Below are 60,948 nucleotides of genomic sequence, written 5' to 3'. Positions count from 1 at the left end.
CCTTAGGGTGTAGATTGAGGAGTGGGATAACTGGGTCCAATTGTGGTTCCATTCTAAGTTTTCTGAGGAATCTCCATACTGCTTTCCAGAGTTGTCCCAATTTGCAGTTCCACCAGCAATGTGAGTGTATCCTTTTCCCTATATTCTTGCCAACACTTATTATTGCTTGTGTTCTTGATAATTGCCATACTGACTGTAGTGAGATGGAATTTCAGTATAGTTTTGCTTTGCATTTATCTAATTGCTAGAGATTAAAAACATGTTTTTTAGACCTAAGATGATCCAGGCTTTCAGTGGAAGTTTACATAACACAGGGGATCCAGTATTAGGATTTTTATAAAGTAGAAACTATTTTACTTAGAATAAATATTTAGCAATCTAAACACATAAGCATATTAGGTTTAACATGTACTTGCTAGAATTTATGTGTAAAAATGTGTTTTTCTAAGGAAGTGACTCTTAAGCATTCATGGCAAACCATGAATGTGGTGGTAGATTGAATTATGTGCCTATAAATCTTCTGTATCTTGCCATTGACTTCAGGGTCTTGGCCATGTGACTTTCTTTGCATGATAGAATGTGGGTAGAAGGGATGATTGCCTACTAAACTAACTCCTTTGTGGACAGGGAAGTTTCTGTCTGTCTTCTTGGAACTTATTTTGTCATGAGAAGCACATTTCCAGGTAGCTGTGGCTCTTTTAGTTTGTTTATGTCTGAATTGACCTAAACCCTAGAGTCCAGCTTATTCTAGCTGAGGTCAGCCAAGACCATGGCCAACCTTCCAGATTGCTGAATACTGTTTCTCTGTGCTCCTAAGATTTTAATGTTGTCTACCACACAGTTCAAGGCTGACTGATAAATACTATATTTAATGTACCAAACTTATAACATCCCTGTGAAATAAATATTATTGATGTTCAGAGAGATTAACTGAAAAGAATTTGATGATAAATCTTTTTCTCAAAGTTAATGTCTTTACCAGAACCTCTCCATCCCTACCACCACAGCTGCCCCACCCCACTACTCTATTTTTTAAGGTGCAAGTAAAAAATCTTTTGTAAATGCAAAAATGACATTGGAAGTAAGAACCAGTAGAGAAGAAGCAGCCAACTAATACAGAACCTGTGTGCCAAGCATTTTGTTTCAAAGTTTCTAAATTATATTCATGGCTAAATAGTCTCATCAGTGACTTGTCCTTTGAGAATGTTTCTTTTTTTTTTTTCTTTTCTCTTTTCTTTCTTCTTCTTTTTTTCCCTTTCTTTCTTTGCCTTAACAAATGTTGATTGTTGTCTCTTAACGAAATAACTAATAAATGCAAATAAATGACGCCTATGTAATCCAACTTTTTAAAGAGTAACAGGAAGATGGTGTGTAAAAAGTTGTATCATGCTACACCATAATTATCTAGGACTAGAGATTGCTCTTCATTGGAAGAATTCTATCACTTTCTGAAGGAATTTTTTTGATTTAAAAATTGTATGTGTTAGTCAATTCTAAGTTATTGTTACACAGTATTTTAAGAAAGAAGGCACATTATAGGGAGAAAAAACAACTTTGAAAGAATAAGTCAGACTGAGCAGGATTCTTGAATTTAGAGGGACCTGGGGGTGCAAAAAGCATATTCACTTGTATGAAGAAAAGAACAACAGGAAGTATGTAGAGTCAAATCCAAGGTGAGACATATTTCTTGAGGTGGAAAAGAAAAAATGAAGTACAAAGACTTTCTGCCTTCAAGAATATTATATAAAGGAAGTTATGTTCTGAAAAGTAAGGTCAAGCTTGTGCCAGGAAGGAAGAAGTAGGTGTATGTGTTTTGAGACCTGAAGAGTGGCTAATATCCAGATGGCAGACAGCACGGCTGGAGGAGGAATCAGAAGAATTCAAGACACGTTTCCCTGCTTGCCAAAGCAGTAGTCTATCCAAGTTTATTCAAGATTTAATACTTCAAATTGAGGTGAAACTGTAACTTTAATTATACATTTGGAATATGTGAAAATTAAGATTGCCTGTAGTTATAAAAAGACCATCTGGAAAGGAACATGTAAGAAAAACGATTACCTCTGCAAATCCCATAAGATGGATTCAATTTCTATTTTAAATTAATAGCTTATCTGTTCATAATAATTCAGCTCACAGACCATCTATTAACAAGAAGCAGCCCTGGTCCCACATGTCGAAGAAATTGCCTTTACTTTATCAAGCCAAGTTTCCTGTTCCACTTCTGTCTTCTCACCATTTGTTTAAAGTCTGCCCTTGGCTTCCTTTGTTAAACTCAGGGATAGGAATAGAATTAGAGGAATTCAAACATGAACAAAGATAATTTAAATTCATACAATATACTTACTCTCTTTTCCTGATTTCCTTTTTACTGTTCCATCCACAATTCCCCCTTTTTACTATCTGCTTTAAAAGTCAACCACTTGTTTCTGACCCTCCATGTTAATTTTAATATTGACAAGTTTATACCTTAAATCCTCATGTAGCTAAGAATTGTTTTCTGAGCTTTTTTCTTTTTTGCTTTTTAATTTGGTCAAATATTCTTTGCAATTGATCTTCATTTAGTGGCATAAACCTGGCAGCACTATACCACTGTGACCATTGAAGGGAGAATTACGATATCCTTATACAGAAGTAGCTCTGTCTTGGCATTTATGAATACTTATGACTTACTGATTCATAAGTCTGCATGACTTTGGTTGTTTTCCATTGGTAATCAACACCATGAGAATATCTACAGAGAGTTCTGACAGACTTCTGGAAATGTATTTTATTCATCATTTAACTTTTACTTATTTATCCATTTTATTTACTTAACATGATAAATACCTTTGGGTGATTATAAAAATGAGCAATTCCAAATTATTATTGACATAATCATAGATGAAAAAGGCACATTAAAAAATAATTCTTTATTCTTGCTTATTTAAAAGTAAGTACAGGTAAAAGACATGAGCACCAATACTGTGTTTATGTATATACATTTACTAAGCTGAATTATTGGCAAAACATTGTCAATTTTTAAAAATTAAATTGGCACTAATTTCAACACCTCCCTTCCAGGAAAATTTGGTTTGACTTGGTCTGTTCTCATATGTAAGAATCATGACTTTTGTGACTATTTTATGAACTGTAAAAGTCAAAGATCAGTCTAATCTTGAGGTTTAACCAATGGAGATAATATCTCCAAAGACAAAATGTGTTCAGGATATCTATTCCATTACTATGCCCATTTAATTAAATATGGTACGCTCAAAGGCCATCGTGCCTCCTAAGGATAACTCACCACATTGGTTCCATGTTCTGAGAAACTATTTCCATCTATTTTGCCAAGTTCACTATTTTCTTTTTAGTTCATTTGCTATTTCTAGATTTCAATACCAAAAAAAAAAAAAAAAAAAAAAACCTTTTATTTCTAGACTCCACTCTGATAGAATCACTGTTTAACCACTATAACCTAAGGAATTAAAAAAATGGAGAACTCAGCATACACAAACATTTACTATGTCCTTTCCTATTTTTATGGCCAAATTATTCATTTTCTAATTAGAAGAATAAGTTTACAAATGATATCCAACCTATCAACTTTGTATTTATTACATCTAAAAGTTGCATCTACAAGTTGAATGTTTAAAACCATAAAGAAACATCTGCTTTATCTGACTTCCAATTAAATGGTTTTACCACTTTGAATTAAATATGAAAATAAACTTAAGGTATGTCAGATAAATTTCTCAGACATAATGGCTTTTTGACTACTATAAAGACCAGATACATCACCTGCCATAGGTGCCTATAGCAAAATGGTAAAGAGTTATAACAATCACTGGGGAAATATAGCTTTTGATAAGATTAATGTCTAACTACATAACTGGAGTCAAAGGGTTTCACTTCATCGCTCTGTGTAGATAGAAGGTTTTCAGAGACATTTCAATTGTTTTTATTAACCCTAGTTCATGAGAGTAGATATTTTATAATGCATAGGAGGATTTTAACTCTTTTCATATATCAAAGACATATTCCTTTTACTTTCCAAGGCCGAAACAAGACAAAGTGCATCTATGCAGATACCAGTTCTCTCCTTTTCTAGAATTGTTCTGGATGGGATGTGAAAAAATTGAATAATTCTAGCTGTGATTTCAAAAAGTTCAGAATTATGAATTCTGGAGAAAACAGAAAACAAGTTGAGTCATAAATAAAAAGTAGGTAACTTGTGTGAGGCCTCCTATTCTGATCAAGGCATGAAAAGATCAACTATTAGGAAAAGCAGTGGTTACTACCATTGTTTGAGCACTGTGGTCAGCAAAACTTGGTGGAATTGTTTAGTTAGAGGAACTTCCAGTGGATATTTTATAATTATAACCCCTCCAATTTACCTTTTTTCAGAAATCATACTCTTAACTGAGCAACAGAAACTGTCATGTGGTAGCTAAGATGGATCATTTTCATGTGTCCTTTTAAAAGGATTTTATTACCCATTAAAGTGTTTGTCAAATCAAGAAGGTGCCACTAACTTGATAGGAAGTCAGTCTTTGTAGGTAGCATCCTATAATGATTTCACCCAGAGTGAAGTGTCTACAATCTTTAAATGTGAGTTAAAGGAAAAATATCAGTGGTGTCCAGGTGCTTGGCCATAGAACCTCTTGTTAGTTACATTCCACTAACAATGCCCTATTTATCTGTCATTAAACATGCTTGCTGGTTCAGGGATCGACTCTCTGGCCAGTGGATCAGCACAACATAAACATGCACATATTTGAAGACTTGATATGTAATAGTTGTGGTCTTTTGTAGAAAGAAGTAGACTGGGCCATTCAACAAATGGTGCTGTAAGAAATTGCCTTCATTGTTGAAAAATGAACAGATTCATTTATTTCACACCATAAACAAGAACAATGCTGTTTCCATTGGAGATCCTTATGGTGGGGGTGGGAATGGGGTTTACACTTGTAGAATAAATGTAGGAGGAATATCTTTTTAAAACCAAGCAAAGAAAGAATTTCTTGAACAAGACAGAAAAGCCATAACACCCAAAAGAAAACTTGATATATTTAACAATGATAAAATTAGTGTATTTTGTTTAATTTAAAAAGTTAATAAAGTTAAATGACAAATCACAGACAGGTTTGCATTCAGAATAAGCAAAAATATCTCAAAAATAATTTAGAAGAACATAAACGATCCAACCCAATAAGGGGAAATGCTCAAAAGACAGAATGAGAAAATTAAATAGTTAATAAACTCATTAAATGTATTGCCTCATTATTAATGAAAGAAATTAAAATTAAAATAATGGAGGACATTATTAATCCATCATATTGATAATATCAATTTTTGACCAAGATGTAAAAAAGATGAATTCTCATTCTGACATTATTGAGACATACTACAGACCAAGAACTCTGCTCTAAGTACATAGCATTACTGATATAAATTTATATATGTGTAAAGAATGATAAAAATGCATGGGAAGGACACATCATCTTGAAATAGAACTTACCTTTAAGAAAGATGATAGAGTGAGAGAAGAATGCAATCAGGGAGGATAGATACCAAAATGTTGTGTCTGCATCTGTGACCTTTCATCTTGAGACACAGGAACAGAGAGATGGAGAGATCCCATTCAAGAAGATAACCCTTACACTGTGTGTTCTTTAGCTTCTTTACCCTATCCTGTAGCAGTCTCCTCCCAGAGCTCCTGTTCTTAGTATTGCTTAGCAAATTGAGGAAATGATTATTATCCCACTGAGCATGCAATCAAACAGAAACTGAGAGACACTAATTGATTTGATCAAAGCTAGCAACTGAGAGAGTCAACCAGAATTGATATGCTACAAGAAAATTTCTGGCAAGGCCTCCTACTTGCTCTATCAGAAGGAAGATAGTGGTGTAAAGTCTGAGTAGGATCTCAGCCATTTATGAGCATCATGAACCTATAAGGCCACATAAGGTCTCTGAGGCTTGCTGAGCCTTCATTTGCTCATCTCAAAAAGAGATCTAGTAACACTCCAGCAGAGAGATGTCATGATGGTTGAATGTGATATGAAATACAGTGTGGTTTATGCAAGGTTACAGACAAATTGTTTTAGAAGAAGAAACGACAATTTCTTCTGATTAGGAAGTAGCAATCCTAAAGTCACCATTTCTTAGCACAGTGTCTTGAACCTAATAAGCATTCAGTAAATACTTGCTGACAGAAAGTTGACCTTGCCATACAAGAGACTAGAAGTTAACCAGAATTGTCAGCTCTTCATCAAAGTTCCGTACAAATACATTAGCCTGTCCTGTCATTGGATTGTGGTCTAATTTTGTCCCCACAATATTCCTGTGTTAAATGGTTGTTCCCAAGTGTTAGCATTACTGGTAGGTGGTGGGACCTAAAAGAGATGGGACCTAGTAAGAAGTCCTTGGTCAATGGGGGTGTGTTCTTGTTAAGATAGTTCTCCTGCAAAGCCTTGAATTCTCATGGAAAAGTTAATATAAAAGGAACAAGCCTAGTCTTCCCCATTTTTTCTCTTTGTTTCCTGGCTCAAGATATAACTGCTTGCCCAGGCAAGCACTCTCACCATTGCTGTCCACCATATATGTCATTTGCCATGGACACTGAGCTGATTCACACCCCATGCCCCTGGACCTCCAAAACTGTAAGCTAAATTAACCTTTTTTCTTTTTATGTAGCCTCTGTCAGGTATGTTGTTATAGTGACAAAAAGTTGACTAATATACCTTGTAAAGGACTAATACACCTTGTAAAGGAGTATAGACTGATTTAGAAAAATAACATTTATCTATTAGTACATAAAACACTTCCATAATACCTGATATTTTATGCTTTGAATGAATAGTATTTGTGAGCTTTTTATATGACAATGATTCTGTACTAATTCCCAAGTGGAGAATGGAAAGATATTTCATATTTTGTCCAGGAAGGTTGATCAAAGGAGTCATTTTTAATGCAGACAGCTGGCAATAATCTATTACACCTATAAGGAAAGTGAACTATGCAAATATCCCTGTAATTCTAAACTCAATGGATAACTTCCCAACTCATCTCCTATATATCTCGCAATCTCGGTAGTACTTCAACATTGCTGGACAAGATGCCAGTGTGATGGAGGGGGAGACAGAAAGGAAAGAACCAGAGTTCTTTAATGGCTGTTATCAAAACACAATATAGTGCAAATTTTATAAAAAACAAAATGAAAGAACACATTGCTAATGCTTTTACTGGGGTCCCAGAAAGGGTCCAGGCAAGTCACAGGTCCTGAATCTTTATCAGCTTCAGGGTTATCTGCCTCCATCTGTCCTCTGAACAGGGCTTTTCCTTCACCCTGTTCTTTTGATAGGTGATATCTCCCACCTATCAAAATATGTCAAGAAAGAGACAAAATCAGGTACTAATAAATGAGTAGAGAGAAGAGGAGCATCCCTCCCAGTTCTGTTGGTTCCTATTGACCTGGTAATATTATTAGTTGTCAAGCCTGCCTTAAAAACTGGAGAATTTCAACTCTCCTCTTTAGTGGAAACTGTGGAAGAGAACACCACCTTCCTGCCAAAGCTCATATTCTTCCACTGTTAAAGAAATTAAAATCCAAATGCTATTTCATTGATGTTTAAAGTCATACAACTTGACAGAAGTGGCTTCTGTTATCTTTGGAGAAAATTCCATTCCTTCCTGACAATGTATTAGGTATCTGGGAAGATGCTTCAATACTCTGAGACTAGAAATGTCTGACTGACATTGTTAAAGCTCAGTTATGAAAACTGCATCAAAGAGGAGAGATGAACACAATACATGGAATTCAGTTGCCCATTGGGTCACCATTAACAGACCTTCCTGTGTGCTGCATGGAACCCTGGCAGCTTAAAGAATCACTGCATCCTGGGTTACCATCGTGGAGCTGCAGGATATACATGTTATTAGAGACACATGGTGCATTTGGCACAGAGTTAAACAGGCCTCAGAGTGAAGCCCAGCTCTTTTGCCTTTCCATCTAGGCCACAAGGAAGAGGGAACTAAGTTCAAATAGGGACAGCTTCACAAAGAAGGCAACTTTAAAAAAAAAAAAAAAAAAAAAAAAAAAAAACTTAAAACCACACCACAACCATCCTCACACTAACCTGGCCCTGTGGAGCCCTAATTCCAGTAACACCCTTGGATTGCATCCACTCTTCCCAAGGCTCTCTCCCAAAACTGAGTGAGCTGAGGAGTGCCTTTTTACTCAAAAGAGACACTGAAAAACGGCATTCAGCAATATGACAGAATACTCAACAATATGGTTCTTACAGGCAGATGAGCCAGTGAACTACTATGTAGAGCATAGTAGCTCCTCCTGGTTCACAGGTCTACATTGATAGTACATTCATGTCTCAGTTTCCAAAATTCACCTTCCCACAACATAACCTAAGCAAAAATTAGCTCTGTATTTAAATGTAGCAGGTGCACCTTATGTTATACCTGTACATCCATTGTTTCATATTTTAATATTTTCCTTATTTCTAATATTTAATATAGGCAATTCAGTATTTAAAAGACATATGGAGAAAAATGGAACTATCTCGATCAGCAACAGTCTAAGCATGGGACTAACCAGTATGAAGAAATATTTTCCAGATTAAGTTGCAAAATAATTAGCGACAATTTTTCAGCAAACTCATCTAAGATAACATGCGATATATTACTAAGTGGCTAAAAAACAAGAAAAAATTATCTGTCATATTATCCCTTGCCTCCAATCTCCAAAGGGTGTCAAAACAACTTTACATTGGTCTTTAATCAATTTACACATGCAATTTTAATCAGATATTGTCAAATCAGAGGGAAAAGATTAAAAAAATCACCTGTCACTTAAAACTGTAATAGCAAATGGTCAAAATGGCATCAATGCAATGGAAAAAATAAATTGGTAAGAAGAACTACCTTGCAGTCATTATACTGCCTAATTAACATTCTCTTTCTGCCATGGTTCCATCCTAACTGTATCAACAGCTCATTTAATTTCTTCAGGAAACAGAGTTAATTAAAAAGTAATTTGTTCCATAAATATTTATTCATCTTACTTAATATAACTTAAGAATCTTAATTTCCTTTACCTTTTATTTAGATAAATACAAAATAAAACCTTAAAGTGCCAAAACACTCACATAAAACTGCAGCTAGTTTTCAAAGTCTTATGTTTATACAAAAAAAGGGAAAGGTAGCCAGATCAAGTATTTAAGCAGAGACTAGATAGATTGCTCCCTCTTCTGGTAAATTGATATATTTTAAAACAAACAGTGCATTTTAATAAATGTGAGGTATTTGGGTTCCAATCAGGTTTAATCATACAAAGAAATAAGTGTTACTATAAACTGTTTAATATAGATTATGGTTAATTAATGGAGTCCCTAAACTGAACAATTAGAGAATAACTTTTAAAAAGGGTCTTTGAGAACTCAAGGTAAGCTCTCTTGCCTCTGGTAAGTAGTGAAAAGTTTCTAACCTGGACACACCAGAAGCATTTCTCCAAACATGGCTCTTAAAGATAATTAAAATTCAGATTGAAAGTTGAGATAACTGGGAAGTACTGTAATGGGAGGAGAGGATTACCAAAGTAAACATATGCTTTCTAATTCTTTTTTTTTAAAGTTCAAAAGAAGATATTACCAAAACACAGTTGTTTCTGAATTTTTATTTAATTTGCCTCTTCCTCAGCAGGGCAGATGAAGCACAGGATAGTCTGACATGTCACAATTAAAGGAAAGAAAACCAGGCACTTTGGAAGAAACAATGAAAATAAATTTTTTGTAGTTGTTATTTATTTCTGTCTTGTTTGATTCCTGATTATTACTGAAGGTCACACCTATGAATGAATTATGTCTAAAGTGAAGTTATAAATCAATTATTTGGAATTTTTTCCCAGAGAATTAAGGTTGTAAAGGATGGTTAGTTTCTTAAAAGTCAAATAAACATATAAAGTAGCAGATAAAAAAAACGATCATAGCTGGCATGGTAGCACACACATCTAATTCCAGCATTTCGGGAGGTTGAAGCAGGAGGATCACAAGTTCCAGGCCAGCCTCAGCAATTCAGGAAGGTCCTAAGCAATTTAGCAAAACCCCATCTCAAAATAAAAAGTAGAAAGGGCTGGGGATGTGGTTTACTGGGAAATCACCGCTGGCTTCAACCCCCAGGACCAAAAAAAAAAAAGAAAAGGAAAAAGAAAGAAAAAAAGAAGTGATCCCTTCTCTCTACTGGTGCAGTCATTTAGGCACATGTCTACACAATAGACTTGGGAAGGGAAATTGCAGTAGCCTTAAGAATTTAGTCTGCAAAGAAACCATTTAGTCATCCAATTAAAAGTGTGCTATGTGTTGCATAATTGCATAATAAGTGAGATGCTGAGGGAATGATAGGAGAAAGCCTATGTCGTTTAGTAGAACAGAAACTGGGGTAAAGGTGATCAAATGACAGCCCAGCGTCAGGTGAATAAAGAACAGTATATAAAACCCTTTGTCCTTTGTATTCCCAATCACCCCACCACCTGGCCCCCATCCGCTCTAAAATCACGAGAAAGCTGGCACCTTCTAGAGGACCCTTTTTGAAATAGGTTAGGGTTTGGGGTTTGGGGAAAGTTTTTAGTCTCATAATCATGAGAGTTGGGGAGTGAAGATCTTGGCCAGCAGTGAGAGGGATGCTAGATAACAGTGAAATCTCAAACTCTTTTTCTAAGAAAAATGCGTTCGTTCATTCTTCCTTCTGGGTATGACAATAATTTCTTTATGGTTACATGGATCCCATCTACACACTAATTAGTCTTTGAAGCCTGATTCAATAATCTCAGCACTATGTGTGACCGTGTTTCTTAGAGACAAAACAAAACAAAAGAGATAACAAAAGAAACTAGAAGAAATTGGTGTATGGGTGTAAAATATGTCTTAAGCTATTACTTTCAAGCATCAGATGATATAAAAATGTGGGTAATGAAAACATCCAACTGAACATTTTTGAGCAGATTTTAAAACAGCCCACAAACGGATAGCTCACATTGTGCCTCTTCTACCAATACGTTTTGTTTCTGATGAAACAGAGAAAGTTGTTGAGATTAAATAAACATTCTGCAAAGAAACACCATTTTAAAGCTAGCAAAAATATATTACACGGCTAGGATTTTAAGGAAAACCTTGAAAATCGTAAACACAATGACCAGAATATCCCCAAAAAAATCTCATTAGTAGAATAAAGTTCTAGTTAACAATTATGGAATAGCAAAGATAATAACAAATTATAGTGAACTCTATATATACACACTAATAAACTATAATATTATAGTTGTTGGACAGATCACTAGTACAAAAAAGGAAGGAAATGCAAAGGACAATTTCTATACTCCTTTTATAATGCTTTGTTCAATATTCGATATTATACAGATTTTTAGCCAATAAAAATTAAACATCGTAATTAAACTGTGAAATGGTATAACAGAGGTTTTTATGTATTTGTAAAGCTCAGTTTCTTCTAAATTTATAATGATATGCAGATTTCCTTCTAGTGAATAACATTATCATCAGTTTATCAATAAATTTAACTTTCTTTAAAAATTTCCTTGTTGACCTACAAATTTCAGTCGTTTATTTTGGTAGGCCGCTATATAAGTTTATAAGTATTGGTTAGTAAATGATTTGTTCTCATTTGGAGACTCTTCAAAAGATATGATGTGTGGACCTAAAAATGTCCATTTGAACTTAAGGTAGGAAATTGATTTTTTTTTTTTTTTTTTTTTTTTTTTTTTGGTACCAGAACTCAGGGTCACTCGACCACTGAGCCCCTGCCTATTTTGTATTTTATTTAGAGACAGGGTCTCACTGAGTTGCTTAGCATCTCCATTTTATTGAAGCTGGTTTTGAACTCTCCATCCTCCTGTTTATCCTCTTGTCTCAGCCTCCTTAGCTGCTGCAATTACAGATGTGAGCCTCTGCGCCCAGCTGAAAATTGATACATTAATTTCAAATAGAAATGATACATATTAGCCAAATTTTACAGAAATGATTAACTAAGCTAAAAATCGTAAGAGCAAAGTTGATTTACTCAAGATTTAGTAATATAGTGGAGGTTTTCATTTACTTTGAGAAAGAAGGTAATTCTCATAGCATTTTAAATTTTGAGGGAAGTTTTGTGTAGGAAAAGTCTTTCACAGAAGTAGCATAACTTCTTAGTAAGGCACACATACAAGAGTGTGCCTTAAGACCCATTCCTTTATTGTGAATGAAATATTAAAATATCAGAGACAAGTGAAAAGTAGGGATTTCATGAAATTTCATTAAGAGTTAATAAATGAAATATTTCATATTTCTGCCAATTGAATATTTTTCATGTGCTGTAGCATAATGGTAAGTAACCTATTTTGTCAAATTTTCTTACATAAAACACTTATTCTTGTATTATCTATTTTTTTTTTTTTTCATTTTTCTCTGATGTTGTTTCCAGAGGGTTTGCAGCATCACTGAGTAGACTCTTATATCATTTTACTTTGGTTCTGGCCTACTGTGGTTTGGATAAGGGTCACTTAAATGTGCATGTGCTAAAGGTTTTGTCCCTAGTCCATGGTGCTATTGGGAAATGACACACATTTAAAGAGATAGGGCCTGATAGAAGGTCTTCTGGTTACTGGAGGCCTGTCCTTGAATGGGATATGGGGACACTGGTTCCTTTCTCCTCTCTGTTTTGCTTTCCAGGATGAAGTGAGCAGTTTTACTGTGCCCCCCACCAGAGACCTACAAGTCATAGCAAATCATAGACTGAAATCTGCAAAAACTGTGAGCCAGAATAAATGGTTTCTTTTATTAAGTTGATTATCACAGTTGTAGGAGTGGAAAGTTGACTAAGTGATCTAATGTCTGTTTCCTATCAAATACTGATGATAGAGTTTTTAGGTTTGATTTAGGAATGAGAGACTGAATATGGTGAATATGGTCTTGACATATGTTGTGATTTTATTTCATCATCAAGTCTGAAGGTAAGTTTTTCTGGGTATAAGATTCTTGGTTGGCATTGATTTTTTATCAGAGCTTGAAAAATGTTGTTCCAGCCTCTTCTAGCTTTTAGGGTCTGGGTTGAAAAACCTGCTGATATCCGTATTGGTTTCCCCTGAATGTAATTTGATTTTTTTCTCTCGCAGTCTTTAAAATTTTATCTTTATTTCATATGTTAGGTATTTTCATTATAATGTGCCTTGGTGTGGGTCTGTTGTGATTTTGTACACTTGGAGCCCTATCAGTCTCTTGTACTTGATTTCCCATTTCATTCTTCAGATTTGGGAAGTTTTCTGATATTATTTCATTTGAATAGATTGTTCATTCCTTTGATTTGTTTCTCTGTGCCTTCCTCAATCCCAATAATTCTTAAATTTGGTCTTTTCATGATATTCTATAATTCTTGTAGATTCCGTTCATAATTTCTTACCATCTTCTCTGTTTGGTCAACTTTGTTTTCAAGATTAAATATTTTGTCTTCAATGTTTGAGGTTCTATTTTCCAGGTGATCTATCCTATTGATTATACTTTCTATGGAGTTTTTAATTTGGTTTATTATTTCCTTCATTTCAAGGATTTTTTTTTCAGAATTTCTAACTCTTTATTGAAATGATCTTTTACTCTTTTAACTGTTGATTGGTGCATTCAATGCCTGCATTTGCTCTCTCATCTCATCATTTGCTTCTCTGATCATTTTAGTTATGTACATTCTGAACTCCCTTTCTGACATTTCTTCCACCATGCTGTCATTAGATTTTATTGATGTAACATTTAGGTTTGTTTGGGACATTTTCTTCCCTTGTTTTCTCATATTGCTCAGGTATCTTCCCCTCTAGTAATGAAACCCTGAGATATTGCAGATTTCCCTCTACTGACTTATAGTGTCCCTGTAGATTTCCAATAACTCACCTCCTAGCCTTCAGTAGCCTGAAGTCTTGAAGGAACTTGATAATGCAGTGATCCACAAAGGAAGCTGCCCCTCTAGGGATGGTGGCATCCAGGCGGGGTATATTCCCTGCTAGTGGGCAGAGGCACCTGCACATGTTGACCAATGGTCAGCCAAAGGGGCACTAGACTGTGGGCTGGGGCACAGCTGGTCTGGACCTGGGTCTCCGGTTCTACCACCCTGGTGGGAAAGCCTTGCCCGGCCGGGCAGCTCTCCTTGTGACATTCCCTGTGGTCCAGAACTACTGCCCGGGCTGGGGAGCCTCGCCTGGTGGGGAAGACTCACCCAGAGGCTCTGAGCTGGTCCCAAGTTTCTCCATACCTCCTCTTCTTGAATCCTGAGTCCTGGAGTGACATGGCATGCAGTCATCCTCTAGTCCACCATCTTGAAAAACCCCTATGTTGTGATTTTAGACAGAAAAAAATATTTGCTATTGTAGCTATCAAAAGTCTGTCTCATAATGTCAGAAGTCAGTTTGATACTTAAATTTGACAATAAGTTTATTCACAAGAATTTTGTACTTCCTTATTTCTTCCCTTTAACAATTAGTACTCTTTTTCAGAACAAAAATCTTCAATTATTTACATTTTTCTCTCATATGTAAAATTTACTCTGGTTTGTAATTATTTGTCTTAACACTTTCACTTTTTTTCTGATCGTCTTTATTCTTCTTATTCCAACTATTATAAATATTTTTGACAATTATATGATTACTTCATTTTATCTTCCAGTATTGTCAATTCTGACTATTTAGAAAAAAATAATAGTTGTATTATAAATTATTCCCATTTATTTCTCCTTGCTATTTGAATATCATATTAATTTTTAATTATTAATCATTCAAGTTAAAAACTAAGTGGTATGGGATACTAATCAACAATACAAATGATTAAAAAGAAATCAATTCACACAAAAACATCATAAAGAGGTAAACAACTTTGTTAATTTCTCACCAAAAACTTCCCTCGTTTTATGTGTAGTTACATCTCTGGAAAATTCAGTGTATATTGTAACCACACAAAAACATTCTTGTTTTATCAAAAGAATGTATCTACACCACATAATTTTATCCAAGTGAAAGTCTAGCATGACATTCAAAGGACATAACCTAAGAAAATTCTTTACTGAGAGAGGTGGTCCCACAAATTGAGATAGTGAACTGCTACATTTTATTAGCTTTCTTTCTTTTCTTCTTCTTAAATTAATTTTATCTCTATTACATTTAAATTTTAAATTCCTATGTTTAATATAGATAATCATGGCAGCATAAGTTACATTAAATTTTTGTTACTAATTTCAAAAGAAACAAAAAATTGTGGCAATATTAACAAAAAACTTTGAAATAAAATTTCTCAGCTGTTAGTTTGGGTTTATGAAAGAATTCTATAATGGTTAATTAAATTATTTTCCTTTTGATATCTGCTTTTAATATATGTCTTATATAACTGAGTGAAACTGAACATATACATAAAGTACTAGAGATGAGTAAACTTGACTTCTATACAACTTCTAATATGTTTTAGGTTTGAAAATATGTTGCAAGTATTTGCTACAGGGTCTGAATTATAGAATGATACAATCAATAGCCTTTAATTATTACTGCGGATAATTCTTTTTAGGTTACTTATTTTTATGCACTGAATGAGTACACAATTATTCACTGGAACAGAGAGAAATCATGGTATTTTTTTTCTTCTTGTCTAAAGGTAGAATAATTTGAGCAAGAAAATAAAATATATCTGTATTTGGCTCAAGGAATAAAAGAAATATTCATTAGTCCATTCGGATATAAATTCCCGAATAAATCAATAAGTGGTAGATAGTAAAATAACTTCACAGGTAGAGTAATTCCAAATAATTTATGTAGATACTCTGCCTTCAAGGAGTGACACATTACTCTCCATTTCTTAGCTTTGGCCTCTACGTATTGACTGCCTTCCAGAGAGTATGGGGTAAAAAGAAACATAAAAGAATAACTTCACAGTATAGAAATCTGGTAAATACTACCTCAACCAGATGATAGAAGTCAATACCAAAGATAATAACTGGTTGAGAGTAAATAATAAGGTGGCAAACCTTAAATAAGGACATTCTGCCAAATATTGGACCATTATTGAACTATGACAGGGTCATCAAAATTAAAGTCTGAGAAACTGTCACAGCCTACATAGTCTGGAACCTAAGAAGACTGGGCATTAAATGTAATGTAGTATCCCAGATGGTGTCCTGGAACAAAAAAGGTAATTAGGTAAAAACTCAGGGAATCCAAATCCAGGACACATATTTGTTAATAATAATGTATTAGTATTTGTTATTAACTGTAGCAAAGTACAATAATGGTAAAGATGTTCAATCCTAATTAGAATAAGTTATACTCCATGTCTGTATAATATGTCAAAATACATTCTACGTCATGTATATCTGAAAAGAACAAATAAAAAAATGAAAAAAAAGATGTTCAAAACTAAGTCAATTCTGTACTATCTTCATAATTTTTGTAAAAAAATTGCTTGAAATAAAATAATTACTTTTAAAAGTTTTCAATCACATACACTTTAAAATAGCATAACTAGGGCTCTTGGGGGAAATGACATATCAAAGATTGAGTAGGAAGAATGTAAGATTATATTGGAGCATTTGTTTTGCCAGAAAGTAAGAATGACTTTAAAAAAACCCAACAACTCCAACAAAACAACCCAAACAACATAAAATATAGAAGCATTTCAAAGCCCAGCTGAAAAAGCTCCCAGTGGCCAAAGCTAGGACAATTTGAGCAGCAAAATAAATAATGATGGTATCAGATCCAGAGAATCAGACCTCGAGAACAAAATAAATGCCAACAATTCCACAAGGTTATAAACATATCATTGAATAAATAAACAAATGTTTGGAGACGGGAGATGACAGAAGAATTCCAAATACTACCTTTAGATAATTCCCACTTCCAGAAGGAGGAACTTAACGGTCCTCTTTTTAAGTGTGAACTGACATTAGTAATTTATTTCCAAAGATTATAGTATGTTAGTAATTTATTTCCAAAGATTAAAGTATGTTAAGTTGACAACAGGGAAAGCTAGCGAACATCATGTTAACTGATCCAGGTTAGCATCCCAAGGACAAGCCATGTCGTGATCATGTGCGTGCCTATTCCTTGATATGATGTAATCAGAGGAGCACTTCACTCCTGGGGCATTTTGTCCCAAACTCATAATACCACTTCATTATGACAAAGTATCAGAAAAAGACAACTGCAGAGACTTTCTACAAAATGCCTAACAAGTACTCTCCAAACTTCTCAGAATCGTGTAAATAAGAGACAATCACAGATCAGAGTGGTATAAAAAAATTTGGTGAGTAAATGCAGGGAGGCATCCTGAGCAACATGCTGGAATTGAGAAATGACAATAGGAGGAAATTGGTGAAATCCAAATAAGGTGTGTGGTTTAGTTAAAAGTATGTGACAATGGTAATTTCTTCATTTTGACTAATATATTGTGGTTAGGTAAGATGTCAACATTAGGGGAAGCTGAGTGCAGGATGTGTGAGAATTTTGTTCTACTTTTGCAGTTTTTCTGTATATCTAAAATTATTTGTCATAATTGTCTATTTAAAATAATAATATAAATTAGCGAGACTATTTACATTTTTGGATTGAAACACGAGCAAAACAACAAAAAGAGAGGAGCAGGAGCTTTGAGTCTCAAAGCTATCTATTGACAGAAAAGAAAATGCCCCAAATGAGAACTGCTTTTGAAGTGTCACCAGAATCTTTGAAAAGGAAATAGATATTAGAACTAATGATTGTCCAAACACATGTAGTTCTGTTATTACTGTGTGGAATTAAGTGTTAAAATGTTATCTTAGAACAAGACAAAATTCAAGCTATTGGTGTAGATCCCAGATTTATTTTAGCCAGTCAACTATTAGGAGATTTTTTTTAAAATGTAACTTCATCTGAGCAGAAGGACTTAAATAAAAGCTTCTGCAGGATTTATTCCAATTTTGTAGAAGGGAAGAAATAAAAAAAATTAAAAAGTAGAATAAATGATTTTTTTTAGAATGTTCTATGCCTCTTTAACCTCAAGAAAATTGTCATATTAAGTATTATTTTAATTTTCAGTTAAATCAATGAATCCTGCTTTGTAGAGGTACTTATCCATCAATGAATACTGGCAAAGAATCAGGACAATTTTCTTTTACTCATGATTAGTATAAATACCATTTGAAGTATCTTTTAGCTACTCCACAGTCAAAGATTCAATGGTTGTCTCATCATTGATTTTCAAAGCACAATATTTCCAAAGCTTTTTTGTTGTCCTTTCCTAAAATTTTCACCACTTTTAGTAAACTGTCATGTAACAGGAAAACTTAAGAGAAAACTAAAGAAACTGTTTTTGAAAAACACATTCAAAGACTTGCATGTGGCCACTGAAGTAATGCTTTTTCTTTTTGACAGATAATATAAGAAATTGATTGTAAAAAATGTGTTGAATTTTTTTTTCCTGAAAGATAAGGACCAGGTGCTACTTTGCTATTGCTGAAACATTAAAATTGGACATTAACTTGCATATATGTGTGACATATTCCCCCTCTCTCTGTCTCTCTCTTTCTGAAGGAGAAATCAAGAAACTTTTATCTTGTTCTATTGAGTACTGTTTCAACTTCATAATGGCAGCAAGGCACTCTGGTCTTTACTTCAACTTGTGGAAGAAAAATCAGTGTTGGTGCACTCTCTTCTGTCAATAAACAGCACACCTTGCCACTTCTACACTGAGGGATAATAATGAGAACAATTGGCACAAAGCCACATGATAAGTCGACTACTGTCTTTTTTGGGATCCCACTCAGAATCATTGCATATGCTTGATGTATTACAAAGTTATGCCTTTGCAAGAAAAACTGAGACAAGAAGTTTCTTTGTGCTACAAATATTAAAATTTCTTACATAAAATTTTTGCCATCTGCTTACCTCCCAGACATTAAATGATGAAGTAGTATGAAAGAAAAGCTTGTATTACTAAAAGCTTTGAAGACTTATGCTTCGGTCTTCACATTGGTATCTCTAATCATTTAATTTTCCAAGCTACGTTTAAATAAGGTTTTGTTTTTCCAAACTATACAAAGGAATAACTAACTTCAGGATTTAGGAGCTTTTTTCCCCTTTGGTCACTGGCCTATTCCCAACATTTTATGATAATATATTTTTATTAGAGTGTAGATATTAAGAAGTTATACTTAAAATAGAATATTATCAATGAACATACATAGACGATGTTTAATAATTGGAAAATTTTTGAGAAAATTGTTGCTTAGCAAATCCTAGGTTTGAGACAGAATTAAAGAGCTGAACTGATCTATTCATAGAACCTGAATATTCTACAAAGAATCGTGTTTGGTTATTTGTTAATATGATTTGAAATTTATCAAACCAGAACCACTTTCTTTTTTCAATTTTCAAACAGTCAATGGAAACATATTGAGGAGAGTATAAGCAATAATAATTTTGTCCCCCATTCATTGATTTCTTTAAAAAAATTATTGAGCATCTCCTCAGATGATAAGCACTTGGCTTTAAGATGTCCTACTGCTGTGTTGACACCAATTCTCTCATATTTGTGTGACATGTAAGCTAGTAATTTTCTGCTTCAGCAATCATTAGGAAAATTTTCAAGTTCTGTTTATTATTGAGAAAAGAACAGCAGGAATCAGCTTATTATGAAGAATATCCAAATAAATATCATTTATTTTCTTTAGGGAAAATAAGCCTAAACATAATTTAGTTTAAAATTCCTGCTTTTAATAATTTTGATTATATCACTAAGAACCGATAATGGAACTGTTTTGATTTCTGGTCATAAATTCAAAATTTTTTAAAAAAGTGAGAAAGCAACAGAATTTATGAATAAATATGCTAATCGCAAAATACATAATTTTCAGAGGAATCACAAATGTCTAAAGCTGGCACAAGAATGTTTGAATAATAAAGTGTTTTGGGAAAAACAGATGATTACCCCAAATCCCTACTCCACCCCTAGAAAAGTACCCTGAGTCAGTACAATTTTGATTTAGAATTCTTTTATTTTTTTTTTATTTTTTTATTGTAAACAAATGGGATACATGTTGTTTCTCTGTTTGTACATGGCGTAAGGCATACCATTTGTGTAATCATAAATTTACATAGAGTAATGTTGTTTGATTCATTCTGTTATTTTTTCCCTTCCCCCCACCCCTCCCACCCCTCTTTACCCTCTATACAGTAGTTTCTTCCTCCATACTTGTCCCCCTCCCTAACCCTAACTCTAACCCTAACACTAACCCTTCCCTCCCCCCCATTATGTGTCATCCTCCACTTATTAGTGATATCATTCGTCCTTTGGCTTTTTGAGATTGGCTTATCTCACTTAGCATGATTTTCTCCAATTTCATCCATTTGCCTGCAAATGCCATAATTTTATCATTCTTTATGGCTGAGTAATATTCCATTGTATATATATACCACAGTTTCTTTATCCACTCATCAATTGAAGGGCATCTAGGTTGGTTCCACAGTATGGCTATTGTGAATTGAGCAGCTATGAACATTGATGTGGCTGTATCTCTGTAGTATGCTGATTTTAAGTCCTTTGGGTATAGGCCAAGGAGTGGGATAGCTGGGTCAAATGGAGGGTCCATTCCAAGTTTTCTAAGGAATCTCCACACTGCTTTCCAGAGTGGCTGCACTAATTTGCAGCCCCACCAGCAATGTATGAGTGTACCTTTCTCCCCACATCCTCGCCAACACCTGTTGTTGCTTGTATTCTTGATAATCACCATTCTAATTGGGGTGAGATGGAATCTTAGGGTGGTTTTGATTTGCATTTCTCTTATTACTAGAGATGTTGAGCATTTTTCCATATGTTTGTTGATTGCTTGTAGATCTTCTTCTGTGAAGTGTCTATTTATTTCCTTAGCCCATTTGTTGACTGGATTATTTGTATTCTTGGAGTAGAGTTTTTTGAGTTCTTTATAGATTCTGGAGATTAGCCCTCTATCCGAAGTATGATTGGCAAAGATATTCTTCCACTCTGTAGGCTCTTTCTTCGCATTGCTGATAGTTTCCTTTGCTGAGAGAAAGCTTTTTAGTTTGAATCTATCCCAGTGGTTGATTCTAGCTTTTATTTCTTGTGCTATGGGAGTCCTGTTAAGGAAGTCTGGTCCTAGACCAACAAGGTGAAGATTTGGACCTACTTTTTCTTCTATAATCTGCAGGGTCTCTGGTCTGATTCCGAGGTCCTTAATCCATTTTGAGTTTAGTTTCGTGCATGGTGAGAGATATGGGTTTAGTTTCATTCTGTTGCATATGGATTTCCAATTCTCCCAGCACCATTTGTTGAAGAGGCTATCTTTTCTCCATTACATATTTTTGGCACCTTCGTCTAGTATGAGAAAATTGTATTTATTTGGGTTTGTGTCCGTGTCCTCTATTCTGTAGCATTGATCTACCTTTCTATTTTGGTACCAATACCATGCCGTTTTTGTTACTATTGCTTTGTAGTAGAGTTGAAGATCTGGTATTGCAATACCCCCTGTTTCACTCTTCCTGCTAAGGATTGCTTTAGCTATTCTGGGTTTCTTATTCTTCCAGATGAATTTCATAATTGCTTGCTCTATTTCTGTAAGGTACGTCATTGGGATTTTAATTGGAATTGCATTGAATTTGTATAGTACTTTAGGTAGTATGGCCATTTTGACAATATTAATTCTTCCTATCCAAGAACATGGAAGATCTTTCCATCTTCTAAGGTGTTCTTTAATTTCTTTCTTTAGTGTTGTATAGTTCTCATTGTAGAGGTCTTTCACCTCTTTTGTGAGATTGATTCCCAAGTATTTTATTTTTTTCGAGGCTATTTTGAATGGGGTAGTTTTCTTAATTTCTCTTTCTGAAGATTCATCACTTATGTATAAAAATGCATTGGATTTATGGGCATTGATCTTGTAACCTGCTACTTTACTGAATTCACTTATGAGTTCTAAGAGTTTTCTGGTGGAATTTCCAGGTTCCTCTAAATATATAATCATGTCATCAGCGAACAGGGATAGTTTGAGTTCTTCTTTTCCAATTCGTATCCCTTTAATTTCTTTGGTTTGTCTAATTGCTCTGGCCAGAGTCTCAAGAACGATGTTGAATAGAAGTGGTGAAAGAGGGCATCCCTGCCTTGTTCCAGTTTTGAGGGGGAATGCTTTCAGTTTTTCACCATTTAGAATGATATTAGCCATGGGCTTAGACTTTCACATTCTATTTAAAATTATCCACAGATAGGGTAATTTAGGAGAAAATAATAGGAAAAAATGTGATTTTCTGAAGAAGTATATGAAGCAAACATAACCCTGAGAAAATATTATAAAAACATCTTTAAATATATTGAGAAGAAAGAAAAGCAAGGAAAAGTGGAGATATTTAAAACAATAGGTCAGCTCATTGAATGCAGTGGCAGCTTTTGAGATTTGCATGGTTTCTTTGCAAGTAGATTCTGGCCTACATATACTGAACCATGTCTAAGAGACCTTGCAGTTGGCATTGATCTTGGCATCACCTACTCTTGGGTGGGTATCTTTCAGCATGGAAAAGTGGAGATAATTGCCAAAGATCAGGGGAACCAAATTATCCCAAGTTATGTTACCTTCACCGACTCACCAATTCATCAGCCATGATGCAAAGAATCAGGTTGCAATGAACCCCATCAACACAGTTTTTGATGCCCAATGTCTGATAGAACAGAGATTTGATGATGCTGTTTTCCAGTCTGATATGAAGCACTGGTCCTTTAGAATGGTGAATGATGCAGTCAAGCCCAAAGTCCATGTAGAATACAAGGGAGCGACATAAAGTTTCTATCCAGAGGAGGTGTCTTTTATGGTCTTGACAAAGATAAAGGAAATTGCAGAGGACTACATTGGGAAGACTGTTACCATTGCTGTGGTCACAGTGCCAACTTACTTCAATGACTCAGAGTCAGGCAACCAAAGATCCTGGAACCATTGCCAGTCTCAATGTACTTAGGATAATCAATGAGCCAACTGCCACTGCTATTGCTTATGGTTTAGACAAAAAGGTTGGAACTGAAAGAAATGTGCTGATTTTTAGTAGTAGGTAGCACTACTGAGGATGGAATCTTCAAGATCAAATCCACAGCTGGAGATGCCCACTTAGGTGGAGAAGACTCTGATAACCGTATGGTTAATCATTTATCCTTGAGTTCAAGCACAAGCATAAAAAGGATGTCAGTGAGAACAAAAGAGCTGTTGGACATCTTGGTATTGCATGTGAAAGAGCTAAGCATACCCTCTCCTCCAGGACTCAGGCCAGTATTGAGATTGATTCTCTCTATAAAGGAATCAACTTCTATACCTCTATTACTCATGCTCTATTTGAAGAGTTGAATGCTGACCTGTTCCATGACACTCTCGATCCTGTACAAAAAGCTCTTTGTGATGCCAAACTAGACAAGTGACAGATCAATGATATTGTACTGGTGGGTGGTTCTACTCATATCTCCAAGATTCAGAGGCTTCTTCAGGACTCCTTCAATGGAAAAGAACTGAATAAGTGCCTCAACCCTGATGAGACTGATGCTTATGGTGCAGTTGCCCAGGTAGCCATTTTATCTGGAGATAAGTCTGAAAAATACTGAACTCTTGGATGTCACTCCTCTTTTCCTTGGTATTGGAACTGCTGGTGGAGTCAAGACTATCCTCGTCAAGTGCAATACCACCATTCCTACCAAGCAGACACTGACCTTCATGACCCACCCTGACAACCAGCCTGGTGTGCTCATTCAGATATATGAAGGTGAGCATGCCGTAGCAAGGATAACAACCTGCTTGACAGGTTTGAACTCAGAGGCATACCTCCTGTACCTCGTGGTGTTCTTCAGATTGAAGTCACTTTTGATACTGATGCCAACGAGAACCTCAATGCCTCTGCTGTAGACAAGAATACAGGGAAAGAGAACATGGTTACCATCACTAACGACAAAGTTCATTTGAGCAAGGAGGACATTGAGCACATTCTCCAGAAAACTGAAAAGTACAGAGCTGAAGATGAAAAGCAGAGAGACAAAGTGTTATCTGAGAATTTGCTGGAGTCTTAAGCATTCAACATGAAAACAACTGTTGGAGAAGAGAAACTTCAAGGTAAGATAAATGATGAGGACTTACAGAAGATTCTTGACATGTAATCAACTGGCTGGATAAGAATCAGACTGCAGAGAAAGAAGAATTTGAACATCAGCCAAAAGAGCCAGAGAAGGTCTGCAACCCCACATTACCAAGCTGTACCAGAATGCAGGAGGCATGTCAGGAGGAATGCCTGGGGGATTCCTGGTGGGGTAGCTCCTCCCTCTGGGTCCACCATGGAAGAGGTTGATTAAGCCAGCCCAAGTACAAGTGTGACAGTGTTCCACACAGTAAAATATGGAAGGGGCCAAATTTGCAGCAAATTCTGTGGCAGTTTTAAAGTTACTGCTATAGGAAATTACTGGGCATTCTCAATACTTAAATATGGAACATGTACACAGGGAAAGAAAATAACATTGCACTTTATAAGCACTGTACTCTAAGTAGAAAATGCAATGTTTTGAAAAAATGTATTTAAATTGTCAAAGAAAACACAATAGGTCAAAATCAATGATAATTTGAGACTTCAATTTCAAAATGAAATTTATCAAATTGAATTCAGCAATACATTAAAATAATTGTTCAGAATGGTCAGGGAAGTTTTATTTTAAGATCCCAAAGTGATTGAACATTGGGAAATATTTGGATATAGTTCATCACAAAATAAAATAAGTGAGAGAAATTATATGGTAATCTTGATATTTTAAATAAATCTTCAAATTGATTTTAGAAAAGTTACTAATGCAGTAAGAATTAAAGTGTGGTTAAGAAAATCCTATTTCAAACAAACTGTTAAGTCTATGTTTATAGGGTTTGAATTAGTGTCATTACCACCAAAATAAGTGTGATAATCAGTATATGATAAATGCTGTCACAAGCAGTCTTTCAAGTTTTGTGGCTCACCCAGTAAAAGTTACCATACAACAATTCCCTATGAGAGTTCTCAGCCCAGTAGTTTGGGTCCAAAAATCTCCATTAAGTGCAGACTCAAGAATCAGACAGCTCCTTTTTTTGGCCTCAAATTCACTGAGGAATTGGAACATTTGGTCTCAAGCCTCAGTTGGGAAGAGAGAAAGAGTAACAGATATCCCGTGGGAAGATTTTAAAGAACAGACTTTGAAATGATATGTATAATTTCTACTACATTCCTTCTAATCATAAGGCTCTACCTTTGAACAAAGAAAGGTAGAAAATATCAGCTAGTTGTATACCAAGAAGGGGAAGAAAACTAGGTTCTCATAAATGTGTAGAAGTTTCTTCCTTGATGAGAAAATCTAGCCAAGACTTCCTTCTGTTACTATTTTGAATAATCATTCCGGTAATGCTAGCTAAAACAATCACCTGATATAGACACAAATAGTACAAATATTGATAAAAGTAGGAAAATTTATAATTATTTACTTATGAACCCAGATTTAAAAAAAAAAAAGTATTAGTAGCAGTTCAGAAAGGATACCAGTTGCAAAATGATTATAGAAAATCCAATAGTTTTTTTTTTTTTTTTTGGTACAATAATATCAGTTAAATAGCATAAGGAAAACATTTAGGGATACACATAAAAAGAAATGTGTGAATCCTACAGCAATAAGCCATCAAAATTATGAAACTACCTAAGAGAAACCTTGAATCAGTAGAGAAATATCTTCCAACACAGAAATATTCCATATAGTAAAAAGCTGTTTCCCCTTAAAAAAAAAATAAAACTATAAATTTAATGCAATTTCCAGGAAAATCTCAAGATAATTTTGTTTAAATTTCCTGAAATTGTTCTAGAGTTCTTGTGAAATGAATAAATAGGGTTTTGAGAAATGTTTGTCATATCAAACAGTATTTATTATAAAGCTATAATATTCCAGATAATGTATTAGGGATGCCAGAGAGCAGAAGAAAAATATTTTTAGAAATACTAATTCTAGGGGTGGGGATGTAGCTTAGTTGGTAGAGTGCTTGCCTAGGATGCACAAAGCCCTGGGTTCAGTCCCCAGCACCACAAAAAACAAACAAACAAAAAACCTAATGCTAAAGTAATGGTGAAGTGTGAGAATGATGCCCTCTCATAATTATATGCTGAACATGCAGGATAAAGCAGGGAAAATTTCAGGCTGGGAACATAACTCAGTGGTAAAGCACTTGCCTACTAGCATGCATGAAGCCCGGGGTTCAATCCCTATACACACAAACACACACACAAATAAATTGGAAAAAAAATCTGTTTTTTAATAAATGTTTTTCATACTTTAGTAAGGTCAATTCACAATTTTACATAATATGCCAAAATATATTGCATATTAATAGATGAATTAAAGATACAAAGATGATAAAAGTAGCATTTACTATTATGTATTGGGGAAGTTATTTTTAAGAACAATGTCAAAAGCAAAATTCATCCACACAATTCTGTTTTAAAATTCTGCAAATATTCACCAAGTGCCAAATATATGCTAGGCATGAAGACTCAGTATTGCCCTATTTTCCATGCTCTGAAAATCTAAATCATCATACAAATATTAAATTATACTGAATATCAACCTGAAGGATAATTATAGGAAAATACAAAAATATGGAACATAGGAAAGCAACTACTTTGGAGTAGAAGGGAGCAGTTTTCTAAGGAAGTGACATCAAAGCTGGAATCAGAGAGAAATAGAATTTAGTCACCTACTGGACAGGAGAAGTTAATATAATAACTATATAGCCATATTTTCCATATTGAGGATTTTTCTCCCTGTAAGAGCTATGAAAATTTTCTGGGAAGGACCTAAAGCAAACAGGTTTAGATTTTTAAGAGATTATGTTGGTTGGAGTATTAAAATAAATTCAAGTCATAAGGAGTTGAAAGATGAGGGTTTGAATGATGGTAGTTACTGGTGGTAACTACAGAGATGGGAGAATGACAAGATTTTCTTTCAGAGAAAGAATCCATAGGACACAGTAATCAATAGAGGTTGGAAAAGAGGGCTATTCATAAGATGACTTCTAGGTTTGGGACAGGAGCAATGTATGATTGGAGGTCCCATTTCCTGAGATAGGATATGCTGGAGGAATTTGTTTACACTAAGGGGAGGTCAGGAATTAAGCTTTGAACATCTGAATTTAAGATGACATTTCTAATTAGAAGCACTATGTAGGATGCTAAATGAAAAGTTCTGGAGCTGAAAATACGCTCACTGAGATTAATTCCCATTTATAGGCATACACAGATAGAGCTGAAAATTCAGGACTGGATGACATGGTTTAAAGACAGTCCTTTAACGATGCATGAGAAGTATCAACAGTGTGTATGAACAATGAGAAAGGAAGAGGGTTGACTCAGTGCAGAGGAACTCTGTCATTTAGAGATGATACCATGTGACCACAGGTCGGGGTTATTGGGATTGGGAAGAGCTTCAGCACAAGAGCTTCACACTGAATAAAAGAAATGAGTGATTTGGGCACTAAGAAAGAAAAGAATAATTTCACGTTGGTTTCACCATTACTGTTTTTCCATGTAATTGTCTTTTAAGTTTCAAGAGAAAGCATTTTTGACAAACTCCTCATTTATTTCCTATAAATTCTGTTATGCAATAGCTTCCTTCTCATTGAATTAATGGCATCCATGATTGAAGGGTATAGTGAATTCCTGTAATTTTATGTTTCCTCAGCATCCATTTTGAATGGAAGTTTAATAATGTCCTCATACCAAAAGTAGGGCTCAGTCATCCTCCTCACAGTTTCCAGTTCTGTGCCACACGAGATGGCTCAGTCTGGTGATTGCGATTGGAACTTAGAGGCATCTTTCCTGCCTAACAGAGTCCTACCCTATGCCCATTCATAGACTGTCCCTCTCTACCCTCTTTCTTTCTCTCTGCCTGACTCCTTATTCCTGCCTTGTGTGACCTGGGGACAGAGGACTGCCCTCCCAAGTTATTATGCCCTTGTTGCCCAGGATTTGTAAGTAAAAATCTTTAAATTTGTTTCCTATTCTGATGGTGTACTGAATTTGGACCTTACATCTGAAGACAGAGAGGCTGCCCTAGACTAGGTTTTTCTCCAATGCCAGAGAGAACACAAATTCAGGTTTCCTGCTTCAGAGTTAGGATCAGGGACTCAAACACAGATCGGACAAGACCCATAGGGTATAAGAAGTTTCCCAGGTAAGGGACTGTTTGCTCACAGACTGGACAATTAACATTAGGTTGGCCCCCAGGTAAAGAAGTATGCTGTGGAAGGCACACCATTAATTCCCATGTCCAGCTTCCTTTCGTTCCCCTTTAGGGCAGGCTTGCTACCTCTCTGTTACTAAAACCCCCATTTAGCTGGAGACTCTCAAAACATAGGACTATTAAATGAGGTCTGAAATAGCAGTTCCAACTTTTGTTCCAATTATATTGCTTTTTAGTTCATAGTCAGATAATTTAAAATCATGATATGTAAAGGTGAATTTTTTCCAATCCAGGCAAATTCTGAAATAAAGCAGAAAAGCCAGGGAGCTTCTCAGTCATTTGACAGAGTTCCAACTAAGAAGAATGACTTTATGACATTCATCAGTAAGTGGATGGAACTAGAGACAACCGTGCGAAGTGAAATAAGCCAATCCCCCAAAACCAAAGGTCTAATATTCTCTCTGATATATGGATGCTAACAATTGTAAATATATATTCCCAAAACTATGGAGCATCTGCGTACATCAAACAAACCCTTCTCAATTTCAAGAATAAAATAGACCATGACACAATAACATCAAGTCACATTAACACACCTCTTTCACCACTGGATAGATCTTCCAAACAAAAATTAAACAAAGAAACTATAGAACTAAATAAAACAATTAATGATTTAGACTTAATGATATATGGAGAGTATTTTATCTATCATTGAGCAAATATACTTTCTTCTCAATTGCACATGAATCCTTCTCTAAAATAGACCATATGTTATGCCACAAAGCAATTCTTAGCAAATACAGAAAAAATAGAAATACTACCCTACAGTCCATCAGATCATAATGGAATGAAATTAGAAATCAATGATAAAAATAGAAGCTATCCCAACACCTGGAGACTAAACAACATGCCATTGAATGACAAATGGATAACCAAAGAAATCAGGGAAGAAATTAAACAAAAATACTTAGAGATAAATGTGAATACCAATACAACATATCAAAATCTCTTGGACAGGAATAAAGAGTTAGGAAATACTAAAACAAAGTGATGTCAGAGGATAAATACTTCCTTTTGCTAATGTCTTTCCATAAGAGATAGTAGCAGAATTGGCATACCCACTGTGCTTTATGTAAGCTTCCCTTATTATACCTTGTTTTCTCAGCTGCTAATAGGTATATGCACATATGCTGATAAATTTGCTCAGGGAACTCAAACTCTGGAGTCCAGCAGCCCTGATTTTGGTCAAAGTTCTGGCAATTCCTAGTTGGTCCAGGACACAAACACACCCCCAACATCCATGGAAACTCAACTCCTTCATTTGAAATGATATAAGCCATATTACCTCTGCACATCCTCCCATATATTTTAAACCATCTCTAAATTATTTATAATAGTAATACAAGGTGAATGCTGTGTAAAAAGTTGTAATGTTATATTTTTTAGGAAATAATGATGAGGAAAATCTGTACATGTTCAATACAGATGCAATTTTCTTAAAATGCATTTTCAGTTCTCAACTGGTTGAATCTGCAATTGTGAAATATAGACCTCCCCACCAACCTGTGGGTAGCCAACTGTGCCTATTTTGATGAGGTTGTGGTAGGAATTAGGTTAATTGTATGAAGTACTTAGCATAGTACCTTAAAAAAGAGCTCAATAAATTGTGGTTGTTATTATTAAAAAACAATCTCTGGGACACTGTAAAGGCATTGCTAAGAGGAAAGTTCATTGCATTGAGTTCATTTATTAAAAGAATAAAAAGTCAACAAATAAATGACCTAACATAACATTACATCACAAACTAGAAAATGAAGAACAAATCAATACCAAAAGCAGTAGAAGATAGGAAATAATTAAAATCAGAGCTGAAGTCAATGGAGGTGAAACAAAAGAAACAATTGAAAAAAATCAGTGAAACAAAAAGTTGGTTCTTTGAAAAAAATAAAGAAAATTGATAAACAGCTACACTAATAAAGAGAGAGAGAAAACTCAAATTACTAAAATTCATGATGGAAAAGGAAATATTACAACCGACACTACTAAAATACAGAAGATAATTAGAAACTGTCTGGAAAATTTGTACCCAAATAAAATAGAAAGTCTCAAAGACAATGACAAATTACTAGTGATGTATAATCTCTATCCAAATGGAATCGGGAAGACATACACAATTTAAACAGATCAATTTCAAGCAATGAAATAGAAGATGCCATTAAAAGCCCACCAACCAAGAAAAGTCCAGGACCTTAGCTGAGTTCTATAAGACCTTCAAAGAAGAATTAATACCAATACTCCTCAATTATTCCATAGAATAGAAAAGGAGGAAACCCTTCCAAACTCGTTCTATGAGGCTAGTATCACCCTGATACCAAAACCAGACAAAGACATATCAAGGAAAGAAAACTTCTTACCAATTCCCGATGAATATAGACACAAAAATTCTGGCAAATTGTATACAAAAATATATTTAAAATATAGTGCACTACAATCAAGCAGGGTTCATTCCAGGGATACAAGGTTTGTTCAACAGAGAGAAATCAATAAAAGTAATTCATCACTTCAATAGGCATAAAGACAAGAATCGTATGATCACCTCAATAGATGCAGAAAAAGCATTTGACAAAATACAGCATCATGTTCAAACCATTAGAAAAACTAGGGATAATAGGAACAAATACCTCAATATTGTAAAAGCTATCTCTGCTAAGCCCAAGGCCAACATCATTCTAAATGAGAAAAATTGAAAGCATTCCCTTTAAAAACTGGAACAAGACAGTGACTAAAGCCCTCTTTCTCCACTTCTACTCAACATAGTCTCTGAAACTCTAGCCAGACCAATCAGACAGACAAAAGAAATTAAAGGGATACAAATAGGAAAAGAACACAAATTATCAGTATTTGCCGATGACACGATTCTATATTTAGAAGATCTAAAAAATTCCACTAGAAAACTTCTAGAACTAATAAGTGAGTTCAGCAAAGTAGCAGGTTATAAAATCAATACCCATAGATCAAATTCATTTCTATATATCAGTGAAGAATCCACTGCAGGAGAAATTAGGATAAGCACCCCATTCACAGTAGCCTCAAAAAAATTAAAATATTTGGTAATCAATCTAACAAAAGAGGTGAAAGTCCTCTATAATGAAAACTATAGAACACTAAAGAAAGAAATTGAAGAAGACCTTAGAAGATGGAAAGATGTCCTATGCTCTTGGATAAGCAGAATTAGTATTGTCAAAATGGCCATATGATAAAAAGCATTATATAGATTTTAATTCAATTCCTATTAAAATCCCAATTACACTTTTCATAGAACTAGAAAAAGTAATCGTGAGATTCATTTGGAAAAATAAGAGACCCAGAATAGCCAAGGCAGTCCTTAGCAAAAAGAGTGAAGCAGGAGGCATCACAATACCAGACTTTAAATTATACTACAGAACAATAGTAACAAAACTGGCATGATAGTGGCAACAAAAATAGACATGTGGGCCAATGGTACAGAACAAAAGACACAGAGACAAACCCACATACATACAGTTATCTCATGCTAGACAAAGGCACAAAAACATACATTGAAGAAAAGATACCTATTCAACAAATGATGATGGGAAAACTGAAAATTCATATGTAGCAAAATGAAATTAAACCTCTATCTCTTACCCTGCATGAAATTAAATTCAAAGTGGATCAAAGACTTAGGCATTAGACCAGAGACCCTGCACCTAATAGAAGAAAAAGTAGGCCCAAATCTTCACCATGTAAGCCTAGGACCTGACTTCCTTAATAAGTCTCCTAAAGCTCAAGAAATAAAATCGAGAATCAATAAATAGGATGGATTCAAACTAAAAAGCTTCTTCTCAGCAAAGAAAACAATCAATAACATTAAGAGAGAAACTACAGAATGGGAGAAAGTCTTTAACTACACATACCTCAGATAGAGCACTAATCTCCAGGATATATAAAGAAATCAAAACACTTAACATCAAAAAAACTTAACCCAATCAACAAATGGGCTAAGAAACTGAACAGATACTTTACAGAAGAAGAAATACAATGGAACAATAAACAGATAAAAAATGTTCAACATCTCTAACAATTAGAGAAATGCAAATCAAAACTACTCTAAGATTTCATCTTACTCCAGTCAGAATGGCAATTATCAAGAACACAAGTGTTGGAGAGGATGTGGACGAAAAGGTTCACTCATACGTTGCTGGTGGGAATGCATATTGGTGCAACTACTATGGAAAGCACTATGGAGATTCCTCAGAAAACTTGGAATGGATCCCCTTTTGATCCAGCTATCCCACTACTGAGTATACACACAAAGAACTTAAAATCAGCATACTACAGTGACACAGTCACATCATTGATTATAGTAGCTCAATTCACAATAGCTAAACTATGGAATAAACTGAGATGCCCTTCAATCGATGAATGGATAAACTGTGGTATATATACACAATGGAATATTACTCAGCCATAAAGAAGAATAAAATTATGGCACTTGCTGATAAATGGATGAAGTTGGAAAATATCAGGCTAAGTGAAACAGGCCAAGCCCAAAACCACCAAAGGTCAAATGTTTTCTCTGATAAGTGGATGATGATACATAACAAGGGGGAATGTGGGGGGAAGAGAAGAATGAAGGAACTTTGGATGGTGTAGAGGAAAATGGGACTGGAGGGGGTGGGGGAAAGAAATATAGTAGACTGAGACAGACATTATTACCCTATGTATATGTATGATTACATGAATGATGTGAATTTACATTGTGTACAACCTTATAAATGAAAAGTTGTACCCCATTCATTCACAATGAATCAAAATACAGTCTTTAAAAATAAAAATAAAAAATGAAAAATAAAGAAATAAGCCAAACCACTTAAAACAAAGGCTAAATCTTTTTTCTGACAAGTGGATGCTGATCCATAATGGGGGAGGGGTGTGTATGATTACACTACAGGTATGATTCTGCACCATACACAGCCAGAAGAATGAGAAGTTGTGCTCCATTTTTGTATGATGTATCAAAATGCATTCTACTCTCATGTATAACTAATTAGAACAAATAAAAAATAAAAAAGTAGACTTCATTGAGAAGATAAGATTTGTGTATAGAACATAAGGGGGCAAAGGATTAATTTGTGAAAAAAGGACCCCAGGCATTGGGACAGCTAGAGGTAAGGTATGAAACATGCCAGAAGAAATCTTAGAAGGAAAAATTAGGAATGTGTTTTTGTCAGCTTTTTTACCACTGCAACTAAAAGACCTGACCAGCAGAATTGTAGAGGAAGAAAAGTTTATTTGAGGGCTCACAGTTTCAGAGGCCTTAGTCCATAGAAGGCCAACTTCATTCCCTGAGCTTGAGATGAGGCAGAAAATCATGACGGAAGAGTTTGGTGGAGGGAATCAACTCGCATGGTGATCAGAAAGCAAAGAGGAAGGTCTCCACTTGCCAGATACAAATATATACCCAAAGCCATACCCCAATTCTCAATTCCTTCAGCCCACACCCTGCCACTTCAGTTACCACTCAGTTAATCCCTAACAAAGGATTAATTCACTGATGGGGTGAAGACTATAACTCAATCCTTTCTCCTCCAAACCTTCTTGCATTGTCTCACACATGAACTTGGGGACAACATATCTAAACCATAGCAAAATGAAAATGAGACGTAAAGAGATGCCACATCATGAGGGCACTGTGTGTCTTCCTAAGATTTTGTCTTTGCTCTGCATGAAATGGAGAAACTTTGCTGTATTTTGAAAGAAGTAATATGACATGCCTGCATTACCCTGTAACAGGTGCATCTGAAAGGACTGTAAGAAGACAAGGGTAGAAACAGGGAATTGGGGTGAGTAGGAAGCAATTGCAGAAAACCAGGCCAGGGGTAATGGTGGCTTGAACAAGTTTAGCAACAGTGGAGGTGATGAGAAGTGACCAAATTTTATTTATATTCCAACATGGCCAACAGATTTTTCTGGCAGTTTGATTGTAAGCCATGTGAAGAAGAAAAATCCAAAAGAACACTGTAATGAGACAGGGAAATAATAGGAACTGCTATAGTTGTGCGTTATGTAGTAATAATAAGCTGTATTTGGCATTTGCCTGGACTCGTAAAACTAAAATCATAAAAGGCACCTGGTGACAAACTTGCTGAGTGGCAGATGACACTCCTGAACAATGCCGATATGAACCTTTATGATTTGAGTGGTGGCTCCTAGTGTAGTTGTGTTCCGGTCTTTATCAATGAAGACCAGAGCATATCTGGGCTAAAAATCACTACTTAAACCCCTGGACTTTTGGAGCAAACTGTCAGCAGCACCGTGACCAGAGGACTCCACGTTGCTCTGTCTCTTGACTGTCCCGTCTGCTGTCCACACTATCACTGATTGCAGATAGACCATTGTCACTGAGGCCAGACGACTGACCATCTCTCCCACGGCGATGACTGCCACCCAGCCTCTGGTTTATCGGACACCTGAGGACATCCAAAGACATCCGAGGAAGGAACAGAGAGAGGCTACTGCTGAGAAGAATCCCCTCGGTCTTGCTGACTGACTTCTTGGCTAGGAGACATTGCATTGAGTAAATCCATGGGGATTGGACTGTAGGTGAACAAGGAAGTGAATCGTCAATGTATCTGTGACTTGCTATTATTAGGAATGTTAAGTTGAGTGTGCATTGCATGAGTAAAATCCACTTGTTGGAACCAAACTTGATTCCTTTCTTACTCCCTGTTCGCAACAAACACCCAGGTTCCTGTACTAAACACATTCCATAATGGAGTCAACTGAGATGGGAAAGGTGAAGGATGGAGTGGTTTGGGGGATGTGAGGAGCTTGAGTTAGAGTGGTTCTAAATTTCAGAGGCAGAGCCAAGCGAAGGCACTTGAATAAATAAGTCAGAAGTTCAGGAGACGATTGTGGGATAGACATATACATTTTGAGTTTATTAGATCGGAGATTATATTTAACATCATTCCTTTGTAATGAGATCATCAAGACAGAGAAGAGTACCAACATTTGGGTTCTTTGGGCACATTATCTGAAGATAATTTCACCATAAGAAATGTTATCTAGAGAGCATGCTCAGTTACCTTGAGAAGGATTGTGGATAGCTCCAAAAACTGCCTTTTAAAGAATTACACTAACTGGTTTTGAATTTTCACAACTGAGATCAGTTCCAAGGAAGAAATTCTTAACAGACTGAGGTGGTATCAGTTCAGTAGGTCTTGGCCCTGGTTCATTGAAGTAGAGCCAAAAGGGATGATAAATGTGATGTCTGATTGATGGAGTGACTCTAATCAAACGGAAATAATTTCTGAAGAATTCTCAAAACATTTCTACAGATGTGACAGACTTGTTTCGCATTACTAAAACAATTATGAATCCACCGAGTTCTTTAGTCTCTTGCAAAGATTTTATAATCTGAAAATCACAGAAGGACATTCATTCAGTGGCATAGGTGTGAAAACATCATTTATGCCAATGTTATTTTCTTTGGTAGAAATTTTATGAGTTTGTATTTCAACTTTAAAGAGTAGGAGGGCATAGATGACTCATAACCTTTTTTTTTGGTTTTCACCATCACTTAATAATCATTGTCTCAAATGAGAGCTTTTTAACTCTTCTTAGTGATGATCAAAGTCCTAGGGAATCAACTTTTTATTTCAGAATTTCATGGAAGTCTAATGACGATGACAGTGGAGTGAGAACGATAGAAAGAGAAGGGTGGGTTGGTGGTGGTGGCTTTTATGTCCCTACTGCCCACACATCTCCAGCAAATACTTGGGCAGTCAGTGGTTCCCCACTCACCCTCATATAAATATGTTTACTGCAATCACATGACCAATTGAGGAAGGCTTGGTGGCAGAGGGAGCTAGTAAAGAAGAGCAATAGATTTTGAGGCTTATGAGTCATCTCTTATGATGCCTTCAGTAAAAGCAAAGTCTAGTAGACAGGAAAAATCAGAACCTGTTGGTTAAAGACTCTATTCTGACAAATAGATTTGAAGTTATGGGATAGACAAGTGGACTTATTTTCCAAATAAATTGACCTTCCTTTTTAAAATCAAAGAGGCAACTTTTTAATTTCCTCTACCTTGATTCACAAATTCCTGCTTAGGCGTTATCTTGTCCATTCAACTCACGTGGGTGGTTTTCTGAGTTCTTCCGGTTTCTCACATCTGCCAGCTGCTTTCCCTCACATGAATAGGCCACAGCTGGTCTATTCATCAGCTTATGTTGCTCCAGTTATTGAAAGACATGACCTTAGTTTGCCTGGGGAGGCTTATTAGCAGTGAACATGTGCTTTTGCTTCAGATTTTAGAGTACTCTGTTCCAGTGAGAAGGAAAATAGCACTGCTTCACCATGCAATTAAAATGGATTTATTATAATAGGAAGAGTTCCTTTTCTCCTTTATTTTGGAAAAAGTTAGACAAACTTTTATGAAGTTCTCTTTCTAGCCTCACCAACACCATTCCCCTTTTTCATTTTCAGAACTTCTGCTACTTTAGCAGCATTTTCAATTTATGATTTTTGTTATTTATACACTTACATGTACATCTAAACATAGTAGATGGCATATTTTTATCAAACAGGAATTTTCATAAATAGTTTACTGCACTGCACATATCTTTGGAACCTGTTTTTATTCACCTATTATGTGTTTGACATCTCTTCATGCCAATGGCTCCATGCCGATATATATTCAATATAAGAATTTTTCAAAATAAGAATTTTTCTAGGATTTGAACAAATTTACTCTCCGATCAGGTATGGAAGTTTCCAGAAATCCCTATCAACCTTCTGTTTATCCATTCTGGTCAAAGTGTACTGGTTTGCATTGTTGTTACAATTTGCATTTCCCTGGATTGTATTCATGTTTATTTTTTGCACTTAAAATTGAAAAAAAAAAAAAAACTCACATAACACAAGATTAAGCACTTTAATATGTGTGATTCTGTGGGTTTTATTATATTCACATGGTTATGCAACCATCAACACTATTTAATTCCATAAAATTTTCATGTCCCCAAAAAGAAAGCCATAATTGTTAATCAGTATCTTTGAATTTACCCCTCCCCGATCTCCTGATAATCACCAATAGTCATGTATCTATGAATTTGTTTGCTATTTTAGTCAACATTTTTGTCACTGTGACCAAAATACTTGACAGAAACAATTTTAGAGAAGGAAACATTTATTTGGCGCTCACAGTTTCAAAGGTCTCAATCCACAGATGGTTGACTCCACTGCTCTGGGCCCAAACTGAGGCAGAACATCATGGCAGAAGAGTATGGAGGAGGTAAGTATCTCGAGACATGGCAGTCAGGAAGCAGAGAGAGCTCTGCTCACTAGGAACAAAATATGAATCCCAAAGGCACACCTCAGATATCTCATCTCCTTCTGACATTATGTAACCATCTACAATTACTGTCCAGTTAAATCCATATCAGTGGGTGAATGCACTGATTGGGTTAAGGTACTTATAACCCAACGATTTTACCTCTAAACTTTCTTGCATTGTCTCACACATGAACTTTTGGGGAACATCTCATACCTAAACCATAACACTTACTTTAGACATTTTATATGAATGAAATCATATAATTCTTTAGGATCTGGTTCTTTTACTGAACATAATATTTTCAAGTTTCATCTGTGATGTGCTATGTTATCAGTACTTTGGTTTTTTAACGCATGAATAGTAGTCCATTATGAGGACAACAATTTATCCATTCAGCAGTTAAATGACATTTGGGTTATTTCCACTTTTTGAGTATTATGAATAATGTTATGAACTATTTTATACAGCAGCTGCACCATTTTACTTAATACCAGCAATGTTATAGGTGACAATTTTTCCACATCTTCACCAACACTTAATATTTTCCATTTTTAAATTAGAGCTATTCTAGCTACTATGAAGAGGCATCCACTGTAGTTTGTATCTGCATTTCTTTGTTGACTAATGATGTTGAACATCTACTCATGTCCTTATTGGCTGCAATGGTTTGGATGTGTCTCCTAGAATTCAAGTGTTTTAAACTTAGCCATCAAGGTCATTAGTTAATGGTATTTGGGACTTTTGGGAGGCAATTAGGATTAAATGAGTTTATGTAGGTGGTGACCCATGATTGCATTAGCAGCTTTATAAGAAGAGAGACTTGAGCTAGTACACTGGCTGTTTTGCTATGTGATGTCTTGTGCTGCCTTGGGACTTTGCAGAATCCCCACCATAAGAAAGCCCTAACTAGATGTGGCCCCTCAAATGTGAACCTCCAGAATGGGTAGCTGAATAAACTTTATTTTTTTACTAAACTACCCATTTATAGTATTCAGTTATAAAAACGAATAATGGACCAAGACATTGGTCATTTGTGTCTTATATGGAGACATATCTATTCAGGTATCTTCACTCTTTTTAATTGGGGTTTTTGTTTTTTCTTCTGGAGTAGTAAATATTACATATTCTGGATACTAGCCCCTATCAGATATGTGATTTGCAAATATAACCTATTATTCTGTGGGTAGTTTTTACTTTATTTTTACTTCTTTAAACACATTTTTGTGCATAAATGTTGTTTAATTCAAATAAAGTTCACTTTATCTGTTTTCTTTGGTTGCTGGTGTTCTTAATGCAATATCTAAGAAATTACTGGTTAATACAAGGTCATGAAAATTTACACATATGTTTAATTATTAAAGTAGCTATATCTGTCAGGGTTCTCCAGAGAAATAGATCCAATAAATGGATGGGTAGAAAGATAGATTGAGAAGTTACAAATAGATGCCTACTTATAGAGTCATTTGATATTATACAAAGTTTCTAAAACATTCAATGCGAACAGAAAGTCTGTTAAATGAAACTCACTAATTGGACATGTGTTTCGTTTTAAATGAGTTTCTGTGAAATTCTAAAACATAAATAATTTATGGAGGAAAAAAGCAGACTTCCTTCAGGTTAAATATAAGGGTCGCTTGGGGAAAGAGAAAAATTCCCTATTAATCTTAGAATGTATCATAATTTCAAAAAATATTCACTAAGCAAATAAAGAGAAAGTTTTTGTTGTCTGTCTTCTGACATAGATTTCAGGTTATTTTTCTATGAAACCCTTCAAATTGTTTGAAGGTGGTTATTAAAGTGGAAGCTCATGTGAAAAAGTATGTATTTATTTTAAAAAATAGTTTCTCAAGATTTTAGTCCTAGTTCTCACATTCCTAGTTCTTATTCATATCTTCCACCAAAACTCTATGCATCAATTTTGACAAGTCTGCCTACATTTTTTTTTTTCTTTTTGTGGAACTAGGCAAACATTCTACCACTGAGCTACATTTCTAGCCCTTTTTAGTTTTTGTCTTGAGACAGGGCCTTGCTAAGGAGTCAGACAGTCCTTGAACTTGTGATCCTCCTGCCTCAGCCTCTAGAGTAGCTGGGATTATAAGCAAGCACCACTGCATTCGATCCTGCCTACTTACTAGTAACTTAAATATATAAGGCATATCATGAATATATAAAATACCATCCTTATCTGGTATTTTAGCAGTTTTTATAATTCTGCCCTTTCGGTCTTAGTCCTTCATGGTGAATGAAACTTAACTATTATAGTTAGCAAGATTGGATATCCTTTGATATATTTTTAAATGGGATGTATAGTCATTTCACTAGACTCAGTATTATGTGATAATACAGGGAAATCTCATTTTACTTAAAAGGTCACAGGATTCAATAAAGGGGGAAGGGGAGTATAGAAGTACTTTAGATTAGACAAATGGGAATGAAGAACAGGGAGGGGAGATGGGAATATAAAAGACAATAGGATCAATCAGACATAACTTCACTATGTTCATATATGAATACATGGCCAGTGTACCTCCACATCATGTACAACCACATAACAATGGGAAGATATACACAATGTATGTGTAATGTCAAAATACATTCTACTATCATTTATAGCTAGAAAGAACAAATTTAAAAATAATTATAGTTCAATGACCTCAGGGTGAAAGGGGGGTGCATAGGATTGTTTAATGTGAATTGATCTACATATGAAAAACTGAAAACATTTTGGATACAGCTGAAATCCAATAGATGGCAGTGAAATGCAGAAAATCCACTGATTCTTGAATCCTTATTTCATTGCTTTCTGTGGGAAGCTGTTAGTCTATTACCAATTAAAAGTTCCATTAAATTGTAGAAAATCTTTAGAACCATATTACATCTTTAAAATACTGTGAGATCCTGGATTAGAAATAGCTCCCAATTTACTGCCCCCATGAGGGTGCTGTGGCTTTGTGGGATTAAAGGGCTCGCTTGAGGTTACGTAAGCAAGTTTGTGGTGAATTCAAGTGTGGGATCAACAGGATGAATGGTGCTAGTGTAAATTCTACATACATCTCACAGCTGGATGTTTCTTGAAACACTGAAGCTGTTTTAAAGAAATGCTAATAATTCATGAAAGAGTGGAGAAAAGGGTGCAAGTGAATCCAGAGATGGCAGCAGGTAAACCATAAAGAGTCACCTAAGCCAACTAAGGATCAGCAATTTCACTGCAAATGCAAAGCATAAAGCAATGGAGTTTAACTCTGGCTTTTCATCATTATAATAATCTGAGAAATTTTAAATAAATGAAAATGCATTAATAAACTATCTGCCTACTACCCCTGAGAGATGCTGGTTTAATTTTCCTGGGAAGATGTCTGGAAACTGGCATTTGAAAAGCTTCCTCAAAGGATTCTAATATGTATCCAGGACTGTGAGTCTTGGGCACAATTGTAAAGATCATTTTCTGTGCACATGGACTTTAGTGTCAAAGACTTAGGGTTAAGTTTGTGTTCTTCCCACTTCCTAGCTCAGTGAACTAAATTTCTATAGTAGTTTGTTTTCATATTGATTCATGAATTTCAAAGTTATGATTACATATTCTTTTGAAAATATTCATAGTAGCATGAATACAGTTAGAATAATAAAATTCAAAAGAAAATGCTTGCTATTGAATTAGGGTATTTTCCTGAATAAAGTCACCATAGAACTACTTTTCATATCCCAGATGTAAGGGTTGTCATGTAGAAAGGGAATTTATATTAGTCAGCTATGGCTACAAACCACTTTAAAATTCAGTGACTTAAAACAACTGTGTATTCAGTTTTCGAGTCTGTGTGTCAATTTAGATTGGTCTCAAGCAAGGATCTATGGTTTCAGGTGATTGTCCCTGTAATTCCTCATGTGTTGACAATCATAGCTACTGATCTGCTATGGGTTGGTGGTCTAGCATGGGCAGAACTGAGGTGACACCTCTCTGCTCCAAGTGGCCTCTAGTCTTGTAGCACGCTAGCTGAGGTCTCTTCTCAGGGCACAGCAGGTATCCCAGGAAAGCTGGCCAAAGCACACAAAGACTCTGAAGCCAAGGGTCAGAATTGGCACACCACAGCCACTGCTGACTTCTGTTTGTCAAAATCAGCAACAAAACCAGCCCCAATTTAAGGGAAATGGAAATACTTCTCTCTCCCTAAGGAGCAGAGATGCAAAGAAAGTGGAAATAGGAAAGTGTAGTGGTAGGGGGCATTTTTGCAATTTACCAGTGTTTTTGCAGGGGGACTTCCCCTGAAATTAAAAATTTAGTCAGTTGCTGGGAATTACAGAGAAATGGTTGCAAATTTATCATAACAAAACAAAAAACAAAAAACTTCTGGCAGTTGAATGGTTGAATAGATGAGCTCCCTGTCACTGGAAGCAAGCAAGCCTAGGCCAGATGCCATTTGGCACACATAATATAGAAATAATTGATGCACTATTTAGAAGGTGTGATGAGAAACAATTGCCATGGTGTTTGATTATAAAGTTTCATTGTTTGATATATTTTATTCTGGAATTTAAAGGGTGAGTACAAAATTAAATGACAAGTAGATCAAACAGTCAAGGGCCTAAATATAAAATGTAGAAACTTTTAGGTTAAACAGAATAAAATGTGCTTATAAAGAAAAAAATTTCTAAAAGATGGTCAAACTAATAGTAATAAGGGATACAAATGAAATACTATTATGCATTTAACAGAATGGAAAAAATAATAAAGAATCTGTCAATATTAAGTGTTGATAAGAAAGCAGATCAATGGGAACTCAAGGAACACTCTTGGGAGTACAGTTTGGACCACCACTTTGAAAACAATCTGGCATTATTTTGCAAGACAAAGGTATATGCACTCTGCAGCCAGAAATTTTACTTTTCATTTAGGAGAAAATATTTCACATGAACACAAGAAAGCACATAAAAAAAGCATTCAGAGATACATTATTCTTCATGACATGTTTTTAAAAAAGAAATGAGCCCTATGACCATCACTGAAATGCATAAATAGATGGCAATGTACTCACACCACGAATATTATATACCCGTGACATTGACAGGATTTCAACTAGAGTCATTAACGTGAGCAGATCACAGCAACACTTGTTGAGCTATAAAAACATTCATAGTATCAGTAAAATGTCATCTACTAAACATTTCCTTTATATACAGCAAAAATTTGGCAAGGCATAATAATTTATTGCTTATATATGTACATATATGCATATATATATATACATACACATATATATAGTAAACTACTAACAATTGAAAGGAACTGTGAATCATAGTGGATACCTCTGAAAAGCGTCCTATTTCTTAAGTTGTCTGATGATAATAAGTGTTGGGCTTTTATTAAGATTATATATGCATACGTACAAAATACAAATACTATTTCTGGTTTTTTGTATGTATTTTTCACCTTAAAGAAATTTTGAGGAGCTAATGATGGCACATTATAAGAAGAGTTTGTTTTCTCCTAGAAAGAAAAGTAGCTGCCCTGTTGTTTTCACTGCTCGAATTTCTCATGGAATCATAGAGAGCTTCGACAATCTCCAATTTGGGGAGAATGAGTTAAAGTTTGTAAAAGGTTTTTTGCCATGAGACTGTCAGAGCCTAGTCACTGTTAGACCACATGTTAGCACAGAAACTCAAAATGAGGATCAAAAAGAGTTCATTCTAGGATAATGATACAAAGGAAGGGTGATACAAAGGAGGTTCCTTGGTCCTTAGCACACTAAGGATGTATGTTTCCTCTTGCTTAAAATAGAATTAGCCCTAATCTGGAGGTTGAAACAAGAGGATTGCAAGTTTGAGATCACTCTAAGCAATTTGATAAGACCCTGTCTCAAAGTAAAATGAAAATAGGTTGGGGATGTAGCTCAGACAGTGCTTGCCTCGCGTGTGCATGGCCCTGGGCTACATCTCCAGTACTTGGCTGGGGTTGGGGGGAAAGAAGAAAAAGAAAGGAAAAAAAAAAAAAAAAAGGATGAAATTAGTCTCACCAAATCTTTTTTGGAGGTGATTTCTAAATCACCATTTCACTCGATTAGGGTAGAAAAAGGGCAGGCTCATTCTTCAAATCTTTTCATTACCTCTATCATGTTCTTTGTTCATTCACCTCCCCACCATTGGACCTCCAAGATCTAGTCCCACACCTGAATTTCTCTCCACCTCAAGCATCCTACTTAGAATATGATAATATCCCTTTGGATACTTCATTATATTCTACAACAATCTGTTAGTACCTCAATATTGCATCTCTGTGTCCTGCAACCCTGCCCATCAGCAGATGATAATGACTATCTTATGTTCCAATGTAAATCAGCTCTAACCCAATGTATGGGCCTCCTTCTCAGTGCTGAAAGGACTCTTGAAATAGTCTATTTCTAAAGCAAATATCCCTAGAAGGTAGCCGTCATGACATGGATTCAGCTCCAGACAACCTGTAAGAGCACCAGTTGTTGTTTTTCTTCATGATCTGTACTAAGGAGGACCTTACTGTCCTGCTGGATTTCCACCTTCATTCCTTGTGTTGATTTCGGATGTTAGCTTGGACTAGGACCCAGTTCTGTAGTGAATACACAGAGCTCTCTAATTTCTCCTCTTATCTCTCTGTCCCTTAGACTATTTCTAGTTTTCCTGTTAGGACAAGAGGCCAGGACATCTGGACTCTGCTGCTTAATGAATCTTCCTGTTGCCACACCCTCTTCTCTCATTTTTGTGACCTCAGTCAGGGACTTTAGCTTGGGTTGAACTGAAGACCAGATGTTTCTCTTGGCCTCTGATTCTGACAGCTGTCTCCTTCCTGGCATGTGTGATGCTCTTCCCTGCTGGTTGGTTGTGAGCTCTGTATTCAAAACGCCTGCAAATTTTATGTACCTGCTTCCTGAGCTCCTAGCAGCCTCTGGGTGATAGCCATTTGGCTTGTTAAGTCAGTCATTCACTAGTTGGCCTTGAAAGAAACTTCAGGCACCATTCCTTAACCTGTGTACCTCCGATAAACTCTTACCTGAAAGACTGAATACTTCAATCTTCAACCTTTACCAATTATCATGGCAATTTGATTCAAGACATATTTCTCACAAGAAATGTTTCCTACATTTCAAATTCTTTCATTCTCTCTCCTACCATCCTTTTAACAGCACTTACTCTCAATTTTTTTTCTTTTTTAAAGTAGTGTGTGTGTATATGTGTGTGTGTGTCTGTTGCATTTATCTATACAAATAGATGGAATGTCCTCTGTAAGTGATGATAGTCAAACAACATGAAACTTTTTTTAAAAAATTGATACTTACAAGGAAGCAAACATTAAAACCAAACTTATAAACATACACACAATCATTTTTTTTTTTTCTTTTTTCTTTTGTGGTGCTGGGGATCGAACCCAGGGCCTTGTGCTTACAAGGCAAGCAATCTACCAACTAAGCTATCTCCCCAGCCCTACACAATCATTTTGAATATAATACCCTACACACAGTAGGTGTACCATAGGTGGTGGTGTTTTAAGATGAATTCCTCTTAGTTTAATTTCTTTTAATATAGAGCTTCCTTGGATCACTTTAGTCCCTGATTATTGTTATCCCTAAACCTCTTTAGCTACTGATATCTTACAGGGCATTGACTTTGTTAGTTGTTGAAGATCACAGTTACAATTAGAGCACCAAACTAGAAGCTTTTCTAGCAAGGTCCCAGACAGAATGAAGCATATTAACCATGTATGGTGTTTTATTTTCTTTCTTTTTTTTTTTTTTTTTTTTTTTTTATTTGTAATCCCCACCTCTGAAAAGGGCTTCTAATGAAAATATGGAACTAATTAAGTCCCTTTGAAGCTGCCAGAGTGGAAGAAGGAAAAAAAAAGTCTGAACAGAAGGATCTCAGAAAATGGGTAGGAGACAGAGATTTGTGGAAAGGATGTTAAAGTAAAAGAGAAAACAGTGATAATTGAAATAAAAACAAGCCCTATGGAAAATTAACACATTTATTTGTTTCCTGAGGTAGTAAAAACCTTAATACACAAATACACAGGACACTGTGAGCCACTGTGGGGAACTTGTCATTATTATGGGCTGGGAGGCAGGGATTCAGTGCCATTTATTTTCCTACACTTTGTACTCCCTTCAGCTCCATTTGGCAAATTGCAGAAGTTACCAGAAACAAGGTGAGAAAGGGAGGGGAAGGAGGGAAGGAAGGAAATTTAAGAAAACACAGCTATCACATCTTTCCCCTGCTTAGACCCCTCAGAGAGCCTTTTGTTCTTATAATAATATTCAAACTTCTTATCTTGGTTTACACCCTCCTGTAGAGTCTGGTCCCCATTTCCCTCACCTTTCACACTATCCCACCTCCCTCCTCACCTGAGGTGCCGCACAACACTGACTGCTTTTCTCACTTCACTAACCACCAGGGGTGTTCCTATGGAAGGTCACTTAGGACCGGAGGGGGAGGGATCACACTGCTTGGAATGCTCTCTGCAGGGATAGACCATAAATTCAGGCCACTCAGATCACGGTTCAGATGTCCCCACCCTGCCAATTATAACCAATTACCCTTTATCCTGTCACCTTATTTCCATTCTCTGTGCAGCACTTATCCATATCTGTTATATTTCATTACTTAAATCCATGAAAACACAGATGTTGCTCACTTACCAAGATAAAAGTGAACTTTGCCTTCCCCTCAGGAGATTCTAGTAGAATAGGAGAAATACACATGAATAATATTGTGGAAAGGAGAAAATAACATTTAAGGTAAAATTCAATGATGCATAGAAAATGATGACAACGATCTACACTGTAATTATCAGAAGAGGCTTCCTGAAAATAGCTTTAAGCTAACATTTACAGGAGTTATAGAATTGGAAGAGAGGGAACTTCAAGGAAGAGGTTTCAGTCTCAATTTGAAAAATGGAAGAAAATTCCAGAGCTTGGTAAGCCCATGGGACTGTTCCATGTCATGGAGAGCAAGGTTCATGGAAGATCATCACAGTGAGAGACTCAGTCATGGGACGTCCATGATCACACAGATGACCTTTTGTGAGGAGGGAGACATACTTTTTCACATACTTTGAGGGAAGAGTCATAGGCCAGGCACCCTTACAAGCTTCTCTAGGGAATATTTCTCATGACCTGTAAAATAAACGTGCTAATGACAGATCTAAGTAATAATTCACTAAGCAAGTCGTTACTTATCGCTTCCAGTGTGCTCCTACAATCTTAATGAAAATAAACAATATACATTGACAATAAAAAGAAGGTGGAGGAGCAAAGAAGTTAAACTACTAAGTGCAAAATACATTTATTTTTATTTATTTTTATTTTTATAATTATGAAACACTTATATGCCCAGAGGCATCTCCTGCAGTGAACTAGGGAGGTAAGGTCCTTGCTATAGTGTTTGCATTTTGGAGTGCAGGGACAGAAAATAAATACATCAACAAGTAAATGTATAGATTGCCCCACAGTGGTGAGTGTGATCTCAATTCCTCTGTCCCAGAACCAGAGCATGTTCCCACACAGCCAGCACCTCAGTGTGTGACTCAGACTGCAATAATCCAAATTCTGTGGACCTTGTCCCTAGACAAAGTTGGGAGATATGTTTTGTCAAGTTTTGTAACTTTGGAATATGCATCTCAAAATTTGGTAGGAATCACTGTAATGCTTGAGATCATCTTATTACTATGTACATATTTAAAGCTCCTGATGAGATATTCAAGTTCACCCCTAATTTCTCTTTAATATGCCCCCTGTGCTATCATTAGACACATTCTAAGAGAATTTGTATAACATTAGCACATGTTTCAGCCTAAGGATATGTAAAGTGCCCATTATGTTATCTTGTAATATTTCTGTGGTTCTACTACACTCTTGGACAAGAAGGATTTTGTTATAAACTATAACATTTCTGGCATATGTCTTCAATTTTGTCTCTGGGGACAGTAATCACAGGAAATTAGATTTCACAAAACCTTAATGAAGAACTGCCCTAGTTGAGGACAAAAGTAGTTGGACCATGAACAATTAAACCTGAGGTAAAATGTAATAATACCAAAACAAAAATGTATTCTATCTGAAGAAGTTTCTGGAAAATTATCAAGAACTCTCGAAATGGAGGGTGAACTGTAAAAATGATAAATGCTTTTTACCTCTATGTATAAAGCTACACCTGTGTTTTTAGTCTTAATTTTTCTGATAATATAGGGATTTTGTTGAGAATTACACTTAAGATTGTAACAAGGATATAAAACTCTTCAAATTTTCCCATTTTCCTGATGTTTTTGCCTCCTTTAATCTTGCTCCTTTTGCTTCCATTTTTGGTGGTTATATATTTTCCAAAATTATTCATGCTGAGAAACATGGTGAATTCTCAGTGCATGTACATGTATACTCTGATATGTCCTGGAAATAACAGAATACACTAAGAAAGAATAAGAATCTACACGTTTCTTTTTCTCTTCAGTCCTGATTTGACTTTTGTGATCCTTTAGAAGTATCTACTTTATTTCTGAAAAAACATTAAGCTGTGTTTTAGAAAGTTATTAACTAAAAGTTAGTGAAGCCATTATGATTTTGGAAATATTTTTGCCATAGTTCAATAAATACAGCAAGCACACAGCAAGAGTTTTTCCTTTAATATTAATAATTCAAGGAAAAGTAATACAAGTAATGCAATAATTATGTGAATAAATGAAAACAATGGCTGAGTAATTAAGACTTCAGAGGAAGATATTCCTCCACAAAGAAAAGTAGGGGTGACAAGACCTAACTATCCTGTGGGAAGGACATAGTATCTTTTGTTTTCTTCATAATGCCCAAGTCGAATCAAAAGTTTCCAGATCACTACAGAAAACTACTCTAACCAAGAAACCACAAACTAATATTTGGAGGTGACTTTCCAGCTGCAAGAGGTGCCAGACCTCATAATTAGCACTCCTTCAGAATTGTGCTGAACAAGTCCACACTTGTTCACGTTTTCTTATGCAAGGATTGTTCTCAAAGGGCAGACACGAACTGGGGTGAAACGAAATAGAGATACAGATTCAAAGAAGTCTTAAGAAGATGGCATATGCAAAACCAAAGAGCTTCAGTCACGACCATCCCTAATACTGTTATTTGGACAGTAAAAAGAAAGAGAGGGAGGCTGCCCATGTCAACAACAAATGTACTTTCTCAAGGACAACGAGGTCCTGATGAATTCTGGTCCAGTAGAAAGGAAGAGATGGAATAAAAAAAGCCAGTTCAAGTTTTCCTTTGGCTACTGCTTACTTTACCTCCTTGTCCTCTCATCTGTACTATGAAGATAGTGAAACTGCATAGGGCTGCACCTGGCTCCTGCATCTGTAGATCCTGCTCCCCTGCAATCACATAGATGCTGCTTCATCCACTTTCTCCTGGTTTACAAAAGAGCCTCTTAAGTGGACTCTCAGAATATTTGTACTATTCTTCTCTAACTTTCCAAAGCAGAATCACGAGAATGGTACATTTGCCATAGTTACTCCTATTCAAAGTTAATATATAATATATTCGTGTCGATGAAAACTTTAATGCTTTAGGATCTACACCACACAGAATTTTCTTGCTTTTGAAAAACACCTTGTTGCACTAAGATAGTGGTTCCCACGTGTTCTCATTTCACGAGCCCTTACCTGCTTAAAAAGAATTGAGGACCTCAGTGGGCTTTTTGTCTGTAGGTTATATCTATTAATCTTTTATTTGAACTTATGCCTGAAAACTTTCTTAAGAGACAAGCAAATGCTCCATTAGCCATCAAGGGAGGCTCTGTCCATAGAGCACCTGGACAGCTTCTCTATACACTAGTGGGAGAATGAGAATGAATAAGGCACATGATTGCTTGCTAACACAATGAAGATTTGACCTTGCACAGCCACTGGGAGATCCTATTGCAGAATTGCTAATATAGGAACAAATTTCTGAGCCCTGTGATTTCTCAGGAATCTTGGGGAGAAGAAGTTCAGTCTTTCAAGGGTCATGGAAGTGGCAGACATGTGAGTACACTCACCCCAACCTTGAAAGGCCAGGAAGCCTTCTGGGGCCACGTTTATGTATAATGATAATAAATCATATCACAACCACCAACCAATAACAAAACAATGACCAATAATACTTGGATGATGAGATAATTTTAAAGCCAAATCAAATGCTAAAAGCCATGATTCCAACAAATACTTCATAGAGAATAAAATTCTCTATGAATTGAGTAAAATATTTTGTAAATCAGAAAATTTATGTAATTGGGAATGTTTAAAAAGGTTTTCTTTGCTCTCAGGTAATAATGCAAACTGCTTAATATTGCCTTCCAGGCTATTTTAGTCATGCCCACTTCTCCATCCCTGACCCTTCCTGATCTTCCTCAATTCACTCACCTTTAGAAAAACTTACCTGTTTGAAGTACATATGCCATGCTTCCCCATGACTCTATCCCTTTACACATACTACTCTAGCCACATGAAATACCCTTCTCCTTTTTTCCATATAGCTAATTTTGCAACCCCATATTTGACTTTTTGGTATTCTCTTTAAGAACTTGCATCCCCTTGCTCCTGTGCTCCTACATGCATATCTGACCCTTTAGTGTCATTGTGTTTCTTCCTCTCCTTCTAAGTGAAGAACAACTTAGAGTCAGGATTTTCTTTTCTACTTACTTGTTTGATTTGGGGCTTGTGGCTGTTTATTTTGCTCTACTCAGATACTGAGAAGCAGATACTGAGGGAAGCTAACGAAGCACTTCTTTTTTTGAATTATTATTTTTTTTATTTTTACAGACTGCATTTTGATTCATTGCACACAAGTGGGGTACATCTTTTCGTTTCTATGGTTGTGCACTATGTAGATTCATACTATTCACGTAATCATACATATGTATATAAGGTAATGATGTCTGTCTCGTTCTGGAATACACTCTCTTGACTTCTGCCCTTCCGACAATATTTGAAGTAATATGCTTACATGACCATAGTCAAATTGACTCAAAACAGTTGAAGCAGTATGAGATCCAAAAGGTTGAATATGTACAGAAGGAGTCAGGGAATGGGACTTTTAAGTATATTTCCTATAAGACAATCCCATGGTCTCTCTCACCCCCATGTGTGACTTACTGTCTCTGGTTTTTCTCATTAGTGTTTCATTTTACAACTAATGCTAGATGGTCAAGGAATTAATTGGTGGTGAAAAGAATTTAAATTGTGATATATACGTCGTTGGAGCAAAGCCCATCTCAACAAAATTTTGCCCACATAAACATTTCTGACTAATGGAGCACAGGAGATAGGCAGATCTGCTGACTCAGGAAAGAAAGTGGATCATAAAATACAAGGAAGGAAGAAAGGCAAGAGAATAAACAGCTTCACATCCTGGGGCATAGCTGAAGTCAGCTAGAGTAGAGCAGGCCAACACTGGACAGTCCAGGAGATAAAAAGTGGGAGCAGTAACGATGCCAGGTTATGCAAATAGATAGCTATACTGTGAGAAACCAGGGGGTGTTCTTAATGATCTTTACCCTAGTGAGGAAAACCTGTAGAAAGATCATAAATAAACCCAGGATATCAGTCTCAGATGAAAAGAAATGCAATGTTAGACAAACACATGTTTATGTCTGCAGATCATTAGAACTATCTTGCAACATCACTTATTCTCATAATAATAGTAATATTTCTGTAGAACACTTTTAGATAACACAAGGTTAAAATACTAACCATCAGTTTATATTCATTACTGGAAAGAAAATTCAAACTCATTGATTTAAAAGCCCATGACTAAAAAATTTTAATATATATGCAGATAATTTATTAAGCATAATAGTACAACTGTGATTGTTCATCTCAACTTGTATTTGGGTCACTTGGGCACTTTAGATCTTGATTTTCTTATCTGTGAATTGAGGGACTTGAATTGATAAGCTTGAAAGTAACTTCCAACTCAAAACTTAGAACCCAACAAATGGGTTCAATCATTCATAATTTTGTTTTGTTCTGACATGTTAAAAATTTGACACCATAGGAATAAAAATGAGATAAATTTAAAATAACATTAAATCTGAACAGAACCACAGAACCAGGGAATTTGTCCTATATGAAGAATAACTATATGTCTTCATTCATTGTTCTTTTGTAGTGATTGGGTGGTTACTTCAATCTCTAAGCCTAATGGGGTTAATTAAGGACCTCAAATATAATTTGAAAATGTTTACAGACAGCACATTTCAGGTTGCCAATCCCATCTGTGGACTCTGCTATATTAATGACACAATATTTGTTTTAGAGGTCATCGTGCTATTTGCCAGGTTCAACATTTGTAATCTGGATCAAGCTCTAATATACCCTTTCAAAGAAAGCCACAGGCTGCTATACACTACATCAACCGTGCTCTTCAATTGAATGGTTTGTCAGGATTACAGAGGCAATGAAGCCAACAATAACAGGCACCTTCCATGTGGATGCTAATTAGAATGTTGACATACTAAAACCCTTCACTAGGGACAAGTCGGCGTTCAGTACTCACAACCCAACATCATGCAAAAGGCAAAGCTGTTAATAGAACTTGTCCCCAGAATGACCAAAGGCAGAGCTTGGGGAGCCTCCACCGTGTTTGTCTCCTGTGGTGGGGGAGAGTGTGTGGGTGTACGCTGCTGGCTGCACATCGGCCTCAGATGACCACACAGTGGTTAATTTGTACTTCTCCTCATTTTTAAAGGTCACTCTTCAGTTTACTAAACTATACATAGGTAAGCAACATCAGGAGAGAGACTTAAGTGTGCATTTCAGGTTTGCTCTCATCACAATTTTAATATGATTTCCAGAAAGGTTTACCTTTCTTGTACTTTTTTTTTTTTTAATATTCTAGGAGAGTTTTGTGTCTATGTAGTGTCTCCCTCTTTTCAGTTTAAAATATTTCACAAATCTTGTATTTTTTTTCATAGTCCTATAAGATAAGAAAGAGAATTTTTTTAAAAAAATTAGTAATGATATGGACAAAAAAACAAAGAAAGAGTTAACTGCCAGGTGAGTTTTATAGTAGAGTACAATAGCTACACCAACAATGAAAACAGGAAAATAATGAAACTGAGTATCAAAGGAGTAGATGGCTTTCAAAGGAGACCTACCATATGACTTCTACAATCTCAGAATTATATGAGTTCCCTTTTATCCACTTTGGGGCTATTATTAAGTAAAAGAAGGGTTACTTAAATACAACAGTATGGATATGACAGCCAGCTGATCTGATAACTGTGATACTGTAACAGTCTATCTGATACCCAAGACCGCTATTAAATAACTAATGGGAAGGTAACATACACAGTGTGGCAAAACTGGACAAAGGGATGGTATAAATCTAGGACAGGATGGAATGGATGCTTTGAGACTTTATCATGCTACTCAGGGTAGCATGCAACTTAAAAATTTCTGAATTATTTATTTCTGGAATTTTCCACTTAATATTTTGACCTGCTATTGACTGCAGGCAACTGAAGCCAGGGAAAACAAAACTAGGGATAAAAGGGGACTCCTGTATGACACACAAGGACAGTCAAGCAACCTTTCAACCATTATTGGGCATCTATGATGCATCTCGTTCATATGTTCACAGAACTTACACAGAACATCATAATGTTATTTACTTTGAGAAATTCACCCTAATTGGGCATTGCTAAAGAGAATAAAAAGGGGTTAAAAGCCCCTTATAATTGCCATTGAGCATATCCTGCTTTTCATTTTTGCCATAGTGACTTGATTTTGCTCTGCCAGAATTTTTTTTTTTTTTTTTTTTTTTTAATGTGTGTGATGCTGGGAATCAAACCCAGGGCCTCATGCATGCCACATCCCCTGCCCTCATATTCTTGCTGGATTCCCTCCCTTTGAGTGTGACAGCCTACGGATTTGTTTCTAACCAATATATACAGAAAAGATAACGATGTCATTTCTGTGATTAAGTTACACAACATAGTTATTCACATCTTGTTCCAGACTCTTTTCCTTCCCAGTTTTGATGAAGAAAGCTGCCATATGGAGAGGCCATATGAAACTGAGGGTAGTGTCCTGCTAACAGCCATCTAGGAACTGAGAGGTACTGCGGCCAGCAACACTCAAGGAACTGAATTTTGTCAGCAACCACGCAAGTTTGGAAGTGATCTTTCCTAGTCCAGTCTGCATATGACACCCCAGCTTGGCTGATAACTTAATTGCAGCCTGTGAGAAACCCTGGAGTGCAGAACCCAGCTGAGCTGCCTGGACTCTTGACCCACAAATGTGATAAGACGTGTTTTCATTTAAACTGGTAAATTTCTTGTGATTTGTTGTGCATCATTACATAACTAATATTGTATCTACTGTAGGGAAAATGTGTTTCAGGTTTGAGTTTATTTTTTACTTCCAAAGAGGACTTGATTTAATTATTGGCACAGGTTATCCTAAGAATTTCACACTTTTAAGGATACTCTGGTAAATTACTACAGACTATAAATTACTCTTCATCTTTATGTCCAAATTAAATTCAGAATGGCTACTTATTGACATCATCAGGTATTACATAAAATATATTAAAACTTTCTTCAACCATTAGCCATTCACCAAATTTTTTCTGTATTGGAATATCTAATAAAGTAGAAATTTTAACTTGTGAAAAAATATATTTCAAATCTGATTATAATATAGAAATATTAGAAATTCTTGGTCAGATCAATAAATCATTCTGGGAAGGTTTTTTCCTTTTATTTGAAGAGTCAGGCTGTACTTCATAGTGTTAAACCTTGATCAAAATTATTTTCAGGGTTTAAAAATTACTGCAAAAGTTGATGGCACTGTTTGGAGTAATGAAGATGTCAATGATGTTATTTGTTTCCATATAATATAGTATTCATTAATTGGATATAAATAAAACTTTCAAATTTTATTCAACTTCATGTACTCATTTTAGTATACAGTGATGAAATTTGGAAAAGGTCAATGTTTGCAGTATTCATGCAGGATTTCTGATTTTGCTGTTTTGATCATATTTCTGTCTACTTTCTTTGACCTTAAGTAATCTTATTTTTAAAAAATCCTGTTATCACATGAGTGAGGACCTTTTATCTGCTTTATTATTTCAGCAACATATTTGTAAAATGAGTCCTGTTTCTTTATGCCATCCATGATGTACTCAAAGTATTCCAGATGCATAATAAGAGCATATTCTCTTCCCGCATCCTGCCTCAGGGGCCGGCCCATTCTGCTTGGTCCAGCTTTCCTGTGTCAAGCCATAGAGTTTACCTGGGCAGGGAGCTTAGGAAAAGATAACTTAGAACCTACTATATTTGGGCAAAATATTAAACTCAGTTTTAGGTTCTTCCTCCATAAAACAGATAATATTATTAGAGAATCATAATAGGGAGTACAGGGAGGAAAAATAACTTTTACATTTAAAAACTGAGAAGCAAGATGGGAATGTATAATTTTTTTCCAGATGACTTTATCTTCACCTACAGAGGCAAGAAAATGAAACAGTCAGGGATAATTTGCCAAAAGGAAAAATAGAGAAAGTTGAATTTCTCTGCACAAAGAAAATACACAGACAAATTGGAGTAAAGGAGATCAGAGAAGAAATCAGGTGAGTGGGTGGACAACCGAAAGACTAATTAACTGTGTTTAGACAAAGAGGTGGATGGCTGTGAACAAGTAGATTGAGACTTTCCCAGTGATGGGTAATTCTAAAGAACAGTGGAGTGACGCAAGGTAACCCTATTGCCCCCAAACTTAATAGATTCTCTTTCACACAGAACTTCCTGTTGTGAATTTTGTCTGGGAAATCATGCATAGAGGACAATTGGGAACCACTTCTGGCCCAGGAAAGAGGAAAGGAGCCTGCTAATGGTATGCAGTAATCCACCATTGAGAATGGGGAGACAGGAAGCTGAAGAAATAACTGACTTTGAGAAACGACATGTAGAAACCATCTGGAGGTCATCAAACTCCCAAGGGAATTTGAAATAGAAGGTTTAAAGCAATTGTCTATAAATCCAAAAGGTCAGAGTGACCACAGTGACATCTGTATTACTTAAAGATTCAAGAGTCCCTAATTGAAATATGCAGTACTGAATGAAACAAAATTTGAAATAAACTCATAGAGTTTTAGGAATTATTTGTCCACATTGCTGAAAATATTTTAGGAAAAATCAAAGACTTTAACTTATTAAAGAAATTCACCTCTTTGGATTTGAATCATTCTAATTATAACAAATGTTTTAATATTATGTCTGTTATCTATAAATGTATGTGATGTGGATTATCTATACACATGTAAATGCCAAGCCACAAATCAAATTCATTGACATTCCATTATCAATACATTCTTACTAAATTCCAAAAATATCATAGCATGTGGACTTAGCTAGATGGCTCTTTCTCTGGAAACTTACTCCATGAGTGAGAACACCCGACTTCCCAGCATGCTCTGACCCCCTTTGCTTCCTTTTTTTCCCTCTAAAGCTCACTATGTTTCCTACTTGTTTACTTATTATTTGACAATTTTCCCTCCATATAAGCTTCATTAAGTGAAGAATTTATTCTGTTTTCTTCAGTACTGTTTCTCTAGAAATGTTTCTCATATAGGAAACATTCAATGAATATTTGCTAATTAAATAAGGTAATGAATGAGTCCTTGACTGAGACTGGCATTAGGAAATGGCACACCCTATGTTCCATCAGCCCTTTTGTTAAAATTGTCCTAGGTCCTGTGTTGCTTGCTTGCCTGGTATGATATTCTTGACCTATTTGTGCTGCATTCATCATGTTTTATAAATGGGACCTTGTTACACACAAAACATTCTCATCATTCCCACCCACACTTATTTTAAACTTTCATTTTAAAGAACAAATCTTTTGAGGATTTTACTTTTTAGAAAGATGTTTTGCAACATGGTAATATCTTTGTCTCTTCAGGCTTCTATAACAAAATATGCTTCACTGGCTAAACTATAGACGTTTATTCCTTACACTGCAGGAGGTTGGGAAGTCCAGGATAGAGGAGCCAGAATCTTACAATGTGTAGTGAAAGTCCATCCCTTATAATGGTCCCTTCCTGTGTAGCCTTGCACAGTAAAGGACAAATCAGTTCCCTCAGGCCTCTACTAAAAGGGCACTAACTGGCTAATGAGGACTCCACCCTCATGACCTAATCACCCCCCAAAGGCCCCACATTTTAAAACTACTGCATTAAGGGTTAGATATCAACCTACAAACTGGTGAATGAGGGACATAACCATTCAAACCATAGCAGATGATAAGACCTTTTACTTCACTTGTAAATGGTAGTACTTGCTCAAATTCAATCGTTTCATTTAAAAAATGTTAGAGATTTAATTTCTATGCCAGGAATATGGTGGGGATTGACCCTGTCACTGGACCCTTGCTGTCAGGAACTAGTTTGTTTTCTTTCTTCTCTGGAATTCTCAGTTGCTGTCTTTGATACCCGCTAACCTGATGCTACCACCAGGTCTTTGCAGTTGGCAAGTGTCTCCCTCTATGAAAATTGTTCCAGTGACTCCTCCAGGCATCTCCCTCTTCTACTACAAGGTTGCTCTGAAGCTAATGAAGGTAACGCTTCAGGGATGCTCCCTTGCATTCTTCCAAGTCCCTGTGCTTAATTTTGTATTCATACCTTTTGTTGTCTTTTCTTAAAGCCTCCTCCTTTCTGAATTCCTTCCCCTACCACTTCCATAATGATGTCAAGTTGTGTAAGCTTCAGGCTCCATTTAACCCCACCTGTTCTTTACTGTATGTTATCATAGATATTTGTTTATTTATCATACTATTTGTGCAGATTTTAAACTCCTCAGGCCTAGAGATCATTTCATATCACTTCTATTCTGGGTATGTGGCACAGAGCTGAGTGTGCAGTGGTACTCAGACAGTTTCTATGGGAAGAACTTTTTGAGAAAAAGAGGCTCCCCATTTCCACAATTTCATCTCACTACCCTCTCGACTTATAACAAAAGTCTACTTGTTTCCTTTCTGCAAAATCATTCAAAAGTTTTCTTCTGGAAATACAAATGGTCAGCAAATACATGAAAAAATGTTCCACATCTCTAACAATTGGAGAAATGCAAATTAAAACCATGCTGAGATTTTATCTCACTCCAGTAAAAATGTAAATTATCAAGAATATAGGTAACAATAAATGTTGACGAGGATGTGGGGAAAATGGTATACTCATGCATTGCTGGTGGGACTGCAATTTGGTGCAACTACTCTGGAAAACAGTGTGGAGAGTCTTCAAAAAACTAGGAATGGAACCACAATTTGACCCAGTTATACCACTCCTTGGTATATAACCAAAGGACTTAAAAGCAGCATACTACAGTGACACAGTCACATTAATATTTATAGCAACTCAATTCACAATAGCTAAGCTATGGAACCAACCTAGGTGCCTATCAACAGATAAATTGATAAAGAAAATGTGGTATATATACAGAATGGAATATTGCTTAGATATAAAGAAGAATGACTTTATGACATTAACCTATAAATGAATGGGTCTGGAGAATATCATGCTAAGTGAAATAAGCCAATCCCCAGAAGACAAAGGCTGAATGTTCTTTCTGATATGTGGATGCTAACACACAACAAGGTGGGAAGGTGTAGGGGGAAAGAACAGAAGTTGAGTGGATTAGAGAAAGGGGAATAAAGAGAAGGGAGGGGGGATAGGAATAGGGAAGACAGTGGAATGAATCTGACATAAATTTCCTATGTACATATATGAATACACAACAGTGAATCCACATGACTGGGATCCTAATTAGAATAAGATATACTCCATGTTTGTATAAATGTGTCAAAATAGACTGTCATGTATAATTGAAAAGAACAAATAAAAACTTTAAAAATAAATTTTCTTCTGGTGAATTATCAACTTAAGAAAGAACAATTACATTTTTTTCTGTTTTTAAGTCTAAGTTAAACTAGTTTTAATGTGAGCCTGGAGTCATGGAGAAAGGAGTGAATTTCTTAGTGCTAGATCTGAATCAGTCACCTATTTTTTGATTGTAGAGAGATCATTTTCCATCTGTAAGCTTCGGTTTCCTTATTTATAAAAATAAACAAGCAAACAAACTAACTAAAGGGAAGGAAGGGTTGGGGGAGGAGCAATATTTGTCCTGGTAGAGTCACAAGCTTTTCTGTAATCAGATGAAATTATATATATATATATATATATATGAAACCCCTGACATAACATAAACTTAAATTATAATATTATTTTGAAAAGTTAGAGGATAATACTATATAATTTTATTTATATAAAAACATGGGTTAGCACTACTCTTTAGTTAAATGATTTTTATCCCCCACATTCACAAATTTAAACTTCAGAATCATAAGATCAAAAGAAAAATACATAAATTCACTCATAATTAAAATGCCATAATAATAAAGTTTACTTGCTACTTTTGATTTCCCAGGGCTTAGAAATAAACAACTTGCTCAGCATATTTTGGCAGAACTTCTTCTTAAAAAACAAGAAGGTTAACTACCAAATTATGAGGACAGCAAATGGAAAAAAACAACCGTAATGCTGCTAAATAAAGATATGAACACAAATTCTATATTGGAAATCAAACTAGTGTGTTTTAAATTGGAGGTTGTGTGGGTTTCTCTCTCTTTTTTTTAAAAAACTTTCTTCTTATATTGGATAATTTTTCTAAGAGTCTTACTTTACTTAAAAGGGAGTTCCATTTTTTTGGTTCTTTCACCCAGAAGTATGAGCATTTTTTTAAAAAACTCTATGACGTCTATTGACAGAGAAATAAATATGTTCCTCTATTTTAGTCTTATTTAAATACATGTGGTACATAAAGTTGTGATTAACACTAAAAATACATATTCCATGTTGAGAAATTGTGTCCTTAGGATATAACATGTAGAAATATAGAAAAGAACTTTGAGTTACATCCTGTGTGAACTAACATTCCACAGCTTACTCCTCTTTAACTGAGAATATAAGAATGCATTTTCCCCATCAACTAGGGAGAAGCATAAAGGAAGCTAACTTCTGTCAAAAGAAGACATAATTCTTCCAAATAATTCAGGTCTGAATGATTTAACTCAAGAAAATCCCAAAGCTGTACCAATTTTGAGGGAATTAAATAGATAAATCTACTGTTAACACCACCTATAAAATTTTTGGAGTCTTTTTATTTTATATATATATGTATATATATGTATATATATATATATATATATATATACACACACAAAATCTATATCTATCTATCTATCTATCTAAGAGAGAGAGAGAGACATATATCACTTTTATTACCAGGAAGATTGGCAGTCTTCAAAAGATTTAACTAGTAAAATTGGTGAAGGAAACAAATTCAAGTAAATAAAATATAATATTAAAGTAAAACAACAAAACACTGACTTGCAGAGCACTGAATTGCTCTCCTAGGGTAATTTTAGTCACCTCAGGTGTGGTGAACACTAGACGTGCAGCTTCAGGTTCCTGCACTTACTGACTTGGCTTGTTGAAACTCTCAAATATGGAGACAAGCCACTGAAATCTCCTCAGGATCCAATGTGAGTCATAGACTCCCAGAAGGTTCCTCCAGGATTACTTTAAGGATGTGAGGACATCACTTTATGCTCTGGTTTCAGAGTTGAGTGTATTTCTCCATTCCACTTCAGTTCCCTTGGAATTGGGAGACATTTTCCTTCCTGGTTCTGGGATTCCTTCTCTGAGTTTCAATCACTCATTAGAAACTTGAAGGCACATCTCTAACTCTCCGGGCCCTTTATTTTGCTGCCTTCTTCATACCATCTTTAGTTTGTTTGGTACATATTCCTAATTCCCAAATTATTAGAATGGAAAAAAAAAAGTTTTCACAAAAATGATTCCATGGTAAAATTAAATTTGGAGAAGTTGCATTTATGGAAGTTAAACAAGTCTCTACTGCTGAGTTCTCCAGTTTTAATTATGTACAGTTTATGTCCAAAATGGTGATAAAATGTGGAACATTTCCTAGAATAATTTTATCATGGAACACTTTTTTTTTTTTTTTTCTCAACGAGTTATACTTTGAAAAGCTCCACCCACCTGCCCCGCGAAAGTATAATTCACTGAGGAAAAAAAACTATCACAAAACACCTAATGGCCAAGTGTTTTGAAACACATACAAAGCCAAGGCTTTTCAATCCGCATTCTCCTTTAGCATCTGGGCTTCATTTTCCAGCTTCTACTTTTAACCATATCAGTGAGAAAGGATGGAGAGTTGGAGTAGGGGAGCAGGAGACGTAGTACACATTTTCAAGATCCCTGAATTGGCCTCATTATATCTTTATTTTGTGGG

The 60,948-nt window shown here is 35.5% G+C and overlaps 1 pseudogene across 1 annotated transcript; it reads left to right on the top strand.

Moving 5' to 3' along the window:
- Nucleotides 1–22,484: 22,484 nt before the first annotated feature.
- Nucleotides 22,485–24,362, top strand: LOC306665229 (heat shock cognate 71 kDa protein-like; annotated as a pseudogene). Its single transcript has one exon. The product of its transcript is annotated as a heat shock cognate 71 kDa protein-like (transcript).
- The last annotated feature ends 36,586 nt before the right edge of the window (nucleotides 24,363–60,948 follow it).

The sequence above is a fragment of the Sciurus vulgaris genome (assembly GCF_902686455.1).
Source record: "Sciurus vulgaris genome assembly, chromosome: 1".
Classification (NCBI taxonomy): Eukaryota; Metazoa; Chordata; class Mammalia; order Rodentia; family Sciuridae; genus Sciurus; species Sciurus vulgaris.
The sequence above is the reverse complement of the archived record's forward strand: the minus strand, read 5'-3'. Positions and strand labels throughout refer to the sequence as shown.